This window comes from Quercus robur, chromosome 8 (assembly GCF_932294415.1).
Source record: "Quercus robur chromosome 8, dhQueRobu3.1, whole genome shotgun sequence".
NCBI lineage: Eukaryota > Viridiplantae > Streptophyta > Magnoliopsida > Fagales > Fagaceae > Quercus > Quercus robur.
In genome coordinates this window covers 35,362,659-35,434,747 of record NC_065541.1, presented here as the reverse complement: position 1 = coordinate 35,434,747, position 72,089 = coordinate 35,362,659, and the positions used below count along the sequence as shown (strand labels likewise).

The 72,089-nt window shown below is 40.2% G+C and overlaps 3 protein-coding genes across 3 annotated transcripts; 2 read left to right on the top strand and 1 right to left on the bottom strand.

Annotated features, from left to right (window-relative positions):
- Window positions 1–25,750: 25,750 nt before the first annotated feature.
- LOC126693969 (uncharacterized) lies at window positions 25,751–27,127 on the bottom strand. The gene is made up of 2 exons (XM_050390013.1): window positions 27,000–27,127; window positions 25,751–26,923 (listed from the first exon to the last, which is right to left on the bottom strand). Exon 2 carries the CDS (start codon window positions 26,435–26,437, stop codon window positions 25,871–25,873), a length of 567 nt encoding a protein of 188 aa, XP_050245970.1. The 5' UTR covers window positions 26,438–26,923; window positions 27,000–27,127; the 3' UTR covers window positions 25,751–25,870.
- Window positions 27,128–40,024: 12,897 nt separating this feature from the next.
- On the top strand, window positions 40,025–40,411 carry LOC126696208 (uncharacterized mitochondrial protein AtMg00310-like). The gene has a single exon (XM_050392982.1). It carries the CDS (start codon window positions 40,025–40,027, stop codon window positions 40,409–40,411), a length of 387 nt encoding a protein of 128 aa, XP_050248939.1.
- A 5,490-nt stretch (window positions 40,412–45,901) lies between these two features.
- Window positions 45,902–46,676, top strand: LOC126693968 (dirigent protein 22-like). Its single transcript, XM_050390012.1, has one exon. The coding sequence runs from the start codon at window positions 45,955–45,957 to the stop codon at window positions 46,489–46,491; it is 537 nt and encodes a 178-aa protein (XP_050245969.1). The 5' UTR covers window positions 45,902–45,954; the 3' UTR covers window positions 46,492–46,676.
- Window positions 46,677–72,089: the final 25,413 nt, after the last annotated feature.

Genomic DNA, 72,089 nt, shown 5'->3' with positions numbered 1-72,089 from the left:
GTGAGGCTGGATTGATCGGTGGACTGAGGGACCAGAGATAAAACGAGAGAGAGGTGAGAGTGAGAAGCTGAAAATGAGAGAGTGAGGTGAAGGAGAGAGAAAAAATGTAAAATATTAAATACAAGAGCTACGGTAATCGTGTATATATGTACAGTTACTGTAGCACTTGTGCATAAATGCACAATTTTATACCCACTAATGTAGTTGTTTTTGGTTCAAAATGTGTAAAATGAAGTGTTTTTTCTATTATGCAAGACTTTGCATCCACTGATGTGGATGCTCTAAAATTTTGAAAGATATATAACTTGTAACATTGATAATAAAACTATCGTGCAACGATTTTAAATAAGAAAACTTGTAGAAAAGAATTGTAAGATTTCATGCATTTGCATGTTTTTTTTTTTAATATTGTTGATGCCCATTTTTGCAAAAACTATATCCAAAAGCCCATGAGGAAGAAAGCCCATGAGGAAGAAAGCCCAATGAAAAAGCAAGGCCCAAAGGCCCACCAAGAAGACCGAAGAGCGAGAAAGGTCCAAAGAAATAAGTGCAAGTGAAAGCAATCTACAGCAAAACACAAATCTGCCGTAGAATACAAATCTGCCGCAGAATACAGATCTGCCGCATAATACAATTCCTTGGTAGAATGGCTTCGGCAGACAAAGACAAATTGGGCCCAAGACCGTTTTGATCCAGTCAACATTATTTGGCCCACAAAGGCCCAAATTCTTTTGTATAAAAGGATAGGCGTGAAAACTGATATGAAGAAGCACGATGAAAAGAAACAAGGAACAGCAGGAAGTGTCAGCAGCAGGAATCACGTGAAGGAAAGAAAAGCCAAACCAAAGGAAAATGAAAAACGTAGCAGGAAACGCGTGAAGAAATAAGACAAAACACGAAGCAGACCAAAACAAAGCTAATTTGCTATGGTAGAAACAGCGTGGGAGAGAAACACAGAAGACATTGGAGCAAGCACAAAAGGGCCGGGGCACCACCAACCTGTACCTAGCCAATACAAGGGAGGTGGGCCCACGGTCAAGGGGATTCAGAGGGCGTGGTTTGGTGGTGGGGGGAAAAGGGGGTCTATATTTGGTTTCCTGCCGTGACTTCTTTTGGGGAATATATCTTGCTGGGATGATATCTTACCCAAAAGAAGTAATAAATTGTTGGGACCATCTGATGTATGCCATAGAGCTAGGTAGTGAGGTAGAGGTATACAGCAGGAACAAACAAAAGGGAATTTTGTCGTGAAATGGGTAGTGGTGCAGTAGACATGAACTGAACGATGGCAGTGGTCTGGGCAACCAATGGGTGAGTGGGTAATTTTGAAAGGATGTCCACAACAAACTAAAAACAGTTGGTGAAGCCCTAGGGGTAAAAGGGAGAAATCTCATTGAATTAGTTTGCTATAAAAGGAAGGTAACCAGGCAGAAAAAAAAGGAAGGGAATGGAGGAGGAAAAACAGAGGAAGAAAAGGAAAAATAGGGGAAGAGAGAAAAACACCGAAAGAGAGAGACCCAATGGAGGGAAGCACTTAAGGGAGGAAAACCCATGGTAAGAGAGTAGTAAGCACCCAGAGAGAGAGACCCAGGAAAAGGAAAGACCACAAATGGGGAACAACGCACGGCAGGAGAGTAATAAAAAACTAAGAGTAAAGAAAGAACGGAGAGAAAGAAAGAAAGTGGTAAAACAAAGAGAGAAAATACGGCAGGAATAGAGGCATGCATCAATAGACCATCTTTTCCTTCCCTCTTAACAAACCCACTCTTTGAAGTCCCCAAAAGTAATAGCTAGTAGCCATTTAGGCTTATTCTCCAAAATGCACAACTTTGATGGCAAAAGCCTATAACAAGGTTGTTCAAGTTGTGGTTTGGGTTCTTTCTTGGTTTACTTATCCTATGGGAAGATTCAATACTTGATTTTGATTGCAAATATATTTGATTTCTCTCATTATAAATTATATCTGCTGTATTTAGTCATTCTGCCGTAACACGTTTTTATCACGTCTGCTGCATCAGTTGTCCTGCTGTGGTATCTTTACTTTTTGTACTAGTTATTCTGCTGTAGTACCTTTTCATTATATGTATTGTGTTAGCTATTATACTAGCTAAACCTTTTCTACGGAATCTTTCTTCTTTATTTGTTATTACGTGTTTCACTATTGACACAAACTAATCATTATCCCGCCATAAGTATATATATACATATATCTTGTTTCTCATGTTCTACAAAATATATTTTATATATGTATATGTGAATACGTATAAGTATATATACTCATATATGTATGTATATATTTGAGAATATGCTAACCCATTTAAACTAACATTTGTTTGATGGGTATTTTCTTTGGGTTTTAGATTTATTTATGTGCAGGAAGTAGAAAAATATTTCTGCAGTAAAAACGAAGAGTAGTCATTCACATTGCAAAAGGTTTTACTGCACGGCAGAAGGCTTTAAAGCACAGCAGACAGCTTTAAAGCACAGCAGACATCTTTAGTGCACAGCAGGAAGCTTTATTGCACAACAGAAAGTTTTGCTACATAGGAAAAAAGTCAGTCCTGCGGCAGAAATTGGAGAAAAGTTCCTTTTGCAGTAGAAACTGGAGAAAAGTTACTTTTGTGGCAGAAACAGAGGATAAGCACCACGTTCTGCCCGCTGTAAGCGTGCTCCTGGCAGACGAGACATAGTTTGCGCACAAGCCGAACCAAATTGAGTTGCAGTTGGACCGGTCTCAACTCCCTTACTCAGAATACTCGGGCCCAATACCGCAGGAGGCAGCCCAACCCACTTTAACAACAAAAAGGCCCACTACATTAAAATGACGACTTCACTGGGGAGTTGGGATCAAGATGGGGAGAATGAGATATTTCTCCCTCGCAAACATGTTTCCAAGTCCTTACCAAAGCAGGACATGCAGATATTCTTGAACCTTTCAAGCTATACTCTCAGGAAAGTATCCAAAATGTCATAGCAGTCCTATAGCAGAATTCTATGGCAGAATATTGCAGCAACGTTACAGCAGGACAGTGCTGTAGCAGAATTCTGTGGCAGAATACATCAACGTTACAGCAAGACAGTACCGTAGCATAATTCTATGGTAGAATGTAGCAGCGTTACAGTAGGATAGTACCGTAGTAGAAATCTGTAGCAGAACACAGCAACGTTAAAACAGAGCAGTATCATGAGCAAAATGCAATAGCAAAATATCACTGCAACACCATAGAGTTCTACAACAAAAATACCCTGAGAACTCTACAATAGATGGCCTTTACAATATTTGGTCCTACCCTTTAGATGCCACTTGTTCTCCTTATCATGCATGTGAGACATGTGGCAAGCCACTTATTCAAACATGCAGCTGTCCTAAAAAGCTTTCTAAGCCATTTATCACCTTTTTGCTCTCATTTCTTTTGAGGAAACACTAGAAGCTTTCTAAACTCTCTCCATCTTCACCTTTGGGTTCAGCATTTAGAGGAGAAAAATCCCTTCATTCCCTCACAAGGTTTCAATCATTTTTTCCATCCTAATGATTCTAGCTCTACTTCCTCTCAAGGGCCAAAAGCTAGAAACAAAAAAATGAAGCTATAGAAGCCAAAGGAAAAATTTCATCATTACTATACTGCTGCGAATAATTATTTCCTCCGTGAAGTATCTTCCAGTAGACTTTTCCAGAAGTGCAAAATGTCCCTTTGCAGAAATCTCATAGCAGAAAGTATAGATCCTTCGGCAGATTGTTCACAGCAGAATCTGCTAAATTTCAGAAGTGCAGAATATTTCCTCCGTGAAGTATCCTTCAGCAAACTTTTCCAGAAGTGTAAAATGTCCCTCCGCAGAAATTTCGTAGCAGAAAGTACAAATCTTTCGGCAGACTGTTCACAGCAATATCTCCTGAATTTCAGAAGTGCAGAATGTTTGTCCGCATAAGTTTCGTAGCAGAAAGTACAGATCCTTCGGCAGATTGTTCACAGCAGAATCTGCTGAATTTTAGAAGTGCAGAATGTTTGTCCGCAGAAATTTCGTAGCAAAAAGTACAGATCCTTCGGCAGACTATTCACAGCAAAATCCAGCCTAGCCATACAGAGCAATGGCCTAGAAGATGGAGGAAAAGTTTTCTAACCTTCAAAATAGAACATACTCCAAGGAACAAAAACCGGTTTGCAGATGTGTTGGCCGCATTAGGCTCACAAATAATTTTCGAAGGAGATAGCACCAGGATAGAAGTCAGCAAGAGAAAAGAATCCATTATTAAGGTGTTGAAGGAAAGGTCCCGGGAGGAACAGTGCGAAGGGGATTGGCAGATCCCCATAAGGGAAGTCTTGATGAGAGGAGAAGGCGCCGCAGAATTAAAGATACTAAAAGACTACGCCCTGGTGAGAGAGGAGTTGTACCGTAGGATGCCAGGTGGGGTCTTTTCTAGATGCGTAGGGCAGGAGGAGGCCAAGAGAAAATTGAAAGAAGTACACGACAAGACTTGCGGATCCTGCGGGGAGGTCAGCCTTTATCGCAGACTTCAAAGGGTAGGCTTCTATTGGCCAAATATGGGTAAAGATGCAAATCAAGTCCAAACCCAGTATGGGACCTGCTAGCTTGCGGCAGACAGAGAGGAAAGTTACGCTGTGTTCATCAGTGAAGACTAGAGAAGTCCATTCATGCAGTACTTGACAGAAGGTATTCTGCCGCAAAAGCACAGTGAAAGATACAAGCTTAGGAGGCTGGCAACATGTTACTTTTTGCATAACGGAGTCCTTTTCAAGCTGCTAGTGTCCAAATTAAATCCATACCTTGGAATGAAGCCAATCATTCAATTATTACGTACTCTCCATAAAGAAGCCCAAATCTACAAGCTGCTTGCAAATTGCTCTTTGTCCATTATCAGGTCTAGCAAACTGATTCAACAACCTTGAAGACTTAAGAAGTTTTCTTTGAAGCACCTTAGAGGATTTATGCTAGAGTGGCATTAATGATCATGATCTTTATGATATTTCTAAAAAAGAATGTATCGGATCAATTGTACTGTGCAACTCCACCATCACTTTTCAAGTTATGAAGCTCATTGATACCCATGTCTCATCCTAGAAGAACTTTGCAACAGTGGCAAACTCAAAGCTTCTTCTTTTAGCTTGTGTAGAAGAGGGAAATAGAAAAAACAATTGCTGACACACATTCTACTGAAGATAGAGTTGCTTATCTTCTTGCTACATAAAACTATTACATGGTTTTTATTGAAGGTGTTCTGCTGCAAGGGCATTCTGCCGCAAGAATAAAGAAGCATGATGTCCTAGAAAGATGTGGGTATGTCATGAGAAAATTCTATATTAGAAGCCGTTGACTTTTGGCTATTACTAGCCAACCATGAAGCAAGAAGCAAGCTCCATCTAAATATGCTCATACTCAAAGCAAGCGAAGAAGAAACCCAAGGAATATGGGTCTTAGTAGCAAAAGCCAGCAAAATGGGTCGTGGTCATGGAATCTTGGCTAGAAGTTGGCAAAGGGACCATGGTTGTGAGCTCTTGGCAAAAGCCCATAATGGGGGCTACACTCAATCAAACCCGCAAAGGAGCCATGATCGCAAGTCTTTGGAAAGAATCTGTAGAAAAGGTACTTAGGAAGCAATTGTGCCTGCGATGGAACAAAGCCAAAGAAAATGCATGAACTGCATGATGGAGCATCAACACCAAGAGAAAGCGACATCAAACCCATCCAATTGTCTCACATGTTGGGGGCCTAAGTCTCATTTTACGGCAAATTTGGGAAGGCTTCTGCAGAAAGCTAAGGACTTATTTTCATATGCTGGGGGATGTATTATTCTGCAGCAAATACAAAAAGCCTTCTGTAGAAAGCTAAGGACTCATTCTCACATACCGGGGGCTATCTTATTCCACAGAAAATACGAAAAACCTTCTTCAAAAAGCTAAGGACTCATCCAATTATCTCATATGCTAAGGGGCTAAGGCCCATTCTGCAGCAAATTTAGAAAGCCTGCCGCAAAGCGCTTAGAGTGTCAATATGCAGCAGCAACATTACCCACCATGAAATAAGTATTAATTGCGGCGCTTCAGCAAGTATACATCCAGCTGCCACTTGGTCTGTAGCAACTTCAAACTTCTTGATATGGCATAGTGCAACACCCGTGCAATTTGTTGCAGCCTGCCATGGTTAAGTAACATTCTAGTCAGTGATAAAGCAGCAACATCATCTATCTTCTGTAGAAGCATCAACTATCAATTGGAGAATAAGTTCTCACACAATACAAAGTCTACGCAATAGTGAATCCATGAAGAAATTCTACCACCCTTGTGCAAATGTCAAAGAAGTAAAGAAAGAAAGCAGGAAGAGGAGGCCTACAAGCACTTCAGCAGAAACATATGTATAGGTGAACCAACAAGCACTACAGCAGAAAATAGATGCTCTTCGTGAGACTTTAAGGCTTCAAGAGTGCTCCGCAAAAAAGCTGAGCGACAAAGGAATTCACAGCAGAAACAAAAGGTGGAAATCAATGATGAAATCCAAACATTTTTCTAGCAACACACTCAATGGCAGACCACCTTCCACAAGAATTGGAAAGACACTGCTAAGCTTAGCAACATGAGAAAGAAGAATTGGGAGAAATAAGATTTGCTGAAGGCTACAACAAAGTAAGAGATTTAGTTCACAACATCTATGCCTTTTCATCAAAGAGGCAGTGATATCCTTACCAACAGCGGCTGTGGCAGAATGACAAGAAGAATTGTTAAAGAAGAAAAAAAGCAAACACGAAGGAATCAATAGTTGCTGTGGCAGAATGACAAAGAAAGTGTTTAGAAAGTGAAGATTTCTCATGAAAGCATCCTCATTTCCCCTTGGAAAAATATCTATAGTGGCACCACTTGTAGGCACCATAAAATGAGTGGCAGACTCAGCCACTTCTGCGGAAAGATCAATTTTGCAGCATAACCAGAATTTATGGCAGAATCAGAAACAACCCGCATTGCAAATAGTAAAGGTACAAGAGTATTGATGATCTTGGGGGCTAAAAGGTCCTCTACTATTGCAACAATACATTTGCCCATGTTAGTAGTAGCTCTAAATAAGGAGGCCTTCCATAAATACATCATCACTGAAAGAAACTTGCCTTTCTACAAGACCCAACATCATTCTCCACAGAAACTTCATCCTGGCAAAGAATACGTGTGTTCTTCAACACGGTAGAAAGTATTATCAACAAATGAAAGAGTACTCTACTATGATGAGGGCTTGCAATGTTAGCTCTATGCTTTGTTTTGAGTAAAAGAAATGAACTTATGTGAATGCAAAGAGAAGAAGAAGGCACAAGAAAAAGGAGCGAAGCCACCCTTTGATCTACACACTTAGAGGAAGCTTTCCTCTTGTGAAAGAACCCTACGTGAAGAAAGTAATGTGGCAGAACTATTTTGATGAAACTCTTTTCAGTCGTCGGCTCAGATGCTAAGATAGTAGAAGACAATATTTTCTCTATTTTTAGAGAATGAATGAAGCCCGAAGTGAAGCAACCTTAGGTGGCTAAAAGAAAAGAAAAATGAAGACTGTAAGAAGGATCCTCGCTCCACAAAGTGCTATTCGTGAAGTTGGCAAGAGAAAGAAGAGTCAAAGAATCCAAAGAGCCAATTTTGAGCATTCTATAGAGATGTGGAACACCATAATGAAGAAGAACCCAACGAGGAAGGATTCCACGACATCTGTGTCTTCTAACTATTCTTAGAGAGTAACTACACTTATGGAAGAATGAAGAGATGATACTAAGGAATACGTGGGGAAAGAAAGTTAGCTGAAGTAGCCTAATTCTTTTACCGCAGAATTTGCCACAACCTTCACTTCCTACAGTATAGATGCTGCTATAGCAGAAGCAGAGTAAGAGGTGTATTAACGAGGAGAAATAAGGGCATGTATTGCAGCAGAAAGTGTCTACATATTTTGCGGAAGCAGAAAAATGAGTATTTGCCCCCCAAAAGCGAAGAAATGAGTACATGCTACTGTAGAAACGTGAAGAAATAAGTATACAAATTGCCGCAGACATAAAGAAATGAGTACCATTGCAGAAATCCAAGATCACAATAAATTTCCAAGAAGCAAACCAAGAAACAAGCAAAAGAATGATGAAGAAGAGAAGGATGCACACATCATCATCATTGACAATCCCTTTGAATGAGGGTAGTGTTGATGCCCACTTTGGCAAGGGGGCCCAATAGCAAGAAGAAGCCCAATAATATGGGAAGAAAAGAGTTAGTAAATTGAGAAAAAAACCATTAAGCCCGAATGGCAGGAATAATGGATCATAGGCCCATGAGATAAACAAATGGGTCTTGAAGAGGTAAATGGGCCTAAAGGAGCCCGGAAAGAGAGAAAAAGCAAACCATGGGCAATATATGATGTGAAAAAGTGAGAATGGGCCGCGACAGACCCAAAGTAATAAAAACAAAGAAAGTAAGGGGTTGATGGCAAGCCCATGAGCCCCAAGGATGAGAATAAGGTAATTGGGCTGGGGAAGCCCAATGAAGTTAGTAAAAGCCCATGGTAATGCGAAGTTAGTAAAAGGGTCGAGGAAGCCCAAGGAAAGTAAACGGGCCCAGGACGCCCAAGGGAAAACAAATGGGACAAAGGAGCCCGAATGGGACAAAGGAGCCCGAAAGCGATGAAACGGGTCGAGGATACCCAAAAGAATAAAATGGGACAAAGGAGCCTGAAAATGATGAAACGGGCCGAGGATGCCCAAAAGAATAAAATGGGACAAAGGAGCCCGAAAACAATGAAATGAGCTACGAAAGCTCGAAATAGCATAGTACAAGCCCAATGATAGTACTGGGCTAATGGAATTTAGCAAAAGGAAAGCATACAGCAGGCCCAAAGAGGCCTAGCAGGCACAAGTCAAATAATAACACGCAGGGAATCAGCAGAAACAATCAAGCTAAAGAGAGGCATTCGCATGTGAGTTGTGAAACAACCCGTAAAAGAAAACTACATGAGTTTTCGCATAGGAATTGCAGGAGCAATCCATATGCTTAGGGGGTTGAATGTTGATGCCCATTTTTGCAAAAACTATATCCAAAAGCCCATGAGGAAGAAAGCCCAATGAAAAAGCAAGGCCCAAAGGCCCACCAAGAAGACCGAAGAGCAAGAAAGGTCCAAAGAAATAAGTGCAAGTGAAAGCAATCTACAGCAAAACACAAATTTGCCGCAGAATATAGATCTGTCGCATAATACAGTTCCCTGGCAGAATGGCTTCGGCAGACAAAGACAAATTGGGCCCAAGACCCTTTTAATCCAGTCAACATTATCTGGCCCACAAAGGTCCAAATTCTTTTGTATAAAAGGATAGGCGTGAAAACTGATATGAAGAAGCACGATGAAAAGAAACAAGGAACGACAGGAAGTGTCAGCAGTAGAAATCACGTGAAGGAAAGAAAAGCCAAACCAAAGGAAAATGACAAACGTAGCAAGAAACGTGTGAAGAAATAAGACAAAACACGCAGCAGACCAAAACAAAGCTAATCTGCTACGGCAGAAACAACGTGGGAGACAAATATAGAAGATAGTGGAGCAAGCACAGAAGGGCCGGGGCACCACCAACCTGTACCCGGCCAATACAAGGGAGGTGGGCCTACGGTCAAGGGGATTCAGAGGGCGTGGTTTGGTAGTGGGGGGAAAAGGGGGTCTATATTTGGTTTCCTGCAGTGACTTCTTTTGGGGAATATATCTTACTGGGATGATATTTTACCTAAAAGAAGTAATAAATGGTTGGGACCATCTGATGCATGCCATAGAGCTAGGTAGTGAGGTAGAGGTATATAACAGGAACAAACAAAAGGGAATTTTATCGTGAAATGGGTAGTGGTGCAGCAGACATGAACTGAACAATGGCAGTGGTTTGGGCAACCAATGGGTGAGTGGGAAATCTTGAAAGGATGGCCACAACAAACCAAAAACAATTGGTGAAGCCCTAGGGGTAAAAGGGAGAAATCCCATTGAATTAGTTTGCTATAAAAGGAAGGTAACCAGGCAGAAAAAAAGGAAGGGAATGGAGGAGGAAAAACAGAGGAAGAAAATGAAAAACAGGGGAAGAGAGAAAAACACCGAAAGAGAGAGACCCAATGGAGGGAAGCACTTAAGGGAGGAAAACCCATGGTAAGAGAGTAGTAAGCACCCAGAGAGAGAGACCCAGGAAAAGGAAAGACCACAAATGGGGAACAACGCATGGCAGGAGAGTAATAAAAAACTAAGAGTAAAGAAAGAACGGAGAGAAAGAAAAAAAGTGGTAAAACAAAGAGAGAAAATACGGTAGGAATAGGGGCATGCATCAATAGACTATCTTTTGCCTCCCTCTTAGCAAACCCACTCTTTGATGTCCCCAAAAGTAATAGCTGGTAGCCATTTAGGCTTATTCTCCAAAATGCACAACTTTGATGGCAAAAGCCTATAACAAGGTTGTTCAAGTTGGGGTTTGGGTTCTTTCTTGGTTTACTTATCCTATGGGAAGATTCAATACTTGATTTTGATTGCAAATATATTTGATTTCTCTCATTATAAATTATATCTGCTGTATTTAGTCATTTTACCATAACACGTTTTTATCACGTCTGCTGCATCAGTTGTCCTGCTGTGGTATCTTTACTTTTTGTACTAGTTATTTCGCTGTAGCACATTTTCATTATATGTACCGTGTTAGCTATTATACTGGCTAAGCCTTTTCTACAGAAGCTTTCTTCTTTATTTGTTATTACTTGTTTCACTGTTGACACAAACTAATCATTATCCCGCCATAAGTATATATATACATATATCTTGTTTCTTATATTCTTCAAAATATATTTTATATATGTATATGTGAATACATATAAGTATATATACTCATATATGTATGTATATATTTGAGAATATGCTAACCCATTTAAACTAACATTTGTTTGATGGGTATTTTCTTTGGACTTTAGATTTGTTTATGTGTAGGAAGTAGAAAAGTATTTCTGTAGTAAAAACGAAGAGTAGTCATTCACATTGCAAAAGGTTTTACTGCACGGTAGAAGGCTTTAAAGCACAGCAGATAGCTTTAAAGCACAGTAGACAGCTTTAATGCACAGCAGGAAGCTTTATTGCATAGCAGGAAACTTTATTGCACAGCAGAAAGTTTTGCTACATAGCAAAAAAGTCAATCTTGTGGCAAAAACTGAAGAAAAGTTCCTTTTGCGGCAGAAACTGGAGAAAAGTTACTTCTGCGGTAGAAACAGAGTATAAGCATCACGTTCTGCCCGCCGTAAGCGTGCTCCTGGCAGACGAGACATAGTTTGCGCACAAGCCGGATCAAATTGAGTTGCAGTTGGACCAGTCTCAACTCCCTTATTCAGAATAGTCGGGCCCAATACCGCAGGAGGCAGCTCAGCCCACTTTAACAACAAAAAGGCCCACCACAAATATATAAAATTCTTTTTTTATTAAATTTTGTATAATTTAAATATCATAATGATCATCTTGAAAAAAAATTCTTAAAGCCCTGAATTGCGAGTAACAAAAATGTGACATAAATTATGTCATTTTTTGTGATTTTAGCATTACTTTAGGTGGGTAGGTTGTTTTCAAATACAGTAATCATATTGGTACGGGCTTGTTGCCATTCACTTCATTTAGCTTTATTTGAACCCATGAAAAACACGAGAGAGAGAGAGAGAGAGAGAGAGAGAGAGAGAATAGTACCATAGCCTTCATGATAACAAGGGAATCCAGTTATTGTACTGTCTCTTGACTATGACCCAATAATTGTACCTATTCCGGACTAAAGTAATTTGTCCCGTTTCTTGTCATAAAACTAGTCGCATTCCCATCACTTGACCTTATTAGCCAGCTCTTCCATCCAAATCAAGATTGAATCCGAATATTTGAGATTACCACCTACCCACTAATCACTATCTCTCCAAATTAGTTTAGTAAAAAATTCTTCAAATTTATCTACTAGCTTTTTAATAGATGTGAATCTTAAAAATTTAGGGGTTGTTTGGTATATATGTTTAAATGCATGTTTTCATTTTTTAAATAACATTACACGTATTTTTACACATTTTTTCACCCACATATATTTCTAAAAAAATTGAAAATTATTGTTTAAATACACGTATCAAAATCTTTGGATTGTATGGTCTTATTATATCATTCATACTTGTAAAATTAAAAAAAAAAAATTAAAGATTAATAGATATATCATCAATTAAATGCTTAAATTTCAAGTTTTTATGCTCTAAAATTATGCATAAAAATAAGTTTATTGATCAAATAGTAAATAACATTTGATTTAAATGAAATTTGACATGTGTTTTAATAACATAAAGAATAAGCAATCTAAAAGTAAAAATTTCAAAATTCATATCCAATCAAAAAAAATATAAGATGAATTTAAAGGGTTTTTCTCTAAATTAATTTAGAGAGAAACTTTGCCCGTTAATTATTGATATAACCCAAAAGGAATAAAGAGACCTTACTTTAAATATAGACCTTATATTTGAGATCAACATATATAATTCATCTTTTATGTAAAAAGGTGCAATGTACTCGGAATAATTTCATTTACTATGGGCCCTATTACTTTAACATTTGTTTGCTAAGAAATTTTTTTTATTCAATTTAGTCTCTTATTAATGTTATGCAACTAACTCCAAGTATAACTGTAGGTGGAGATCTAATTCGAAGTGAGATCTGACTTCATGGATAGTGTGGGGGTCAAAAACACCAAAAAAGGGAATTGGATGGAAAGTTCTTGACCAACCCAACTAATTTATGAGATATGGGAAACGGAAATCCACAATGTGAAGATTAGTAAGTTGTTGAAGGTAAAAAGCAACTAAATCAAGTCTTTATATGTGAAAAAAATGTGTTCCTGAGATACAAAGAGGGGTACTAAAGGTTGAATATAAGTGAAGACTTCATAACTTTCTCTATGTTGTTTTTCTTTAGGTCTTTTTTTTTTTGGATCCCTCTTCCTACTACTTTCCCCCCTTTTTTATAGCCATCCTCCTACTCTTCCAACTATCCTGCTCTTAGCTGGATTTAGGAAGATACTTGTCCTATCAACATCTTCTTTTGTCATTTCTTGATCATGAAGATAGACTATAGGGGTGTTTCCACTGCTTAGGCTAGTCATTCAATATTTAATGTGGCTGACATCTAGGTAAGGAAAGCCTTTATTGTGGAGATGACTGTTACACTGGACTCTGTGTTTCCTTTGACGTGTTCTTCGGGAAAATAGGTGAATAAAGGGAGTCCTCGACTTAAGGGAAAGTTGCTTCCCAATTGGTTTGTCTTTCCTCGAGAAAGATGGGTTTCACAAATTACCTCGATAGTGGGCTTAGATGGTCTCTTCCCTACGAAAGACCCTTTCATCTTTTATCAAACCCTAGGCCAGGCCCACTTTGCGGATTTCCTCTTTAGGCTAAAGTCTTCGGGGCGGAGTTAGGTCCATTCCCACAATAGCCCCCCACGATCTCATCTTCATTATGGTGGAGTGGAGATCGTGGCTCGAGACACGGGAAAATCATTAACTGACATTGATGAGACGTGGCGCATTCAGGTATTAATTGCTCCAGACATGACTGGTTTTTCTATTGCTTTGATGCATGACACGTGTACCTTTAGATGGCTGTAGTGGGCCTTTTTATGGTTAAAGTGGGCTAGGCTGCCTCCTGCGGTATTGAGCCTGAGTATTCTGAGTAAGGGAGTTGAGACCGGTCCAACTGTAACTTAATTTAGTCTATCTTGTGCGCAAACTATGTCTCGTCTGCTAGGAGCACACTTACGGCGGGCAAAACGTGGTGCTTATCCTTTGTTTTTGTCGCAGAAGTAACTTTTCTCCAGTTTCTGCCGCAAAAGGAACTTTTTTCCAGTTTCTGCTGTAGGACTGACTTTTTTGCTATGTAGCAAAACTTTCTGCAGTGCAATAAAGCTTCCTGCTGTGCAATAAAGCTTCCTGCTGTGCAGTAAAGCTTTCTATTGTGCATTAAAGTTGTCTACTGTGCATTAAAGCTTTCTGCTGTAAAGCCTTTTGCCGTATGATAAAACCTTTTGCAATGTGAATGACTACTCTTCGTTTTTACTGCAGAAATACTTTTCTACTTCCTGCACATAAACAAATCTAAAACCCAAAGAAAATACCTATGAAACAAATGTTAGTTTAAATGGGTTAGCATATTCTCAAATATATACATACATATATGAGTATATATACTTATACGTATTCACATATATATATATATATATATAATATATTTTGCAGAACATGAGAAACAAGATATATGTATATATATACTTATGGCAGGATAATGATTAGTTTGTGTCAATAGTGAAACACGTAATAACAAATAAAGAAGAAAGCTTCCGCAGAAAAGGTTTAGCTAGTATAATAGCTAACAAAATACATATAATGAAAAGGTACTACGGCAGAATAACTAGTACAAAAAGTAAAGATACCACAGTAGGACAACTGATGCAGCAGACGTGATAAAAACGTGCTACGGCAGAACGACTAAATACAACAGATATAATTTATAACGAGAGAAATCAAATATATTTGCAATCAAAATCAAGTATTGAATCTTCCCATAGGATAAGTAAACCAAGAAAGAACCCAAATCCCAACTTGAACAACCTTGTCATAGGCTTTTGCCATCAAAGTTGTGCATTTTGGAGAATAGGCCTAAATGGCTACTAGCTATTACTTTTGGGGACATCAAAGAGTGGGTTTGCTAAGAGGGAGGGAAAAGATGGTCTATTGATGCATGCCCCTATTCTTGCCGTATTTTCTCTCTTTATTTAACTACTTTCTTTCTTTCTCTCCGTTCTTTCTTTACTCTTAGTTTCTTATTACTCTCCTGCCGTGGGTTGTTCCTCCTTTTTGGTCTTTCCTTTTCCTGGGTACCTCTCTCTAGGTGCTTACTACTCTCTTACCATGGATTTTCTCCCTTAAGTGCTTCCCTCCATTGGGTCTCCCTCTTTCAGTGTTTTTCTCTCTTCCCCTGTTTTTTCCTCCTCCATTTGGTCCCTCTTTTTCTGCAATGGTTACCTTCCTTTTATAGCAAACTGATTTAATGGGATTTCTCCCTTTTACCCTTAGGGCTTCACCAATTGTTTTTGGTTTGTTGTGGGCATCCTTTCAAGATTACCCACTCACCCATTGGTTGCCCCTGCCATTGCTTAGTACATGTCTGCTGCAACGCTACTCATTTCATGACAAAATTCCCTTTTGTTTCTTCCTGCTATATACCTCTACCTCTAGATGACTAAATAAGGATTGGGCTACCTCACTACCTAGTTTTATGGCATGCATCAGACGGTCCCAACCATTTATTACTTCTTTTGGGTAAGATACCATCCCAGCAAGATATATTCCCAAAAGAAGTCACGGCAGGCAACCAAATATAGACCCCCTTTTCCCCCCACCACCAAACCACACCCTCTGAATCCCCTTAACCGTGGGCCCACCTCCCTTGTATTGGCTGGGTACAGATTGGTGGTGTCCCGGCCCTTTTGTGCTTGCTCTACTATCTTCTGTGTTTGCCTTCCACGCCATTTCTGCTGTAGCAGATTAGCTTTGTTTTGGTTTGCTGCGTATTTTGTCTTATTTCTTCACGCGTTTCCTGCTACGTTTGTCATTTTCCTTTGGTTTGGCTTTTCTTTCCTTCACGTGATTCCTGCTGCTGACACTTCCTGCCGTTCCTTGTTTTTTTTCATCGTGCTTCTTCATATTAGTTTACACGCCTATCCTTTTATACAAAATAATTTGGGCCTTTGTGGGCCAGATAATGTTGACTGGATCAAAAGGGTATTGGGCCCAATTTGTCTTTGTCTGCCGAAGCCATTCTGGCAAAGAACTGTATTCTGTGACAGATTTGTATTCTACGACAGATTTGTATTTTGCTGCAGATCCCTTTCCCTTGCACTTCTTTCTTTGGACCTTTCTTGCTCTTCGGTCTTCTTGGTGGGTCTTTCGGCCTTGCTTTTCATTGGGTTTTCCTCCGTATGGGCCTTTGGGCATGGATTCCAAAAATGGACATCAACAATGGCCAGATGGCGTTTTGGGGAATTAAGGGGGTGTGGGAACCCAAGGGTTCTTTTTTGTCGTTTCTTGCTCCTTTCCCCCTTTATATAAAGGGGAACCCAGACCTGTTTTTGGGTTCCCATTTTCTTCCTTCATTTTCTGAAGAGCTAGAGCATTCTAGGTAGATTTGAGTCTCCTATGGTGATCCATCCAATTCCCCTTTTTGATATTTTTAACCCCATAGATAAGGTTTGGGGCTCAAAAAATGTCTCACTTAATTAGAGGACCCTTTTTTGTAATGCAAGTAACAATAAAGGATGGAAACTACAAATAACTACAATTCCTAAGAATTTAAGTAATGAGATCTATGTCTAAGTTATTTTCATTGCCATTAATTTGAAGTAAACTGGTTCTAAGTAAACTATTTCTAAGCAGACTAATTTGAAGAGATCCAATTTGAAGTAAATCATAGCATATCATGTCTTAAGTTATCATTCTAACACTAAACTTCTTGAAAGCGAGCATAATCCAAATAAAATAGTACTAACAAATCAATACTAGAATCAAACATGATTACAAAGTACGAGTAAAACACTTACAAGCATAAACTCTTCACCACACCTAAGAACTAGAAAATCTCCTAAGGCATTAATTACAAATGATTTTAAAAATGATCAAAAGAAAGTTCTCTGGTGTATTTGCGATGTCTTCTTCTACAAAATGAGTCCATACATAAAGGCCAAAATACTATTTTCATCCTTATATTTTTGGGTCACTATCAATTTGATCACTACATTTTAGTAGCAATCAGTTAGGTCATTGTTATTTTCAAATTATAATCAATTTATGTTAATGATTAATTGATGGTAGAAACCAAATTATTGCAAGTTGAAAATAATAACGATTAAATTGACTGTTATTAAAATGTAGGGATTAAATTGATAATAACCTTAAAATATAGGGACTAAAATAGTGTTTTCACAAAAAAAAAAAAAAAAAAATGAAAGGATCAAATTATTTCATTTTTGAAATTTCAAAAATCAAATCCCAAAATTTTAAAATCTGAGGTATTAAAATCAAAATTATATAAAAAATTATGGACAAAAGGTATAAAAGAAGTGAAAGTGTTAATGTTGAAGATGTTATTAAAGCTATTGTGGTCGCCAAAGCAAAGTTTATATTGGAATTTCTTATTAAAAAAAGAAGAAGAAGAAGTTAATATAAAAGATTATATAAGTACTTCGTTCCAACATTTCCTGGAAAGTGCGTAGGTGTATGAATGTTACTTTGGATTCACACAAAGAGTGATCTCAAGTACGCAAGTTGTCGTCAGAAAACTCGAGTGGCAGAAATCAGTGTGTCACCCAATAACTTTCCCGCCAGATGAGCTTATCTCTCCCCCTCTCTCCCTTCACACACACCCACATAATTTTTTTTTTTTCCTGAATCTCAGAGTGCCATTGCCAATGCTCATTTTTTTTTCATCTGGGGGGAGGGGGAAGTTCACATTTTTATTTGCCCAAAACCTTAAATAGTTTTAAATATACACATGCTATTATAAAAATTCAAAATTTTGGGCGCTCATAACGTTGAATTTCACACCTAATTTCATGAATTCTTATTTTATGTAACTGTTAAACGTAGCTATTATACTCCTGAACGTCACAAGTTGTTAAAATGGTTGATTGTGAGTAATGAAAAAAGTAGTAAGTCTATATAAAAGTGATTGTCTTGTCTACAACTTACAGTTAACCAATATAACAAATTGTGAAATTTGATATGAAATTATGTCCCTAGAATTCTTATAAGTGATAAGATGCTGGGTTCCTAGATAGTCTTTAGAAGAAAGTTTTATATTTTTGAATTTCATTTTTGTTTTGGGATGAATTTTGAACTCAGCATGTTGTTAGATATTTTTTGTATATCCAAGTAGGCTGTAGTACAAGTTTGATTTTATTTTGATAATAGAAAAGTAATGTTTAATCCCAATTTTTATGTGAAAAGCATCACTACCTCTTTAGTTGAGATACAATGAAAGAAACAATACAGAAAAAGTGAAAAAAAAAAAAAAAAAAATTCTGGGAAATTCAGTCAAGCAAAATTTGCAAAGTGTCGGCCGAAAGTTTGGAGGTCTTACAAATTTCGCTAGACACTTTGTCAACAAAATGTCAAGCAAAATTATGCAGAATTATGGTTTTTGCAGTTTTTAAAGCCAAAAATTGTGCCACTTGATATATAGATGTTTGTAAACAATGGAAAATTGTTTTTAATTTTTTTTAACGGTTATAACACTTTATTTTTGAATATATATATATATATATAATCTCATTTTACATCAACTTCATATTTGTCCAATGGATAGATGGGCATGTAAAATTAATAATTCTTACTTACTAAGAAAATAATGTTTAATAATAATAAAGTAACAAAAATAATGGATTGTAATTTACCATTGTTACAATATCTCCACAATAACAAAGTGAGGAAGGTATTAAGGTCAATTTAGTGTGTGTTTGGACACACTTTTAAGAGTTATCATAATTTTTAAGTGGAGTTTATCTTGTACTTTTGTGTTAGAATCTCATTCTCTCTTTCTTGTGTACGTATGTGAAGATGGTAAGATTTAGGGCCTGACGGGCCTACCTGACGGGCCTGACGGGCCCACCTGACGGGCTTGACGGGCCCACCTGACGGGCCTGACGGGCCTACCTGACGGGCTTGACGGATGACTGAAGGGACTGACGGGCCTACCTGAAGCGACGGATTGGGACTGTTGGGCCTGTGCAAGGATTATCCCACGCGCTTTGAAGGCCCATCGCTAACAGGCACAGTAAGGGCCCATGATCCAAAATCTCTATCGCCTAGAAAAGCCCTATGATCCGAAAACGGAAATCCTGGCTCACTACGCTCAAGGGAATTTGTATGAGAGTCCCACATGGAAAAGATTTGGAAACCAAGGAGAAAAGTCAACCCTTTATCACTATAAAAGACCTAATACCCTAGGGGGATCGAGGTATGCTTTAATTGACCCTCTCTAATGCTCTAAGTAAAACAGAAGAATTCTAACTTGACCGTCGGAGAGTGTTAGGCCGGCACCACATCGGTGCTCTCTGAAGGACTTCTTTCAATTGCTTCTGTTGTGCAGGATCACTTCGAGTCGCGAGTATGGTGTGACCCATTGGTGACGATTTTCGACGTCATCAGTTGGCGCCGTCTGTGGGAAAGAAACGTAGCGCACTATCGCTTCCTAGACAAAAGAGTTACATGGTACTCACACGCTCGATGGCAACCACTAACGACGTTCAAGAAGAGGAAGCCCCTACGACTGCCCTTGAGAGACAGGTCAGGACGCTTGCCGCAGCCGTGGAGCGCCTCACAAAACAAAACCACGACCTAGAAGAGCAGCTGAACCAAAAGAGTGCGGCGGTCAATAACCAAGGAGCGGATCAAGAAGGAACCAGCGCGGAGAGGAATCATGACGGACCATAGGAGAGTAACGCCTCGAGCAAACAAGTGCGACGGGACGCTAGCATCCCTTCAGTGACGGATACAGCTCCACAACCCATCATCGCGGAGATGCAGGCGATGAAGGAACAGATGGAAGTACTGATGAACGCTCTCAAGGGGCGAGTGTCCAGTGATCTTGACGACCTTGTCAACCGGACTGACTCGCCATTTACGGCAACCGTCAATTCCTTCCCCCTGCCAAGTAAATTCCGCATGCCAAGTATGGACAGTTATGACGGAATCAAGGACCCTCTCGATCACCTAGAGACCTTCAAGACCCTGATGCACCTTCAGGGGGTGGCAGACGCAATTATGTGCAGAGCATTCCCTACAACCCTAAAGGGCGCAGCAAGGATCTGGTTTAGCCGGCTAGCACCAAACTCCATCGGCACCTTCAAAGAGCTGAGCGCTCAATTCACTACGCACTTCATCGGAGGACATCGATATAAGAAATCCACGGCTTGTTTAATGAATATCAAGCAGAGAGAGGAGGAGACGTTACGAGCCTACATATCACGCTTCAATAAAGAAGCACTCTCGATCGACGAAGCCGACGACAAGATACTAGTGGCAGCGTTCACGAACGGGCTGAAGGGGGGTAAGTTTTTGTTCTCCCTATACAAAAACGACCCAAAGACCATGTCGGAGGTGCTTTACAGGGCCACCAAGTATATGAACGCTGAAGACGCACTATTAGCCCGAGAAGATAGACCCAAGAAAAGAGACAGACAAGAGGATCCCCGACAGGACCAGGGGCGGAAGAAAGGAAGGATGGGAGATTGAAGGGAGGAGAGACGTCCAAAACCCATGGGCGCAAGGTTCACAAGTTTCACCCCGTTGACCGCTCCGATAGACCAAGTCCTAATGCAGATTAAGGACGAAGGATCCCTGACGTTTCCGGGAAAGCTGAAGAGTGATCCCAACAAAAGGTGCAGAGACAAATATTGCCGCTTCCATCGTGACCATGGTCACGACACGGCCGATTGCTACGACTTGAAGCAACAAATCGAAGCCCTTATCCGACAAGGGAAGCTGAAGAAGTTCGTCAGCAAGGAGAGAACGGATCAACCCCCACAAGAACAACACCCCCGTCGAGAAAACGAGCGACCAAGGCCCCCATTAGGGGACATAAGGATGATAATTGGAGGAACAGCCGCGGCCGGATCGTCGAAAAAGGCTCGCAAAACATACCTTCGGATGGTACAGAATGTCCAGTTGGCGGGTACAGTGCCAAAGATGGCAAGAAGGGAAGGCCCCATTATCGGGTTCTCGGAAGAGGATGCAAGGCGCCTACACCATCCACACGACGATGCCCTCGTCGTCAGCTTGTGGGCAGGCGACTACAATCTGCACCGAGTGTTGGTCGACAATGGTAGTTCGGCCGATATCTTGTACTATCCGGCGTTCCAGCAAATGAGGATTGACAGGGAACAGCTAATACCGACAAACGCCCCGCTCGTTGGTTTCGGAGGGAGTAGGATATTTCCTTTGGGCGCGGTCACGTTATCGGTGACAGTAGGAGATTACCCCCAACAAATCACCAAGGACGTAACATTCTTGGTGGTCGATTGCTCGTCCGCCTACAATGCTATTATTGGACGACCCATGCTCAACTCGTGGAAGGCGGTAACATCAACTTACCACCTAATGATCAAGTTCCCAACGGAGTATGGGGTAGGAGAGCTACGCGGAAGTCAAATTGCCACACGAGAATGCTACGTAGCTATGATGGAGGTGGAAGACCAAATCCAGGCCTTGAACATAGAAGAACACTGAACGACGGCAGAACCTACAGAGAAGCTAGAGGAGATAACTCTCGACAGTTCCAATCCAGACCGAACCACCAAGATCGGAACGCTTGCCAAACCCGCAATCCGTTAAGAGCTCGTAGCTTTCTTGAGGAGCAATAAGGATGTGTTCGCCTGGAGCCATGACGACATGCCAGGAATCGATCCCTCGGTCATGGTACATAGGTTGAATGTGTTGCCCTCGTTCCCACCTGTCCGACAAAAGAAGAGAGTATTCGCCCCGGAACGAGACCAAGCAATAGCGGAAGAGGTCCGCAAACTCCAAGAGGCAAGCTTCATCAGGGAAGTCTACTACCCCGATTGGCTGGCGAATGTGGTAATGGTGAAGAAAACGAGCGGCAAATGGCGGATGTGCGTGGACTTCACCGATCTTAACAAAGCATGTCCCAAAGATAGCTACCCCCTTCCAAGAGTTGACGTCCTAGTAGACTCGACGGCTCAACACCAATTGCTAAGCTTCATGGACGCTTTCTCGGGTTATAACCAGATCTGCATGCACGAGGCCGATCAGGAGAAGACCTCGTTTGTAACCAGTCAAGGGCTCTTCTGTTACAAAGTAATGCCATTCGGCCTGAAGAATGCAGGGGCAACATACCAAAGACTAATGAACAAGATGTTCGCACAGCAAATCGGGAGGAATGTCGAAGTCTATGTCGACGACATGCTGGTAAAAAGCCGGAAGGAGGAAGACCACTTGGAAGATCTCAAGGAAACATTCGGCACGCTTCGATCCTACAACATGAAACTCAATCTGGGAAAGTGCGCATTCGGCGTAACGGCAGGCAAATTCCTAGGATTCATGGTATCTCAGAGGGGGATTGAAGCTAACCCGGACAAAATCCGAGCCATAATGGAGATGGCCCCCTCGAGAAACGTGAAGGAAGTACAAAGTCTTAACGGCAAGGTAGCGGCACTGAATAGATTCGTGTCAAGAGCGACGGACAAGTGTTTACCCTTCTTTCGAACATTGAAAAAGTCATTCGAGTGGACGGACGAGTGTCAGCGAGCCTTCGAGGAGTTAAAAGCCTATCTATCTTCACCACCTCTACTGAGCCCCTCGCAACCAGGTGAAGAACTCTTCCTCTATTTGGCTGTCTCCCCTGTGGCCGTCAGCGCGGCCCTAATCAGAGAAGAGGACAGGGCACAGAAGCCCGTGTACTACGCCAGCCGGGCGCTCCGCGGTGCCGAAGAAAGATACCAACTTATGGAGAAACTCGCTTTTGCATTGGTCACGGCGGCTCGCAAGCTCAAGCCCTACTTTCAAGCCCATACCGTGAACGTAATGACCAATAAGCCCCTGCGAAGGGCACTGAGTAATCTTGAGGCCGTAGGTCGGCTGACGCTGTGGGCAATAGAATTGAGTGAGTTTGATATCAAATACCGTCCACGTGTGGCCATTAAAGGACAAGCTATAGCTGACTTCATAGCGGAGTTTACGCGTGACGAGGACAAGGGGGCAGAAGAATTCCCTAAGTGGAGCATATATACCGACGGATCATCAAATCGGCGAGCCGGAGGGGCCGGCATAGTATTGCTGTCACCTGAAGGAGACAAGATTGAATGTATGGTCCGTCTCGACTTCCCCACCACCAACAATGAAGCGGAATACGAAGCCGTGGCGGCAGGACTTGACCTAGCCAAAGCCGCCGAAGCTGAAAATGTGGTCGTTTACTGCGACTCTCAAGTCGTGACCAATCAAGTAAACGAAGATTATGAATGCAAGGGGGAAAGGTTGAAGAGATATCTTGATCAAGTAAGGGCGAGAGTCGACGGACTAAAAGCAATGGTCGTCCAAATCCCCAGGGGAGAGAATGAGCTCGCCGATCGGCTAGCCAAAGCCGCTTCAGCAGAACATATGGTGACACCTGGTAATGTACTCTCTTTTGTTCAACTTTTTCCACTAATAGACCTAGACAACATGCAGGAGATACGCTCCGAAAGAAACTGGACTACATAGATAACTTCATACTTAAAGGACGGGTTACTGCCAGAAGAAAAGGAGGCAGCAAGAAAGCTAAAAGTCCAAGCGGCGAGGTTCGTCTTAATAAAAGACGTTCTTTACAAGAGAGGTTTCTCCCGTCCTTATCTAAGATGCCTGGGGGCTGAAGAGGCAGACTACGTAATGAGGGAAGTACACGAAGGGATATGCGGGAACCATTCTGGATCGCGGTCGTTAGTGCACAAACTGTTACGAGCTGGGTATTACTGGCCGACCATGCAAAAGGATGCTGAGTCCTACGTTAAAAGATGCGACAAATGCCAGAGGTTCAGCAATTTTATCGGACAGCCAGCTGAAGAGCTAACCCCTATAACGGCTCCATGGCCGTTCGCTCAGTGGGGACTAGACATCATGGGACCTTTCCCAACGGCGATAAGGCAGCTAAAGTTCTTGGTAGTGGGTATTGACTACTTCACAAAATGGGTAGAGGCGGAAGCCTTGGCCACCATTACAGAAAAGAACATTAGAAGTTTTGTCTGGCGGAGCATCGTATGTAGGTTTGGTATTCCTAGAGTCCTTGTCTTAGATAACGGGAGGCAGTTCGACAACGGCCACTTCCGGGATTTCTGCACACAGCTAGGAATAAAAAACCACTACTCATCACCCGCCCATCCTCAGGCTAACGGCCAGGTTGAAGTCATGAGCCGATCCCTGTTAAAGATTATCAAGACTCGGCTCGAGGGGGCAAAGGGCATATGGCCCGAAGAATTGCCGAGCATACTGTGGGCATACAGGACAACGGCGAGGACTCCGACAGGAGAGACACCATTTCGACTGACATACGGGAGCGAGGCAGTCATCCCGGCAGAAGTGGGGCTCACAAGTTACAGGGTTCACAACCATGACGAGAGCAGGAATGACGAATCCATGAGGCTACAGCTGGACCTGATAGATGAGGTTAGGTCGGCGGCGGAGCAAAGGATCGCTAGATACCAGGATCGGATGTCCAGACATTACAACTCCCGGGTCCGACACAGAAACTTCCAAGTAGGAGACCTCGTACTCCGGAAGGTCATGGGTGCAACTAGAGACTCTACACAGGGAAAACTCGGCCCCAACTGGGAAGGACCTTATAGAGTTACGTCATGGAAAAGGAAAGGAACATACCACCTGGAGACGACAGACGGAGAGAAGCTACCGCATCCATGGAATGCTGAGCATTTGAGGAAATACTACCAGTAATAGAAACACGGCGAACAACAACCAATTTTCTTTCGGTTTAAGCTTTTTATAAGTTTTTCTTTTAACTGTTTTTCTTTTGCTACAATCTTGTCGTGCCTTTTTTAAGCCCAAGGGGGCAGGCACTTTTCCTTTACGCATTTCTATAATCAGATGCAATTTTGATCTTCTACTTGAATGTATGTCATTGCAATTGTCCACAAAGTTAACGGAAACAAAATAAAGTCCACAAGATAGACGGATACAATATGAAGTCCACAAGATGGACGGATTATCCTACAGGGACGATCACTTTAAGTCCATAAGATGGACGGATCATCCTACAGGGATGATAACCTTAAGTCCACAAGATGGACGGACACAAAATAAAGTCCACAAGATGGACGGACACAATATAAGTCCACAAGATGGACGGACACAATATAAGTCCACAAGATGGACGGATCATCCTGCAAGGACGATCACTTTAAGTCCACAAGATGGACGGATCATCCTACAGGGACGATAACCCTAAGTCCGCAAGATGGACGGACACAATATAAGTCCACAAGATGGACGGATCATCCTGCAAGGACGATCACTTTAAGTCCACAAGATGGACGGATCATCCTGCAAGGACGATCACTTCAAGTCCACAAGGTTTACTGATACAAAATGAAGTCCACAAGATGGACGGATCATCCTACAAGGACGATCACCACAAGGTGGACGGACTATCCTAAAGGGAGATAACTTAGTCCATAAAATGGACTGATACAAAATGAAGTCCATAAGATGGACGGATCATCCTACAAGGATGATCACCACAAGGTGGACGGACTATCCTAAAGGGAGATAACTTAGTCCATAAAATGGACTGATACAAAATGAAGTCCACAAGATGGACGGATCATCCTACAAGGACGATCACCACAAGGTGGACGGACTATCCTAAAGGGAGATAACTTAGTCCATAAAATGGACGGATACAAAATGAAGTCCACAATATGGACGGATCACCTCAGAAGATGACCACTTAAAGTCACAGGTTGGACGGATCATCCACTACGTGGACGGAAATAAGATAAAGCAAACAAGACGGACTGATCATTTTAGACAATAAAGTAGTATCCACAAGGTGGACGGAACATTCCACAGGTTTTGCAAAGAATAAATTTTTAAGATAAAAAACATACCTATACATGAACGGATATAAACAGGTCAAACAATGGCAAAATTCAAAACATATAAAATGAAGTGCACGGATTCATTTAACAAAATAGGCCATTAAAAGGCAATGTTTACATATCATCAACAACGGATGAGAATTGTTCCAAAAAGTATTAAAAAAAAAAAAAAAAAATCCTTCTACTGAGCCTTGTCTGCATTATTGACGGGCTGAGGAACCGTCTCCGTGTCAGGCTCAGCTTGATCAACTTTTGCTGGTGCAGACGCCCCGTCACCAACGGCATCGTCGACATCAAAGAGGTCGTCTGTATCCTCGGAGGCAACAGGCACGACGGATGACTGAACCGGGTCTTCAACTTTGAACTTGGAAGCGTCCACGTCTGGATAAGCTTGCTTGACTTGATGGAGGGAATCCATGAAGCCTTGATGGAAAGAATCGCCCAGCTCAGTGATTAGGGCGTCGGAGTCACGGTATTCACGAACCGCCACGTCCTTAGCCTGACGGACTTCATTTTTCAGCTCGGCTATCTCTTTGTCCTTGCTTTCTAGAGCCTTCTTTGCCTCCTCCGTCATCTGTTCAAGGCTCTTCCTTGCCTTCTCCGAAAGCTCAAGCTTCTTCTCTATCTTGGGTCTCCAGTTTCGCAATTGGAGGAGTTCTTCCTCCGTCTTCTCCGCCTTGGCCCGTACACGATCCAAGGCCGTCTCTTGGCTGAGGCACCGTCCTATCAGCCCCTTCATCATGACCATTGCCTAAAAAATAACAACATAGTTATAAAACAAACTTTCGGCAGATGATTTAAGTTGTATTTGAGTAGTAGACGGACTATCTTACCTGTGTAATTGCAAACAGGCCCGTCTCACCCATGGCCTCCGTCGAGTGGTTGCCTAAATCTTCATAATCCTCCGCCGAGATGATGGAGGAAATCTGTTCTAAGGCATGCTTAGAATCCTCTCGAAGAAGGACGGGCGGCTTCTCGTCATCCTTCGACGGGCCTTTCATCAAGCCCTTGCCAACCCCGTGCTTGGTTGGAGTGACCGTCTTCGGAGGCTCCGCCATGAGTCCCACGACGGAATCTAAAGACACTTTGGCCTTCTTGGCCTGGCGATCCGCTTTGGGCTGAGTTTTCCGCTTCGCAGACGGATTGCTTGGGCCCGTCGCAGGGGGAGCGTCGTCAGCAGTCTTCTTTGCAGCCTTTGACCGGATCATGGCTCTTCTCTTAGCATCGTCCATCTCTGAAACATGGACGGGGTAGTTAATTAACAAAAAATAAGATGCATAATTTTTTCAAGTAAAGGGTGACGAACTTACGCCTCCTTATCTGTGTTTCGTACTTGACGGCAGCCGCTGTAGGTTCCGGTCCGTCGCAATACCAGTGAATGGTATTTAGTGTTACCAGCTTCGCCTAAGTCCTTTCCTCCGGCTTGGTCTTTGAGAGAATTTTCTCAAGGAAAGCAAACTCCTTAAGGTCAATTTGGGCGTCTAACTACAAAAGAAGAAAGAGGACGGTTAGATTATATTCAAAAAACTTAATAATGTTAAAGTTTGAAGGATAGTCCATACTAGACGGATCCAATATGCCCCCAGTAGTGTCGACGGGCATGAAATTCGTTTCCCCAGGACGACCCATCCAACCGTCGCCTTCTAGGAAGAAGAACCGACTCTTCCAATCCCTATTTGAGTCCGGCGTGTCATAGATGACTTTCAGCAACGGACTCTTGGGGACGAAGCTATAAATTCCCCTGGATTTGTCAATTTCGTCCGGACGGTAGTAGTGGAAAAACTCCCTAACCGTCAGCCTCTTTTCTCCGTTGGACATGGCACCGTACAAGACCTCCATCGCTATAAAAACCCTCCAAGCATTAGGGGAAATCTGGTTCACGGATAACCCCAGCTGACGGAGGAGCAAACGGTGAAGCGAACTCAATGGAAATCTAAGTCCGGCCTTCAACATTTGCTCATACACCCCGACTCCCTCTACCCCGTCATAGTAACACCTCTCTGATTTGTAGGGTAGACGGATCGTAACATTTTCTGGAATTTGATAATTATCCCTAAATGTCTTAAAGTGCTTTTCCTTGATAACAGACGTGAAGAAATTCACCGTCCACTCCGGTAGCATGACGAACTTCCTGAGCCCATCAGCACCAATGACGGATCTGACAACTTGATCCTCACCAACACCAAGTCCCTCGTCTGGATCAACCACCTCCAGATCCTCATATGTTGAGGACGAGGAGGAGGTGGACGGACTACTATCATCTGGACTACCTTGTTCTCGATGACCGGACGGATATACTTCCTCGTAATCCACCCCGTCACGAATAACTGATTGATTACTCGACGCACTAGACATTTCCTACATGAAACGACAAGAGCCTAAGACTCTGACGGTCTATGTGTCTATAACGGGTGTGGATTGTAAGGAAAATTAAAACAAGTATAAGCTTTAAGAAGAGCACTTACCAGTTTTGCCAACGAAGTGATGAAGGATGGCGTTGACGACTAAGGTAAATGAACGGATCAGCAGATTATGACGGGTGCGCTCTGACAAGGGTGACGGGTACGCTCTGACAGCCTGATTTCTACTGAAACTGAAGAAATGAGAGGAATCACTCCCTTATTTATAAGAGAGATGCACGGAAGTCGAAGCGTCGCTTCGATCCGAGACAAGGTCCAATCAGCTTGTAACACGTGTCATCAGCATTAATTACCTTCGTACAGCCTGTCTGTAGTTGGTGTGATCGACGGACTCCTCATTTGAACCGTCATCCTATCTTGCGTTAATCCGTCAACCCGTTATGACAACTTAAAACTCTCCTTGTCTTATGAGCCTTCTTCCGTCATAAAAATACCCGTCATACCCTCACGTTTGGATCGTCACCCCATTGATCCTTTATCCTAAAAGCTGACGGACCATTGGGGTGAAGGGGGCAATTGAAGATGGTAAGATTTAGGGCCTGACGGGCCTACCTGACGGGCCTGACGGGCCCACCTGACGGGCTTGACGGGCCCACCTGACGGGCCTGACGGCCCTACCTGACGGGCTTGACGGATGACTGAAGGGATTGACGGGCCTACCTAAAGCGACGGATTGGGACTGTTGGGCCTGTGCAAGGATTATCCCACGCGCTTTGAAGGCCCATCGCTGACAGGCACAGTAAGGGCCCATGATCCAAAATCTCTATCGCCTAGAAAAGCCCTATGATCCGAAAACGGAAATCCTGGCTCACTACGCTCAAGGGAATTTGTATGAGAGTCCCACATGGAAAAGATTTGGAAACCAAGGAGAAAAGTCAACCCTTTATCACTATAAAAGACCTAATACCCTAAGGGGATCGAGGTACGCTTTAATTGACCCTCTCTAATGCTCTAAGTAAAACAGAAGAATTCTAACTTGACCGTCGGAGAGTGTTAGGCCGGCACCACACCGGTGCTCTTTGAAGGACTTCTTTCAATTGCTTCTGTTGTGCAGGATCACTTCGAGTCGCGAGTACGGTGTGACCCATTGGTGACGATTTTCGACGTCATCAGTATGTTTATTTCTAGAAAATAAAAAATGATGGACCTTGCAATTGCCTTATGTTGAGAAAAGTGAAAATTTTCAATAAAATAAAATATCTGATAAGACATGAGCTATGACTTTTCTTGGATTTATTATTTTGTGTAACAGTTGCATACAACTCTCACATAGTTGTGGATATTTCTGACTCACATGGGTGTGGATCCATCCCTATGTTAGGGGTGTTTTACATATTGATTTTTTTAAGAATGAGTGCATGAGTTGGAAAACAAAAAGGAAAGATGTCGCATTCCTACCTAATGCCTCTTGACCTTATTAGCAAAGTAGTGAATGGCATACTAGTGACCTTTTTTGGTGCCAGTTAGTATTAGTGTTCTGTTTTGGGATTAACCGATTAACCCATACCCACATTCCAAAAAAACATGTCCACACCACCCTAATCAATTTGACTAAATTTATACTTTGACCCAATTAATGTAACTAATATAAAATGTAAATAGAGTTTGAAAACTTCACACCAAAAAGGCATACGTGAACTGGAGGACACAATGAAGAAAAGTGACATAAAGTTAAAAGGAATAAGGAATTATATTTTTAGTGAAAACATTTTTTGGAAAAGAAAATATTTTCAAGTGTTTGATTGTATTTTGAAAAATACTTTAGAAAATATTATTAGGTGTTTGGTTGTATTCTTAAAAATGTTCTAGAAAACACATTTTCTACTAGTTTTTCCCATTTCTCTAGCATCCAAACAAATATTATAATAGAAAAATTCCAATATAAAAATCCTTAGAAACAAAAATCAAACAAAAAATAGATCGAGAATCAAACACTAAAGAGATCATGAGAGAGAGAGAGAGAGAGAGAGAGAGATCAGTTCATGGGTTGGTTGGTTGATGGTAGTGTCTTGGTGGGTTAATCAGGTGCATATATAAAACAACAAACAGCAATTACAAACTTGCCACAGAGGCCAAAGTATTGGCAACACGCCTATAATAACACAACCCATTCATATTAGCATCAAGCAAAACATTTAAATCATTAGAGGGAGAGTTATCAAACACAACAAAATTTTCCATCATGGAACAACCCCTCTTAGCCAAAAAGTTAGCGCATTTATTTGCCTCTCTAAACATATGCCCCACCCGGACCTACCTGAACCTGGCCATGAGAGACCTGCAATCACTCAGTAAAGTAGCATAACTTCTATTAGGACAGTTTGCACTATTGAGCATCTCCACAATCATCTTGGCATCAAGTTCCACTTTTAACTGGTTTATTCCCAAATGAATGGCCAAAATCAGACCATCATGCAATGCCCACCACTCAACCATGACACTAGTAGTGTGTCCAATTGATCTCGAAAATCCCTTAAACTAACCTCCATGGCAGTCCCTGATAACTCCTCCACCACCAGCCTTACCTGGATTTCCACATGATGCTCCATCTGTGAGTTTATGCCAACCACCTAACAGCTTAGACCATCTAACAGGGATAGCAAATCTAGAAGAGACTTGGTGGCTTTTACTCACATAGAAAAAATATTCCCTTGCTTGAACAATATAGTCTTTGTCCAACCTGGGATTCGGAGTGGTGTTTTCAAACACCACTTTATTTCTATTCTTCCACAAACACCAAACTGCAAATAAAAACAAAGTGCTCCAAGGGATAGGTGTGTTGTGCCTAACTTTGCTTAGACAATTTATTTTAAGCCAAATCTCCAAATTTTCATTGAAGGAATTTATATTTAAGGCAGGTACCCCCAACCTATACCACAGGTCACGAGCAACTTTACAATCTCGAAGGAGATGAACAATGGTTTCCTCATGCCGATTACACAGTGGACAAGTCTTTCCACAATTAATGCCCCTAGTTGCTAGCACGCTTTTAACAGGATTACTACCATGAACACATAGCCAAAGGAAGCTTACAATCTTTGGCAAAACATCAAGTTTCCAGAGCCATTGCCCTTGAAACTGATTTTCAGTTGTGTTATCTTCATTAGCTAGCTGGTAGGCCGAATTTGTGGAGAAATCTCCATCTTTGGCGTACTTCCACATGATAGAATCTTTCCTATTTCCAAACAACTGAATTGGAACAGCTTTAACCTTGTTTTTTATTCGAATTTGGCAACTCAAAGGGAAGGAGTTCCCATCTCCATTCGTGATCATGGCATAAGTCAGCCACTGTCAGCCCTTGATCACCTTGCCTTAAGGGTCCTTCAATCATGCCTCTAAGGGAATCGCCATTAATCCAATTATCCATCCAAGCACTAACCCTATGGCCATTACCAACTCCCCAACAAATCCCTTTCATGAATATAGGAAACCCCAAGTTGATAGCTTTCCAATTAGGTGAGGAAGGCAGTTTATCTGGGTTCCTCGACCTCATTCTCGAAGAGGAGCAATACTTTTTAAGTAACACCTTGGCACAAGGAGCATTTTTTTCATGGTACATCCTCCAATTCAATTTTGAGAGCAACACTATGTTTTTCGCCCTAGCCGCTTGTATCCCTAAACCCCCTTCTTCTTTGGACCTCACAATTTTACTCCAACCCACCATGTGTGTCCTCTTTTTTTCACTCGTGGAGCCCCACAGAAAGTCCCGATTAACTTTATCTAATTTTTCACATATATGGACTGGTAAAGCCACCCCTTGCATCACATAATTTGGGATGGTTGACATCACAAACTTAATTAACATCGTCCGACCAACAAAGGATAGGTATTTAGCCTTCCACCTTGCTAATTTGCTCATGACCTTTTCCACTATAAATTTGTAAGGATTCCTTGCAGCACCTCTATGTCTTAGCGGGAAACCAAGGTACTTCCTAATTTCATGAGTCTCCCAGATGCCCAATTTATCACAAACTTCCTCCTTCAAACTTTCATTAACATTTGGAGAAAAGTATATACGGGACTTTTCCGAGCTAATTTTTTGCCTGGATTTTGTACAAAATTTCTCAAGCACTTCCAATATTGCTTCATAGGCATCGGAGTCAACCTTGCAAAATAAAATGATATCATCCGCGAAAAGAAGGTGTGAGAAACCCAAGTTTTCCTTAGAGGCCTTCAAAGGGGTCCATGATGCATCCACACATTTTTGCTCAATAAGGTGGCCTAAATTCTCCATGCACAAGATAAAAATGTACAGGGATAAAGGATCTCCCTGTCTAATGCCCCTCATTGGCTCAAAAGGCTCTAAGGCACCCCCATTAACCAAGATGGCTGTGTTAGGAGATAATGCAGCTCATTATGATCTTAAGGATTTTTGGGGGAAACTGAAAAGCTTGCAAAATTCTATGGATAAAGCTCCATTCCAATCTATCATAGGCTTTTTCTAAATCCAGCTTTATAGCCATAAAGCCTGCTTTTCCCTTTTTATTATCCAAAGCATGGAAGAGTTCTTGAGCAATAAGAACATTGTCGGTGCCTCACCGTATCTTTTTCACTCCTTTTTCTTTTTCTTTTTCTATTCAGTCGTTACCATTTTTATCACTCCCATTGTAACTCCGTCTTTCTCCCTTTCTTCTCATTTTTTTTTTGAGGGTTGACTTTGTGTTTCATGGGTGGCTCAACTCATGGGTCTTGCAATGGGTTTTGGTGAGTTTTTAATTAGAGTTGCTGTGGTTTCCAGCGGGTGTGGATGATTTCCGACAAGTGTGGCTGGGTTTTTCACCAGATTTTGGTGGGTTGTTTTTCTTTTTCTTTTTCTTTTTTCGATTGTTGGTGGTGATGAGGTTGTGGGTTTGGGTTTGTGATTTGGTTTTGATTTTGGTGGGTTGTTTTTCTTTTTTAGCTTGTTGGTGGTGATGAGGTTGTGGGTTTGGGTTTGTGATTTTGGTGGTTGGGGATTGTGGTTATGGGAGGTGGTGGCAATGGTAGTTGTTGTAATTGTGGTGGCTGCTGGATGGTGGGTATTTTTTTTGGTGGTGGTGGCTGGCAGTGGCTAGCCGTAGGTGTGGTTGTGTCTGTGGGTTTGCTTGGATAGAGAAGAAAGTGGTGGGTTTTTTTCAGGGAAAGGGGGAAACACATAAGAAGAGAGAGAAAGAAACATAATGAGAGAATAAAAATAATAATATTTAAATGAAGTTGTAAAAAAAAAAAAATAGAGTCTCTGTTTGAAATATTGTAAGGTAAGGTGTTAAAATAGATAAAGTAGTGTTTGGAAATGTTAAATGTTAAAAGTTTTGGATTGCTTGATGTGAATGCTCTTAGACTTTGTGCACACCGGATTCTAAACTTTTTATTGTGAGTGTGGGGGGGGGGGGGGGGGGAAAGAGCTGGTTCTATCACACATGAATAAAATGGGAAGAATGACATGAAGTAAGCAATAATTGTATGTTTTTAGACCCCTTTAAAACACAAGTTGTTTAACCTAATATTAAGCCAAGTTGATTAACAAGTTCATTAATAAGATCTAGGTTAAACACATTCAAATCATATCATGTGAACAATACGGAAAAGTAAATAACACAACAATAGGATAACCCAGGAAAACCAAACTGGTAAAAAACCTGAGGAGGATTTAACCTAGCTTTCCTCAAGGTAAAATAGATCCACTATGAAAGAATTGAAGTTTTACAATAAGACTTAGACCACTAACATCCTATTGTTACCTCATGTAGAAAAATTACTACCACGACCACTTGACAGCTCCGAGTCCACGGGCTACTTCTTTCCTTGATCCACATCAACCACAAGTACTCCCACTTGTATTTTCTTTAAGCTCTTGAAACAGCAACCGAAGAGATCACCAAGTTCTTGACATCAATCTTGATCTTGATAACCCTAAGTGTGTATGAAGGTAAACACCTCTAGATCTCACAGAAGATTCACACACACAGCATATCAACATCTAAAATGTGGCTAGGGTTTTTCCTTTTATACTTGAAACAAAACATAAAACCCTACACGTCATATGGGCTTGGGCTGAGTTGGAAATTCAGCAGAAAAAATAATCTACATGAGTTTCGATCGATCGAGTCTAATTTTCGATTGATTGAGCCTTGCAAAAATTGAATAGTAATTTCCTGCAATTACTCGATTCCAACTTTACACATAAACATACTTTGAGTGGCCTAAATCTAGATTTAATGTTTTGATCATGGTTGCCAACACATTACAAGTTGAAATTCTAATACATTTAGATCCTAAAGTCTTAGAATCTAACAATAACGATCAATCAAATCTGAAGAAAAAAAGACCCAAATCATCATGGTAGTGGCTTGTGTCCAGTGGCAGTTGTCACTGGACACATTGGATTGCGGATACATGTTCACTCTTGAACATGTGTCTGAAATCCATCATGTCCAATGACACTGGCCATTGGGAAGAAGTCGGATCCAATCATCACAACCAAATATCAATTGGAGATATGCTAATACAGTACCTATTTGACAACTTGTCTTATTATAAAGACCTATTGACTTAATAGTACAATCAGACACAAGTTCACATTGAGCAAATCTACCAGCTTTAATTTGACTAAGTGTCCGTTTAGATAGTTTGTTTTTTATCCACTTATTTTACTATTTAGTTTATTTTTGCTACTATTTATGATTCCACTGCATTTTTTTGGTACTATTTATGTGTAACTTTTACCTTTATTTACAATATTTTCAACAAAAAGTTTTCAATTTCAGTAAAATAAGCCGATCCTAAACAGACTTGAATATGATCAAACCTACCCATTTGAAACATAATTTATGCTCAAAATTAATCATGAAGTGAAAGTATTAATGTATCATTGGAGAATTTGTCATTGTTGCTGTCCTTATTGTTTTGGTCACCAAAGTAAAGTTAATACTGCAAAGGATTGATTGCAAAGGACCATCTCTTAGACCAAAGGCAAAGTTAATATTGGGAATTTTTGATGGTGTTTTCATGACCAGGACTTGTTTGGGAAGCAGACCATCATTAATTTAGTTCTCTTGTTGCTGGCAGGCTGGTGGTGTGTTTGTACTCTGTATAGTCTGTTTGTAGTGTAGTCCTTGTTTCTGACTTGGTTGGTGCTGCTTGCACCTTTTTTTGTTTGTTCTGTTTGGTGTGGATGGGAGTTGCGTGACTTGCCACTCTTTTAGCTTATTTGATTTTGTAAATTCCTTTTTGGCAAATGGGGCACTGCATAAGTGCTTGATGAAGTTGTACAAAAATAGGTCCTATTTGATAACAAAATAAAATAAATAAATAAAAAAGACATAAAACTGGTCTTTTTGGTTATTTTAATATTTTTTATTTTTACAAAGTTGACTCCACACTGAAAAATATAATATAAAATTGCAGAAAAAGACAAAATTATACAAAAAAAGTCAAAAGTTGTTGTTAACGGGCACTGTAAGGTGTCCGTTAACACAATCTTTTTCATTTCTTTTTGGTATTATTCAACTTTCAGCTTATTTGATTTTGTAGTTTATTTTTGGCATTATTTATAGGTTTTATTGCACTTTTTTGTACTATTTATAAGTTACATTATACGATTCAGTTAATTTTTATCCTTTTTTTTTTTTTTTTTTTTTTTTTTTTTTTACACTTTTAACATTTTTTTTTAATTTAAGCTAAATAAACAGTTTTCAAATTGACCAGAGGTAGCTTCTAACATTTGTAGCTACTTGAAATCTTAAGAAGATGATATAAAGTCTTATTAAACTACTTTGGATATTTACTACCAAGTTGATAAGGGCTTGAGATTACTGACTCTCCCTAGTAGGAGTTTTTGTCTCTCTCTCTCTCTCGTGTAAGGGAGTTTGTTGTCTCTCTCAAGTAGGAGTGTCTGCCTCCCATAGTTTCCGTGCGACTGTGGGTTTGAGTTGAGGGTCTTGGGAGCTTTCTTTGTGCATGTGGTCAGGTTACAATCCTTAGTTATGGATCAAGTCATCTTGGATGGGTTGCAGAATTCGCAGCTCACCAAAGAAGAGGAAGAAGGCATTCAAATATCAGCTTCTAGTAGAGCAGAGAGGCTGGAAGAGTGTCATCTCAGCTTGTTCGGAAAACTCTTATCTGATCGTCAACAAAATCTACGTGTGCTTAAGAGCACTCTATGATCGGTGTGGAAAATGGGATCAGATTTAAGGATCGTGGAAGTGGGGAATGATATCCTTCAATTCAAGTTCAATTCTAACTACCAAATGGAATAGGTTGAGAAGAATGGACCCTGGAATTTTGATAACAATCTGCTATTGCTATGCCGGTGGAGGAAGGGATTAACAGTCACGAATATTGTTTTCTCTCATTCGCCATTTTGGGTCCAAGTTTGGGGGATTCCATTTGAGCTCATGGTGGAAGAAACGGGTAGGGATATTGGGAACAGGATGGGCAAGTTTATTGAACTTGATAAAAGAGCTTGGCAGTATGAGTAGGCGAAGTACATAAGGATTAGAGTGGAGCTGCCATTGCATAAGCCTTTATAGAGGGGAGGTTATTTGGTGAATGGAGAAGGGGAGAAGGTGTGGGTCATGTTCAAATACGAAAGGCTCCCAACAGTGTGTTACAGGTGTGGAAGATTAGGCCATGATGACAAGCACTGTGAGGTTACGGAACCGGGGCAAGTGATGGAATATCAGTATGGCGAATGGATAAGAGCCAATGGAAGCTCTAAAGGAGGGCCGGAAAAGATGAAGCTGAGAAAGGAAGTGAACTGTCTATCAAGCAATGATGGGCGACGGTCTGTGGCACAATCAAAAGGGGCGGAGGAAGCCATGGTTGGAAGTGGAGAAGGAGGTAGAAGCGGTGTTGTGGGTCAGTTTACTGAAAAGCCAGATGAGAGGGGTGACGTGGGCAATGATGGACGGATAGCAAGTCAGGCAACTTGTCACTCTGGTGGATGGGACAACTCAGCGGTAAGTCCACCAAACGCTGAGATGTCTGAACTCACACGTGCTACCAGATAATTTTTGAATTTTGAAAATAATGGAGGTGAAGGTGACGCGCCAGGAACGGACCAATCAGTAATGGGTTGTCAAAGTGGGCGTATATTAGAGGAAATGGAAGTTACAAGCCCAGTCAAGCCCATCATGGACTTTTCAGAATATAAGGTAGATGGGTTTTTAGATTTGGGCCACAAGACTAAAGATTTGGGGCCTAAGACTATAGGGAGCTGGAAAAGGCTTGCAAGGGAGAATGGCCTAACTAAAGAAGAAGATGTAATGGGCTAGGAGAAAAGAAGTGGAATTAAAAGAATGAGAAAGTTAGAAGAATTAGAAGTAGAGGAGAATAGAAGGCTGAAGAGGAAGCAAGGGAAAAACACCAAGGAAACGGTGGTGATTGCCGTGCAGCACCGCTGAGAGCCATGATGGCCTTAAGCTGGAACTGCCGGGGGCTTGGGAACCCCTGGTCAGTTGGAATGCTGCACAGTCTTGTGCGGCGGTGGGATCCCGAAGTGGTTTTCTTATCAGAAACAAAAATGACGATTGCTGGAATGAAAAAGCTGAAGATGAAACTGGATTTTGTTAATGGTCTTTATGTTCAAAGGAAAGGGAGAGGAGGAGGCTTGGCAATGTACTGGAGGAAGGAAGTAAATTTGGAGATCAAGAGTTATTCAAGACTCCACATTGATGCAGTGGTAGTAGAAGAAGGGTCTGAGTTCAAATGGAGGCTGACTGGCTTTTATGGGCATCCAGAGACACATCGGAGGAAAGAATCTTAGAGGTATCTCGATACTCTTAATCTTCAATTTAATTTGCCTTGGTTATGTTTTGGCGATTTTAATGAGATTATATCAGTAGAAAAAAAAATTAAGGGGAGCTTCGAGACCCCAAAATCAGATGGAAGCATTCCGAAATATTATTCATAAGTGTGGTTTTAAAGATTTGGGTTTCTCGGGTTTTGAGTTTACATGGTGCAATCAACAGGAAGGAAGTGATAGAGTCTATTTGAGATTGGACAGGGCTCTTGCAACTCCAGAATGGATAGAGCACTTCACAAATGTAAGGGTCCAGCATTTAGAGGATACCACGTCTGACCATTGCCCCCTGTTACTTGCTGATTCTCATGCTCTTCATAAGCGTGGTAAGCGCAGATTTTTATTTGAGGCTATTTGGACAAGACGGGCTGATTGTAAGGAACTGGTTGAGGAGATTTGGAATGCTAACAATAATCTCCATGACCCGAGTGGTTTTAGTGCAGGGCTTAAAATGTGTGCGGACAACCTAGCCAAGTGGGGCAAAGCTGTGATTGGGCAGATTCCAAAAAAGATTCAGGAGAAGAAGGAAAAGCTAGGTGAGCTATTAAAAAATGATACTGCACTTCAACATGGAGTTGAAATTTATAAAGTGAGAAAAGAGATTAATCTCTTGTTGGATGATGAGGAGGTGTGGTGGCAGCAGAGGTCAAGAGTACAATGGCTAGGGGAAGGGGATCGCAACACTAAATATTTTCACCACTGTGCCTCAGAGCGGAGAAGGAAGAATACAATTGTGGGACTGTGGAATGATGAAGGTATTTGGTGTGATAGTAAGGAGGGGATAGTTAGAATAGTCACCAGTTATTTTGAAAATATTTATACCTCCATGAACCCGTCCTGGATGGAAGAGGTGACAAACCTAATTCAGGCAAAGGTGACCGAGGAGATGAATGAGGAACTTACTAAGGAGTTCACTATGGAGGAGGTCAAAGCAGCTCTTAAGCAAATGCATCCAACCAAAGTACCTGGGCCAGATGGTATGCCTGCTATCTTTTATCAGAAATATTGGGATATTGTTGGTTTTGATGTAACTAATATGGTATTAAATGTGCTTAATTCAAATGCCTCTTTATCTGATATTAATAATACCTATATTACATTAGTGCTGAAAGTTAAATTGCCCAATAAGATGAAGGATTTTCGACCAATCAGTCTCAGTAATGTAGCGTACAAATTGATCTCCAAAGTGTTTGTAAACCGTTTTAAGAAAGTGTTGCCTCAAATAATATCTAAGAATCAAAGCGCCTTCTTGTCAGAGAGATTAATTACAGATAATGTGCTTATTGCTTTTGAGTTAATGCACTATTTGGATCATAAGAAGAGTGGTAAGGATGGTTTTATAGCAGTCAAGCTTGACATGAGCAAGGCCTACGACAGGGTTGAATGGGATTTCATTGAGAGAGTAATGAGGAGGATGGGTTTTCATGAGAAATGGGTTGGGTGGGTGCTGAATTGTATTACAACAGTAACATATTCTGTATTGATTAATGGGGAAGCTCATGGTAGAATATCTCCGACTAGGGGACTTCGACAAGGTGACCCATTATCATCCTATCTATTTCTTCTATGTATGGAAGCTTTCTCTGCCCTTATCTCTGATGCAAGCAATAGAAATCTTCTCAGTGGAGTGTCCATTTGTAGGGGCTGCCCTAGAGTCATTCACCTATTCTTCGTAGATGACAGTCTGTTTTTTTGTAAGGCTAATAGAGAGGAGGTCAGCAAGTTTGTTGAAATTCTGGGGCGTTTTGAAGCTGCTTCGGGACAAAAAATCAACATGGATAAGTCTTCAGTGACCTTTAGCCATAATACTCTAGTTGAAACAAGAGAGGAGGTCCTGGAAGTTCTAGGGCCAATGCAATAGTTAAGGCAAGGGAAATATCTTGGTCTTCCATCAGTGATAGGCAAGTCAAAGAATCAAGTCTTTGCAGAAATAAAGGAGAAGGTTGGGAAAAAACTCTCCGATTGGAAAGAAAGAATGCTATCTGTGGGGGGAAAAGAAATTTTAATTAAAGCAGTCACACAGGCTATCCCTACATATACTATGAGTTGCTTCCAACTCCCTAAGGGTCTATGTGAGGACTTAGAAAGAATGGAGAGAAATTTCTGGTGGGGTCAGAGAGATCAAGAGGCTAAAATGGCTTGGGTCAGTTGGAGGAAAATGTGCAAGTCAAAGTCAGAAGGCGGAATGGGCTTTCGCAACCTGCAAGCCTTCAATCTAGCAATGCTAGCGAAGCAGGCATGGTGCATCCTAATCAACCCAAACTCATTGATTGCTAGGATTTACAAGGCCAAGTACTTACCCTATAGTGACATGTTGGGTGCAAAGCTTGGATGCAACCCCTCTTATGCTTGGAGAAGCATCTATAACAGCTTGGAGGTTATTAATAGGGGTATAAGATGGCGGGTTGGAAATGGTAAGATGATTCATATCTGGGAAGACAAGTGGCTACCTACTCCCATAACCTACAAGTTTTGCTCCCCCAACAAGATATTGGTGATTTCCCAATGGTGTCATCGCTAATTGATGAAGAAATGAGGCACTAGAAAGTGGACATGGTTAGGAGGTTTTTCCTTCCCTTTGAGGTTGACACCATCTTAAACGTCCCTCTCAGCTATAATTTGTCGGAAGATAGTATAATCTGGATGGGGAACAAACGAGGCATCTTTTCTGTCAAAAGTGCATATTATGTTGCTCTTCCAGTGGTGGAGAAGGCTGAGGAGGGTGAGAGCTCAAGTGGAGATAGTAGGACTCGCCTATGGAAGAAAGTGTGGCAACTCCGGCATCCGGCCAAGATTAGAATTTTTGCTTGGAAGGCTTGCTTGGATGGGCTGCCTACGAGGCTTAATCTTGCAAAGCGAGGTGTAAAGGTAGAGGCCAAATGTCCACTATGTGAGAAAGCAATGGAAAGTACCAATCATGCATTAATTTATTGTGCTAAGATATGGGAAGAGTGGTGGAATTGGCAAGATTGTCCAATAAATTTGTTGGCTGGGAACATGTGCCATGTGGATTTAGCCTTAAAAATCTTGGATGCTGGATCTCCCCTGGATCTTGAAACCTTCTTTGCCACTGTGTGGGCCATTTGATTTAATAGGAATCAAGCGGTTCATGAGACTAAATGCAGTCCCCATTCTCAGATATGGAATCTTGCAGTGCGTACTCAAGAGGACTACAAGAATGCCATACTGTATAATCACGTTAAGCAGCAGGCCCCAAATGTTGGTTGGGCGGCACCTCCTCCGGGAATTTATAAGATAAATGTAGATGGTGCCATGGCGGGTTTTGGGGGTTGGTCCACTGTGGGTGTGGTTATTCGAGATAGTAGAGGGATAGTTGTAGTTGCGGCCTGCAAAGTTTTGAATGGAAATTATGGTGCAGCTGTTACGGAAGCCTTTGCAGTGAATGAAGGAGTTCGGTTGGCCATGGAGTTAGAGCTTCAGCAAATCATTGTGGAATCTGATTCAGCTGGGGTGGTTGAGGCCTTTAATGAGAGCAACTGCAATGATTAGTTTGGGATGGTCATACAAGGATCTCTGGAGCTGTTTCGATCCTTTAGGAGTTGGAATGTGAGATATCTGAAAAGGGACTACAACAGAGCGGTGCATGAGCTTGCTCAGTTTGCTAAGGCTGCAGGTTCTTATCAGCAGTGGAAGGGAGTGGAGCCGCCTATGCTTCGGCATGTGTTGCTGTTAGATAGGGCCAAAAGTTGATTCTGTATTTGTTTGCTCCTTTCTTTCCTGTTGCTGTGTTCTGTTGTACTCCAATTTCAGGTTTATGAAATGCAAGTTCAGTTTCAAAAAAAAAAAAAAGTTGATAAGGGCTTGAGCTAACATATCTCATAAGTGACTCTCTATACTGTGGTACTAGCTCTTAACCCAAGTGCGGTTAGAATAATATTATAGTCACGCGCAAATAGAAACTCATAGTTAGCAGCCGTCCTCTCTTTATCATTTTCTTTACCATAAAAATTGCTTTGGGTACTTGAGGTATTTCGTCATTCGTTCTATCGTTTCGTGGAAAGTGGACATATGCCTGCTACTTATTTTGGATTGGTACAAAAGTGAATCAAGTGATTATGAAGCACACACGTTTTATGCAAGAAAACTCAAGTGCAGGCATCACTACTGACAGTACTGTAGTGTGTCTTGTTTGTTGGGCAACTTTTCTCCGTTACTCTCACACCACACACTTAAATCAACTGATATACATCTATCAAAAAAAAAGAAAAAGAAAAAAACTCTAGTGATAATGATACGCATGTAATTTGCAAATAATGCTGAGGTGAATAATTTAATCCTAGACATGTGAATTATAATAAGTTATAGGATGTTGGGTCCTAGGTATTCTTTGGAGTAATTTTTTTATTTTTGGTTCGGGATGAATTTTGGATTAAGCATGTTATATACAACTTCAACTAAGGACGTGCCACATAACGAATCGGGTTTCCCTGATTTGTCCCTACTTTTTTTTCCTTGATTTTATTCTATATTAATGTATATATTATAAAACAAAGTTTCTTTTCAAACTAGTTTAAAGATAAACTCTTCAAATTTCTCATATATCTTTATATTAAGGGTCTGTTTGGGATCCGCTTATTTTGCTGAAACTGAAATTTTTTTGCTAAAAGTATTGTAGATAAATGTAAAACTTAGCTCAAATAGTATAGTGAGACCCATGAATAGTATCAAAAAGTGCAGTGGACCCATAAATAATAGAAAAAATAAGCTAAATAGTAAAATAAGTTGAGTTTTTAAGCTGGAGCCAAAAACACACTAAGGGTCCGTTTGGATACAGTTGAAAATTGAAAATTGAAAACTGAAAATACTATAGCAAAATAATTTTTAAATGTGTGAATAATATTGTGGGACCCATTTTTAATGAAAAAGTTGCTGAAAAGTGAAGTTTGTGGGTCTCGTGAATAGTGCACGGGACCTACTAGTGTGCACTGTTCACACAGAAAAGTCAACCATTACGGATCAAAAAAAAAGAAAAGGGGGAAATGCAAACGCAAACGCAAAACGCGCTGCGTTTCAGCTATCCAAACCACACCTAAGTGTGTGTTTGGCAAAAATTAAAAAGCCAGCTTATTTTACTATTCAGCTTATTTTTGCTACTATTCATGGGCCATATTGCACTTTTTGGTACTATTCATGAGTTTCACTATACTATTTTAGTTAACTTTTACCTTTATCTACAGTATTTTCAGCAAAATAAGTGGATCCCAAATAGACCCTAAGTGTGAATTTAAAAAATCTAACTGTTAGATTACATGTTCTTATAATATCATTCATGCTTGCAAAATTTCAAGAAAATCAAAGATCAATTTCTATGTCACTAAACAAATGTTAAAATTTCAAGTTTTGTAATTTAAAATTGTGTGTAAAAATAAGTTTATTGATCAAATAGTAAATAATATCCGGTTTGAATGAAATTTGATATATATGTTAATAACATAAGAAACATGAAATTCAATTGTTGGATTTTCAAAATTCACACCTAAAAAAGAAGTATATAAGAAGTGTGAAGAGTTTCTCTCCAATAAACATTTTTCTTTATCATATCTTTAGCTTTGATTCATTGCATGACACATGGTTCTACAATAATTTTATCCTACAATAATTAACGTGTAACATTTTTTTTAAAATTATAATTCAATAGTTATTCTTTAAAAAGAAAAAAGAAAATTCAATAATTATAATAGAAGATGGAATATTTGAACTAGGGTTGTCCACAGATTGGGTTTGGGCTCAACTTGTATCTGACTAGACCAAATTAGGTGGACGGACTCTCAACCCACTGCTGACTGAGAGGATGATTGGTTCGGATGGGTTGGAACTTCAATGGGTGGCAAGCGGGTCGGTCGAGGTCGAGACTTGGAAAATAGAGAGAATTTGGCGAGAAAATGATGAAAAATCGGCCAAAATCCTTTGACATCAGGTCATTTTCGCCTAGATTTGGTGAAATCTCGTCGAATCTTTTCAAAAACATCCCAAAACTAGCAAAATTTACCAAATATCTCTGGAATATTTGTGGGTCGATCAGTTTGGGTTTCTTGGATTTTGGAGAAGGAGACCAACGTTTGACCAGTCAAAGTCAGGTTTTGGTGGAAGAAACCCGTCGCCAATTGCTGGAGAAGTTGGTTTGGTAGGCAATAGGTCGAGTTTGGTCGATGTAGGCGAGTGGGTTGGGTCCGGCGGGTGGTTGGACAACCCTAATTTAAACCAATACCGCAAAGCTTTTGTGCGTGCACACACATGTATATAAGCTATGGGCACAATATTTTCATAACAAAATATAAGTGACATGTTTTTAATGATAGGTAAAAAAAATGATATTAGTAATGAACTTAAATGAGAACCAGTAATAACTTTTTATTTAGGCTTCTCATATAGGGATACTAAAACAAATAACCAAAATACATTTCAAACATTCATTTATTAGGCAGTTGATATTAATACTAGGGATATTATAACTTTTGTTACACTAAGTTAACAAATTGATATGTTACAAATTATCAAAATACATTTCAAATATTCATTTATTAGACAGCTGATATTAATGCTAGGAATATTATAACTTTTGTTACACTGAACTAACAAACGATATGTTACCAATTATCAAAATTGTACATTTTTAGACCCCTTAAAACACAACCAGATTAACCTAGTTAATTAGCGAAGTGATTACTTAGTCAAATTATCAAATCTAAGTTAACACAAATATATTATATTATGGTAAAGTGTAGAAAATAAAGAACATAATAATATGATAACCTAGGAAAACCAAACCAGTAAAAAACCTAGGAAGGATTTAACCTAACTATCCTCAAGGTAAAACGAATCTACTATGAAAGAATTGAAGCTTACACAATAGTGACTTAGACCACTAACATTCTATTGCTACTTCGAGTAGGAAACTTACTATCACGACCACATGACAGCTCCGAGTCCAAGGACTACTTCTTTTTTGGATTCCCAACAAGTACAAGCACTCCTGCTTGTGTATCTTTAAGCTCTCGAATCTGCAACTGAATTGATCACCAAGCTCTCAACATCAATCTTCAGATTGAAAACCCTAAGTGCATGTGAAGGCAAATACCTCTAGATCTCACAAAAGATTCATACACACACACACACACACAGCATAAAGAGCAACCTCTAAACGTGGCTAGGGTTTTGCCTTTTATACTTAAGACAAAATATAAAACCCTACTCGTCAAAAGGGGTTGGGTTGAGTTGAAAAAATTCTGCATAAAAACAATCTGTAGGAGCTTCGATCGATTGAGTCTAATCTTTGATCGACGAGCCAAGCAGATTTACACAGTAAATCCTGCAGTACACTCGATTCCAACTTTACACTTAAATACACTTTGAGCAAGTCTAAAATAAGGCTAAACGTTTTGATCATGGTTTGCCAATATTACAAATTGAAGTTTTAATATATTTAAACCTAAAGTCTTAGAACTCAACAAAAATACATTTCAAATATTCATTTATTAGGTAGCTGAAGTCCATCAATTTCATATATTGCCAGCTTGTAAGCTTTAGTAAATTTTGCATACCTCTAAGATTTTCATATATATATATATATATATATATATATATAACTTGCTCTGACCTAATATGGCATGCAACACGTATGACAAATTCTAACTGAAATTTTTACCAAAAAAAAAAAAAAAAAAAAATTCTAACTGAAAATAATGATATTTGCCCAATGGACGATGGACATTTAAAGTTATTTATTTCAATCTACTAAAAATATAATGTTTAAGGCTATCTATTTTTTTGCTAGCAATGTTTATTGCTAACAATATAACAATAATAATATTGTTCGCAATAAATATTATTGCTAACGTTCAAAAAAAAAAAAAAGCAATGTTTATTGCTAACATGGTATGGGATACCAAATTCAATACAATTCAGTCAACCAGTTGTGGACTCTCTCTCTCTCTCTCTCTCGTTATAAATAGAACCCACTCCTTGCACCCATCAATCAGCACATCACACAAGCTAGTTCATTCACTCCTAAAAGCTTGCTTGCCAGCTTTAATTAGCTCAACAATGGAAACAAAAATTGTCAAATTGTCCTTAATGTTCCTCGTAGCTCTAGCCACATCCACAGAGGCCTCAAAGTACCAGTTCCAAAAGCCCAAAGAAACCGACATGGTGTTCTACATGCAAGACTGGGAGACAACCACCAACCCTACAGTCTTCCCAATTGCTGGCATCCCTAACAAGCGGTGGCAGGTCACTAGCTTCGGTACAGTCATGGCCATCGATGACAAGTTGACAGTGGCTATTGAAAGGAACTCTTCCCAGTTCGGGAGGGCTCATGGCATTTATGTGAACTCGGCATTGGACGGCGCTGACTTGCACCTGTTGATGTCATTTGTGTTCACCAACAAGCGGTACAATGGTAGCACCCTTGAAATACAAGGGTCTGACAGGTTTTACCAAAAGTATAGAGAGGTATCTGTGGTTTCAGGAACTGGAATATTCAGGTTGGCTCGTGGTTTTGCTACTCTAGAGACTGTTTATCTAGACATACCCAAATCCAACGCAATCATCAGGTGGAATGTCACCGTTTTTCACTACTAAGTTGTTCTAGTTGTCATAACAACTGGTTAGATCAAGTTTGCATTTATACCAAGTACCGAAAAAAGGCTTTTGATATGTGGTGTATTATAAGTGAGATTTGACAACATATATTTGTCATGTTTATGGTTATCTGTAACCATATTATAAAATGATTGTAATATTTTGCTTTGACGAGTGCGATGATGTTTTAGGAACTTTTGATTATTGTTAATTGTCACTCAAGTACTCTCCTTTACTGGTTTTGGAATGAGCTACCTACTTTCTCAATAGGCCTGTAGTAGAGAAGTTCTACGGCCTCGGAATAATAAAGGCGAAAATCACATTTTGGTCCCTATATTTTTAGATGATTTTCATTTTGGTCCCTAGATTTTATTTTTACTGCTTTTAGTCCCTATTTAGAAAAACGGCATCCATTTTAGTCTTTTCCGTCAGTGCCCTAACGGCAAAATCCTAGGTGCCAAATGGACGTATTAAAATAATAATAAAAATTTTTATTTTGGCATTAAAAAATGCCACGTCAGCATCTAAATAAAAAAAATTAAAAACAGAATTAAAAACATAAACAAGAACACAAACAACAAAATTAAAACACAAAATTTAAATTTAAGAACACAAAATTAAAAACCAAAATCACAAACCAAAAAAATAAGAACACAAAATTAAACTTGAGATCCACATCAGATTAAACATGAAAACAAAATTTAAAACCCAAACATCTGTGGTGATCTTCATCACCTCCTCCGACGCCGCACCGTCGAGAACCTAAACAAGGCAAGGGCAGAAGCCTCGGTTGATTTCGGAATCGCTGTCAGCGAAAAACCTCATCTTTTCGTCACTGCCCAGTTCGGCCTGGAGCCAAACCTAGGCTGTGCAGCCCATGACTCGATTCGAGTCGACCTTGGTAGATGGGTCCAGCTCCGGCAATAGAGTCGCGTAGTTAAGCAAGCGCTTGACACGGTCGATTGGTTCTGGGAGAGACTGGAACTCGGAGATGAGGCGGTTGAGCTTGGAGGACACGTGGGTTTCCGTCAGTGATTGTGACGGAGGGAACGTCACCGCCGAGCACGTAAATGGCTTTTTCTCAGGACCGGGTGGCGGAGATTGTGGTGTATGTAGATTTCTGGGTTTGTGGTGTATCTGGGTTTCTGGGTTTCTGGGTTTGTGGTCTATGTTGATATAGGTTTGTGGGTTTGTCGTGTCTGTTGTATTCTGATGTTGTATTCCGATCTAGGTTTGTGGGGTTTTGGGTTTATGGCGTATCTGGGGGTTGAAATTCAATCCGGGTTAGCCTATGAGATGACCCATTGATGGCTTCGTCTTCTTGATGGCTTGGAGAAGAAATGGAATTAAACCTTCCATGATTTCTTCTTCTTGATGGCTGGGTTTCAATTTCTTGTTCAACATTTTTGGGTTTTAAATTTTGTTTTCATGTTTAATCTGATGTGGATTTGAAGTTTAATTTTGTGTTCTTATTTTCTGGGTTTGTGATTTTGGTTTTTAATTTTGTGTTCTTAAATTTAAATTTTGTGTTTTAATTTTGTTGTTTGTGTTCTTGTTTATGTTTTTAATTCTGTTTTTAATTTTTTTTATTTAGATGCTGATGTGGCATTTTTTAATGTCAAAATAAATTTTTTTATTATTATTTTAATACTTCCATTTGCCACCTAGGATTTTTCCGTTAGGGCACTGACGGAAAGGACTAAAATGGATGTCGTTTTTCTAAATAAGGATTAAAAGCGGTAAAAATAAAATCTAGGAACCAAAATGAGAATCACCTGAAAATGTAGAGACCAAAATGTGATTTTCGCCAATAATAAATTAATAACACCACATATCCCACAAAACCTCTCTCTCTCTCTCTCTCTCTCTCTCTCTCTCTCTCTCTCTCTCTCTCTCTCTCTCTCTCTCTCTCTCTCTCTCTCTCTCTCAATGCTTTTGCTCTTTCCGTATAAACCTTTTTTTCCCCTGAGACTATAATCTGACCCTCTGGAAGGAATATCTTGGCTTAATTATATTTTAATTTTTTTAAATTTGTAATTTCTTTTTTGTGCTGCTATAACTGGGAGTGTGAAGACGGAAAGTCATCAAGGAATTTTATTATTATTTTTTTATATTAACTTTTTAAAAAGTGTAAATAGAAGTCATGACTACTAGAGGAGATATTTTCTATAACCAGTTTTAGGCTTTTAAAGGCATGATTAGCATAAACTTAAGGAACTTAAAGAATTGCTGATTGATGAGAGAAATGCTGTGTTACACCTTGTAACTGTTGGACTACTTGGGGAGGCATAGTTTGGTTAGTACCACAACTCTGTAGACAGGGGTGTTGCAAAAAAATTTTGGATGGAGCCGAGCTAATATTATCATTTTGATTTGCAATTCAAGAAAAATACTAAATATGACATATATACATATATATACATGTCTTCTTGCATTAGTTTTAGAAAAAAACATTAAATCTAACCAAAATTAGACTACATTTACAAAAAATAATATTCAGAAATTAAATATAACAAAGTCAATATAAGCAACCATAAAATAAATAGCAATAAAATTTAACCAAATTAGACTACTATTGTAAAAAATAAATTTAAAATCAATTTCATCCACCTCAACTAAATTCAAAATCAATTTTATTCCTAGTAATAGTCTAATACTGTACCCTCACAACCTCTCTACTCTCAAATGATAATTTCCACACCAGTCAAATGGTAATTTTCACACTAGTACAACATAGGTCCTCGAATAGTTATGGGATATATCCTCACTCAAGGAAAAAAAAAAAAAAAAGGTGAGATATGGCTGACATGTCTTAGAGAAGATATAGAAAAGTCCAAATGATGAAAAGTAAGAATATGGGGTGGGGAATTTTTATGGCTACGTATGGGAGGAGGGGTCAAGTTTTTCTCATAGGAGGCCAGCTCTTAAATGAGACCTATTTCTACCTACTATTACAGAGGTTTTAAAAATTTTTGGGGCCATGTGCCTCCGCCCCTGCTCCCATCCAAACAAAGGATAAAGTTGTTGGAAATGAGACAAACAACTTCCTATAAAACGTGGGAGAGAGGTCTTAATTTCCCATAAACCTAAAAGTTCAGTCAATAATTTTGGTTAAGTGTCAACTTCTCTTAATTTTGGTTTTTCCTCAAACACATACACATATAAGACAAAGCGCTTTTTTTTTTTTTTTTTCTTCAGAAACAAGACAAAGCTCTTTGATGAGCTTGTTAGGTAGCAGCCAGCACATCACCAATTTATCATAATTCCTATTCCACTAGGTCTCATATCGTGCTCGTGTCTTCAGCCCCAAAAAAAAAAAAAAATCGTGCTTGTGTCAGTTGTGTGGGAGATTGCAACACGATAAAAAAAGAAATTAATTAAATGATACACATATTAAAGCAGCGTTTGGATACTACGTTTCACGCATTTCTAACGTTTTTTTTTGTTGGAAAAGTGTTTCAGCATTTTTAGGCATCTCGTACAATGTTTATGGGACTCACAAACCTCTTTTTTCACACAAACTTTTATTAAAAATGAATCCCACAGACTATTCACATATTTAAAAATTATTTTATTACAGTATTTTCAATTTTCAACAAAATAAGCAGTATTCAAATGGACCCAAGTATGCGTTTGGATTTTGATTATAAATGAAAATTATTTCACAATTTAGCTTATTTTTGTTATTATTCATGAGCCCTACTGCACTTTTTGGCACTATTTATGGGTTTCACTCCACTTTATGACACTATTCATGGGTCCTACTCCACTTTATGACACTATTCATGGGTCCTACTGTACTATTTCAATTAATTTTTACCTTTATTTATAGTACTTCCAACAATAATTTTTCAGTTTCAGCAAAATAAGCTGTATCCAAACATACCCTAAATGTGAATTTGATGTTGCTGAAAACTGAAAGTTTAGTGCGTTTGGCGTTTTCTGTGAGTCCCATCACTATTCATGGGACCCACAAGTACGGAATTCAGCAAATTTTAAGTTAAAACTGAGTCCTACGATAGTATTCACACATTTAAAAATTATTTTGTTACAGTGTTTTTAGTTTTTAATTGTTAGCAATAAACGATATCTAAACAGACCATAATAAACACATTGTCAGAAAAACTTTTTAATAGGTGTCATGTGTCACTTATGCCATACTCAATGAAGCCAATGACCTATTTTTTTGTGGGTACTCGTCTATAATTCAGGGAGAAATCCTTTAAATTTCTTATATATCTTTTATCGGATGTGAATTTTGAAAATCTAATCGTTAAATTGCATGTTCTTTATGTCTTTAACACATACGCTAAATTTTATTCAAATTAGATTTTTTTATTTTATTTGATCAATAAATGTAACGATTTTTTATTTTCTTGAAATTTTACAAGTATGGAATATATAATAAAACATGTAATCTAATAGTTAGATTTTCAAAATTCACATCTGTTGAGGTATAAATTTTCAGGCTCTAATCCCATTAGCCCACACACTAAACAAATACCCATACAAGCCTGTAAGCTATTTTGGGCCCACATAAATATTTCCTACATACTTCCCACATAATTACTCAATTATTCTCCATATTATCCAACTTGGGCTTCCACAAATATTTCCCATATAAGTCCCATAAATTATCTTGGGTCCTTTTACAAATATTACCCATTATATCCAACATATTATTCAACTTGGGTTTTCACAAAAAATACTTATCACATTACTACCAAAATTGGGCCACAAAATTATACTATCTCCTCAAAAAGGCCCAAACCCATTTACCTTATGGGCAAAACCCAAAAAAGCCCAACAAAACCCCCTTACAAAGCTCGTTGCTACACAGTATCTCTAAAAACCCGTTACTACATGGCACCTCTAAAGCTCGTTGCTACACAACACCTCTTAAAGCTTGTTACTACACGGCATCTCTAAAACCCGTTGCTACACGACACCTCTTAAAGCCTGTTGCTACACGGCACCTTTAAAAGCCCGTTGCTACACGACACTCTTACTAAGTCCAATGCTACACGGCAATATTTTTACAAAATTGCACAAAGCCCAAATACTATTTTGGCACATATTTACAAAGCCCAAATATTATTTTGGCAACTACTTAAAAAGCCCAAATACTATTTTGGCACATATTTACAAAGCCCAAAACTATTTCTTGGCAAAAACATATTTTCATATACTAAAGTCCCTAACTCATAGGAAATATAAAATTACTCATCTCTCAAAAATACTTCTTTTATAGAATTTATGGGAACTATGCTTATTTTTTTTCTTCCATAATCAACCAACTATAAAAGGCCATGTATATCACCCATGGAAAAACTATTCATTTTATAAGGATGGACAAGCTCAAAGAAGCTCAACTACAAGGCCTAGCTGAGCCAACCTAGCTCACATGCAAATCTCAGCAACTGAAGCTCATGTGGGCTATCAAGTCAAATTTCAGCACAACTTGACAGCTAGGGCCCATTACTATCAGTTCTAGCTTGTTAAAATTAGATCAGAAGAGGACACGTGTCCGGCAGGGGTTAAACCCTTCCTTGCCAAGCTGATTTTCATCATTTCTCATGTGACACAAAGCTGAGGTGACATGACATAAAGCTAGGAAGTTTCAGCCAGCTATCTTCCCTTTTCTTCTCCAACCCATTTGGTTAAGGACTAAGGGCAGCCATAACCAGACCATGAAAACTTTTGGAAAAACTTGAAAACAGCTCATTATCATGTCAAAAATGTGTACTTTTTGGTTCATGGACAAAGCACATGAACCCAAATGGGGAAACTTAGGGAAATGTGGTTTGGAGGGCACTAAAGGAATCTTCAGCAGAGTTCCTAGCAAAGGGCTCCAAGATTGACACTTGGCTTGGGGTGATGCAATCTGCCCTAGGGAGCTCTGATTCTAGTAGCAGCAAAACCAAGATCATTAGCCTAATACATGCTCTAATCCCATTAGTTGAGGACAATTAGCATTTAATACTAAGTCAGAACTCCAGTTGCCATTACCCAAAATAACAAAGAGCATTCTAAAGTTGAACTTACCACTCTTGGCCAAGTCCCAGGAATGATTCCCCAAGGATTTTATGAAGATTGAGGATGATTTAGCAGAGATTATTTACTAATTACCACCTCAAACTTAACTATAAATGGAACTCTCTACTAATACTTCAACACAAACCAATAGACACACTAATAGAGAAGAACTCTCTCATAAACTTCTCTATTTTCCTCTCTCTAATTTTCTTTAAGCTCTTAGTGAGGTTCTGAGCCTCTGAGTTCTTAGTTTCAAGCTTAGAAACTAAGTTCTTTAGCCCCTAGCTCACAAATACCCCTCACACCTCTACTTATAAGCTCTTATCCATCCCTAACAGAAAGCCCCGACAACTTTACTAAATACTCTTTCACTCACTACTTATACTACCCAAAATGACCCTCACTACTCAATACATATACTATATCCATGAGCATACCTTGACATCGTAATGATCTTGCTGCGCTAGCTTGAATCTCTCTCTCTCCCTTCATCTCACACTAACTTTCCTCATTATTTGTTATAATGGAGCCCATGGTGTTTGTTTATTCATTTACTATTGAAGGTTATGATGTAATTGTTACTATAGAATTTTTCCCTCATATTATTGTATTAAAGGATTCTTCTCCAGAACCAGTGGATGATGATTCTGAAGACGCAGATACTTTCCTTAATCTGTAAAATAATTAACGGTTGGAAGTTCATTCTGCTCTGTTTCATTTTACCGTTGGAATCTTTTACCGTTGGAATATTTTACCACTGAAATATTTACTGTTGAATTATTTTACTATTGGGCTATTTCTTTATTGCAGTATGCTTTTTATTGTGTTGACGTGTCTACTATAGGAAGTATTTTTGGGCCATCCCATAAAACTTGTCAATCCCATCCTAGGCCTAAGGCATAAAATAAGGCGAATTCTTTAAATCTTCACCGATAGCCTTTGGGCCGGGCTTTAAGCCCATCGTCGAGTTTCGGTCTAGGCCCCTAACCCAACACAAATGTCATTTGTCGAAAGGAAAAATAATGTCAGGGGTGGAAAGGTTTTCCTTCCGACAAATGAGATTTGTGTGACATTAGTTTTCCTTCTGACAAATGAGATTTGTGTTGGGTTAGGGGACTAGATCAAAACTCGACGATGGGCTTGAAGCACGGCCCAAAGGCTATCATTGAAGATTTGAAAAATTCGCTTTATTTTATGCCTTGGGCCTGGGATGGGACTGACAAGGGTTATGGGATTGCCCAAAAAAACTTCCTACAATAGACATGTAAGCACAATAAAAAGCATATTGCAATAAAGAAATAGCCCAGCAGTAAATATTCCAATGGTAAAAGATTCCAGCGGTAAAAGATTCTAGAAGTAAAATGAAACAGAGCAGAATGAACTTCCAGCCGTTAATTATTTTACTGATTAAGGAAAGTATCCGCGTCTTTAGAATTATCATCCATTGGTTCTGGAGAAGAATCCTCTAATACAATAACACGAGGGAAAAATTCTATAGTAACAATTACATCATGACCTTCAATAGTAAATGAATAAACAAACACCATGGGCTCCATTATAACAAATAACTAGTCGCTAACCCGTGCAATGCACGGGAAAGCTACCAATTTTTTCCAAATGATGTGACATTAGCTATTGGAATTCAGCATCGATTCTCTGGTAGCACATTCTTATTTTTCAATTTCATTTATTTGATATCTTCCACTAAATATTCAATGCATTCAACAACAACAAAAGATGCAACCAAAGCTCTCTTTAGGTTTTTCTCCTTCTCATGTCCATTGATTTGCTCTTAATTTGAGGGCAATTGGAACAGCAGGGGGGCTATTTGAAATTTTGAGTAACATTAAGAGTTTGCTTGCTTAGTAGATTCATCGCAACTTGTGTAACAGTCTAGGATAGGTACCTGCATATACCTAATATTAAATTCAAGTCTATTAAAGGTGAGATAACAGTGGATCTTTTCTTTATAAGTAAATATTAGACTTTATAAAGAGAAAGAGGAATTATGTAATCTGATCTTTTGTTCAATTTGGTGCCGCCCCATCCAAAACCACCCCATTGACATCCCTAAAGCAGTAGAAAAGTCAAACAGATTGAAGCCATACTTTCTGCATATCTAATTATGTAACAGTACACTCCTACTGTTTTGAATGTGGCATAAACATTATTGACTGGCAATTGCAAACATATATATCAGGAGACTTAATAATAGAGTCAGTCAAAGGGACATAAAAAGTCATCTCCTGAATGGTTTTTTTTTATAGTTTTTTTAGTTCTTTTTATTCTTTCTTATAAATAAATTTTAATAGTTATAGCAAACTTATTGAACATTCATCTCAATGTTTGCAATTACAATATGTTCTGTGCAGCTAATTAATTTAACAAAGGAGAACACAATTCTAGTTGAGAAGTTACTGTGTAAGTACTATATATTTATCTTACGTATTGCTAAGATTATGTACAACAACATAGATGGTGACAACAAAGAGATTCTATTTTCCAAGAATGATGCTATCAGTGCTACCTGTGCAAAAACATATGAGGAAGCAGTCACAGGGTCATTGGATAAAAGTCTCCAGGCAGGTATTCCTTGGATATTTTTTAATTTGTATGATAAGTGTCTTTGTATGTCTTTAGATTGAAGGGAAAGTAGGGATTGCAATGTTCTTAGCAATACTGGCCACGGGCCAGGATAGACAGCCATGGGATTAGGCCAGAGACAGAAAATAGGCATTTATTTAGGTGCGCACAGGACTAAATAGCACTTACATCACATGATATGTGTAAGCTTATAATTTTTATGATGTATTTATCTGTATAATTAATTAAAATGATTATCTAAGTGTGCGCAAAAATTACAATTCAATCAACTCTAGAACACAAAAAAAAATAGCTCAGTTTCCATACAAAAACATAAACATATAACTAAAATTCAAAAAAAAGTTAAGAAATCCACACTAAAATAGTAGCTCAGTTTTCACAAAAAAGTTAAGAAATCCACACTAAAATTGACCAATAGCTCAGTTTCCATACAAAAACATAAACATATAACTAAAATTCAAAAAAAAAAAAAAAAGAAATCCACACTAAAATAGTAGCTCAGTTTCCACAAAAAAGTTAAGAAATCCACACTAAAATTGACCAATAGCTCAGTTTCCATACAAAAACATAAACATATAACTAAAATTCAAAAAAAAAAAAAAAAAAAGAAATCCACACTAAAATAGTAGCTCAGTTTCCACAAAAAAGTTAAGAAATCCACACTAAAATTGACCAATAGCTCAGTTTCCATACAAAAACATAAACATATAACTAAAATTCAAAAAAAAAAAATTAAGAAAAGCATACCTTTAACTCTGATTCTAATGGAGGAAAAGAATGAAGAGAAAGGCAATAGCAATAAACCTAGAAATTGGATAGCCGTGAAAAAAAAAAAAAGCATTGTGAAAGGTTTATATATATAGTTATAGAGTCCTAATCTATATAGAGTTCGGATTCAGGAAAAAAATATAGGTTTATAAGATAATAATACCTGTGGGTCGGTCTCGACGGGCTGGGTCGGTTGCATTGCCGACTGCCTAGCCCAGTTTCCACGGGCTGGTGAAGAGCGAAATGGATATGGGTATGGTGGGATCTGTGGCCATGGGCTTGCCGTGGAAAGGAAGAAGCAGAGGATCGGTCTGTTGGGTCGAATCGGTATCGGGCTGTTGGGTCTTGCCGTGGAAAGGGAGAGGCAGCAAATCGGTGGATCGGTGCTTTGAAGAAGGTGTCGTTGGGTCTTGCCGTCGAAAGGAAGAGGCAGAGGATCGGTCTGTTGGGTCGGATCGGGGAAGAGGCAGAGGATCGGTCTGTTGGGTCTGGCCGTGGAAAGGAAATGGTAGAGAATCGGTGTTTTATTTTCGTGTGGGAGGAAGATATTGGCAGAGCGTCAAAAGAGAGCATCAAAAGAGAAGCTTTCATGTGGGAGGAAGGTAATGGCAGAGCGTCAAAAGAGAAGGCAGTCGGGTAGTGTTTTTTTTTTTTTTTTTATTATTTTTTATTTATTTATTTTTTTAATGTTGTGCTGACGTGGAAAAATGTGGAAGCTTCAAAAGCTTCGGTTTTATATATATATATATATATATATAGATGAGGAAACTTAGTGTGAGATGAAGGGAGAGAGAGAGATTCCAGCTAGTGTAGCAAGACCATACAACTCTTTGTCTGGGAAGTGTTAATATGGCTACTATTGCTTTCTTGTTCTTTCCCACAGATGATGCCAATTGATGATGCCAAAAATCGTAAATGAGCCGTACAATCCTCACGTGCTCTTGACAGAACTTGTAAAATAGAAACAAAAAAGACCTTGCAAAGAGTACTAGTGTGGTATTGGCCAAATACCTTTCAAATGTTAAGTTAGAGATAATTTCTACAACTCTAGAGTGTTAGAGCTAAGAGAATTAAGTGTACCTTGATTTGTGAGGGTTTTGAGGTTTTTATAATAGTGTAGAGCCGACCTTAACTTCTTGGTGGAGAGGGTATTTTCTTGTAGGGAAGATCTTCATCAATATTTGCAATTTACGGGATTATTTCCTTACAAGGATGCCTATAATCATGGTAGGGTGTGGAGCACAAGATATTTCCATACCAGAATCCTTGGAGACTACCCATGTCACATGGGTGCCATGTAGATGCCATAAGGGTGACACGTGGCTTCAATAGACCGTCTCCTTTTTATCCGTTCACTTAACAGTGCCTATCCATCTCCTTATCTTTCCATTTGTGTCTCGGATTTGTCTACCAAATTTGTTATACCAACTGTATTGTTTCCTCTGGTTATCTTGTCTCTAAAGTCTGACCCCGTTAATTCAATCCATCTACCCTGAGATTTACCCCTATCAGTTGCCCCCCACTCCATGGGTCCATCGCTTGATACACTAGATGGACACGTGGAGTGACGACCTTAGCTAGTTCTTGGGAATCATGCTTTGATTGACAGGGTGGTTTGAGAGTCATAAATGCCGTGGGACACATGGCAAAGTTTTAGTGGCTAGTTACTGGGATTAAAGCATCGCTTCGTCTTCTGTATTGTTTCCTCTATATATATGTCGCTTTCCTTCTTCATTTCTACTCTTTGCAACCATTTCCTAGTGTCAGAGCGCCACCGTCATTGTAAGAATTTAGTGCTACGTCACCTTAGTGCGTCCATTCACCACATTGCTTCCGTCTCTTTTCCGCGTCATACACCTGTAAGTGCTCTCTGTACTATACCCACATGTTTCATTTTCATTCTTTTTTAAGTATTATATGTCCGTCTTGTATATAGACCTGTAGAGTCTTAGGAGTTTACTCGTCACTTGTAGGTATAATAATGTCTAGTGAAGCATCGAGTGAACAATCGTGTGTCCGTGAAGGAGTGGGTTACAATGAGGTGTACTTGTCAGGTCAAGACGACCTTGGCACTTCTTATCCGGAAAGGGTCCTGTTTGCCAACTCATCTTCCGAGGAGGAAGAAGAGGATTCGGACATGGACGGGTCAGAGGGTAGTACAAGTGAAGACTCAGACAAGGAGAACATTGAATCTCCTATTAGATCCATCGTTGGCCCTGACGGCCTTAGGAAGTTTGTTTTTCCCCTCATGTGGACGGTCAATGACTTTAACTCAACCATTAAAAGAAAATATTTTGACACCTTATCGGAGAGATACCAAATCCCCGTTGGCATCTCCATCTGTCTACCCTTCAAGTTTAAAAAGTGCTATTATTGGGATGCTGAAGATGCCGGGGTGTACGAGCAGATGTTCAAGGCAAGACTTAGGCTACCCTTGAGTGCTCTTCACCATCACCTTCTTCAATACTTAGGATTAGCCATCACCCAGTTACTTCGAATGCTTGAAGAATCTTCCTTGGTGTGGAAGTATTGTATGGGGTTCTAACTAATGAGGGATGTCAACTAACCATGGAGGAATTCTTCCATTGATACCGTCCTTTTGAAATTGTCAAATCTAAGGGTATATACAGCTTCACCGAGGAAGCCGTCGCTTAGGTTAGTTTATGAGACTCCTGATTCTAACAGGAATTGGAAGAACCTGTACTTCTTTATTCAGGGGGACGATTGGATGTTCCATCTTGATGAACGGGAGAATATGCCTCTTGTTGATAAAACTTGGGGTATAATGCCTCCATTTGGTAGGCGTCTGCTTTGTTTAATTTTGCCCGTTTACTTATCTTGCCAATTTACTTGTTAGTTTAACCATCTCTTATTACAGCTCAAAACCGTCTAGAGGTTAATCTTAAGTAGTGGAGCTTTTTGGATAGAATCTTTAAAATCTCGTTGAAAGAGAGGATGTGGCAGAAGCGCGTCACTTTGGACATGCTATATTGGTACTATGAGGATTCCGAGCCGACAGCCACTGCTCGTCACTACGATAAACAAGCGCGCTAACATGAGTCCATCGCCTATTCTTTTAAACTTTATTTTTAGTAATTTCTGCCTAACTTTTTCTCTCTGTTTCCTTTGGTGCAAAAATGGAAGACGGTAAGAGGAGGGCTTTCATCTGTCAGCAAGTCGCTGCGCAGGCAAAGAAGTAGCAGGAAGGGGGTGTGCCCCCTACGGGAATGGGTCCATTGAACTCGCTTCTAAAAAGAAAAACAACGAACAAGGTTAATTGTCCCCCCAAGAAACCAAAGATGGTGACTGGTTCAACTGTCGGGGAGACACCTTTGACCACCCAACTGCCTTTTCCGCCTTGTCTTGGAAAAGGAAAGGGTTTGATGACGGACCATGGTCTCATCTCCGAGAAGCGCATCATCCTCCTCTATGAGGATTTGAAATACGCCATTGGGCAGCTCTCGTCCATCATCAAGGCTGATGATTACGAGGACTTGGGCAACCATGCAACTGAGGCCATAAGGGAGATGGGCCTTTTCAGCTTGGCACAAGTATGCATCCATCTTTCTTTCTTTCTCATCGCTTTGTAATCTTTGTTTCTAATGATGTTTTGATCTTTACAAGGGGTGCTTATGATGAAGGGCCCAATGGACCGTTACATGGCCCAAGAGCAACTGGTGGATCATCTTAAAGAGAGGGCTAAGTCCGCGGAGACGGGGCTGAGTCCGCTTGAGGCTTGGAAGGATGTTCAGATCAGGAAACTTGACCTAACGAAGAAAGCTTTAAAGGAGTTAAAGGAGAAAACTAAGGTGCTAACAAACATGCTTAAGGACAAGGAGGGGGAGCACTTCTCGCTAAGGAAGCAAGTTTGTCATGCCAAGGAGGGCGTGGAAAAGGAATTTCGTGACTTCGACGCCTTTCTATACGAGTTAGGCGGTTGTTTTGCCAACGGCTTTAACGACTGCCTCCATCAGGTCAAGGTCTCCTTCCCAGATCTGGACTTGTCCTAGATTTCAATTGATGCCATGGCCCAGACACTAGCCCAACCTATCGACCTTGAAGGCACCGATGAGTTGTTTATGGATGACCTTACTCTCGACGCTCAAGGTGACGAAGAGGCCATTCTTCATGATGATCAGGTGAAATTCGTCGAGGATGAGACCTGACCTTTTGAAGAGGCTAAGACGGTTGATAAAGGAAAGGATGAGGAGATCCTGGTCGATCAGCCATAGGTTTTTTGAATTGTCGTGTTGTCTTTTTAATCTTTTTCTTGTTTTTGTAAAAATTCCTGGGAGAACAATATTCACGTTATTATTACTGTTGCCCATTGTTTTTGAGTTTTTGATGTAAACATTTGCCCTCCATAGGCCTTTATCTACTATGTTTTTATATTCGTCGCTTGCTTTTTATTCTGTATGTATGGGTTTTTTTGTCTACGTGGGATCAAACACACCCATTCGTTCATAAACTTAGCAATCTTTGAACTTAATAAATACCCATCTATAATACGGGTTTAGAAGGCATCCATCGAGATGCATCTGTCCACATAGGGACAGTGCAACTTAAAGGCGTCCTCGAGATGTACCCGTCCCTGTAAGGACATGGTAATTTTTAAAGCATCCTGTGAGATGCACCATCAACGTATTTACGTAGTAAATTTTAAGGAATCCCCTGGGATGTATTTGTCCTCTTAAGGATTTGGTAAATTTCAAAGCATCCTTTGAGATGCACCGTCCACGTATGGATGTAGTAAATTTTAAGGCATCCCTTGAGATGTATCCGTCCTATTAAGGACTTGGTAAATTTCAAAGCATCCTTTAAGATGCACTGTCCATGTATGGACGTAGTAAATTTTAAGGCATACCTTGGGATGTATCCATCCTCTTAAGGACTTGGTAAATTTCAAAGCATCCTTTGACATGCACCGTCCACGTATGGACGTAGTAAATTTTAAGGCATCCCTTGGGATGTATCCATCCTATTAAGGACTTGGTAAATTTCAAAGCATCCTTTGAGATTCACCGTCCACGTATGGATGTAGTAAATTTTAAGGCATCCCTTGGGATATATCCGCCCTCTTAAGGACTTGGTAAATTTCAAAGCATCCTTTGAGATGCACCCTCCACGTATGGACGTAGTAAATTTTAAGGCATCCCTTGGGATGTATCCGTCCTCTTAAGAACTTGATAAATTTTGAAGACATCCCTTGAAATGTATCCATCCACTTAGGGACTTAGTATTATATTTCAAGGCATCCCTTGGGATGCATTTGACCACTTAAGGACTTTAATAATAGATGCATTTTTGTAAAGGTGTATATACATATGACATATCTGAATAACTCCTTTTATTATGGTAAACACGTGCATAAGCCAAAAATTGTTCTTTGAAAAAGTAAAAAGTTACCCTTTGGACTTAAATAGTACTGTAGATAATAAAAATTAACTGAAAAGAAATAAAATGGAAATGAGGAGTGGTGCTCTGCATGCCGTTGTCTACTGGTAGTATTTCTTAGGTGCTCGGTATTCCATGAATGGTGCAACTTTTGTCCGTCGAGTGTTTCCAGGTGATAGGTGCCTTTCCTCTCCCACGAAGTGATTATGTAGGGTCCTTCCCAATTGGTTCCTAGCTTCCCTTGGGAGGGATCTCTTGTAGTGCCCGTCACTTTTCTCAAGATGAGATCTCCAACTTGAAAATCCCTGTGTTTGACTTTGGAATTATAGTGCTTGGCCATGAGGTCCTGGTATCGTGCTAACCTTTGTTCGGCTGTTGTTCTGACCTTGTCCATTAGGTCCAGCTATAGGTGCATGGCTTCGTTGTTCCTGCTCTCATCATGGTTCTCCACCCTATAGCTTGTGAGTCTGACCTCAGCGGGGATAATGTCGTCGCTCCCATATATTAGTTGAAAGGGTGTTTCTCCTGTAGGTGTTCTGGCCGTCGTCTTGTACACCCACAGTACACTTGGTAGCTCATTTGTCCATATGCCCTTTGCCCCCTTAAGCCGATTCTTAATGATCTTGAGCAAGGATCAGTTCGTGACCTCAATTTCAACTTCTACCTATTTGGTGAAGTAATCTATGTTGACCACTAAGAACTTTAGTTGCCCTATTACTGTTGGGACTGGGCCTATGATGTCCAACCCCCATTGGGCAAAAGACCATGGGGCCGTCATTGAAGTGAGCTCTTTTATTGGCTGTCTGATAATGTTGCTGAACCTCTAACACTTGTCACAAGCTTTGACATAGGCTTGGGCATCCTTCTGCGTAAGCCAATAGTATCTTACCTAACTCAGTTTGTGCACTAGTGACTGTGACCCCGAATGGTTCTCCCAGATCCCTTCATGAACTTCCCTCATGACATAATCGGCTTCCTCAGGGCTTAGCATCTTAAGTACGGACGGGAGAAACCTCTTTTGTACAAGATACCCTTTATCAAGATGAATTGTGCCGCCTGAACCTTCAGCTTCCTTGCGGCCTTCTTACCGTTAGATAATGTGCCATCTTTTAAGTAAGAGACTATTGGTGTGGTCCAGTTGCTTTCGGAACCTAACTTTTGCACACCGTTGCAATCTATTAAAGGTGAAAGCTAAACAAAAGAAAGTACCTTACTGGGGATGAGTATGTGTTCTGCTAATGTGGCCTTGGCAAGATGGTTAGCTTGCTCGTTCTCTCCTTTTGCTATTTGAACAAACTTGGCTTAGAGGTCGTCCACTTGTTTCCTTACTTGCTCCAGGCACTTTTTCATCCTTTCACCTTTGCATTCGTAATCACAGTTCACCAAACTTGTGACCACCTGAGAGTCAAAATAAACAACCATACTTGTGGCCCCTGCTGCTTTCGCTAGATCTAGTCCTGTTACTAGAGCTTCGTACTCCGCCTCATTGTTGGTCGTAGGGAAGTGGAGATGAACCATGCACTCGATCTCATCCCCTTCTAGGGAGTGGAGTACTATACCTGCTTTGCCAGCCTGCATGTTAGATGATCCATCCGTGTGGATACTCTATTGAGGGTGCTTTCCTGCCTCCTAGCCTTCCATGTTGGTGAACTCTATGATGAAGTCAGCGACCACCTGTCCTTTCATGGCAGTGCGCGGGTGGTACTGCACATCGAATTCACTCAACTCAATTGCCCATAGTGCCATTCATCCAATAGCTTCAAGACCACTCATTGCTTTCCATAGGGGCTTGTCTGTCAGAACAATCATCGTGTGTGCCTGGAAATACGGTTTGAGCTTGTGAGCTATGGTCACTAAGGCAAAGGCTAGCTTCTCCATCGGGGGGTACCTTTCCTATGCGCCTTGGAGCGCTCTGCTAGTGTAGTATACGTGCTTTTGCACCTTGTCCTCTTCTCCGACGAAGGCTGCGCTGATGGCGGTTGGGGAGATGGCCAAGTAAAGAAATAACTCTTCTTCGTCTTTGGAAGGACTTAGCAATGGCGGGAAGGAGAGATATGCCTTTAGGTCCTCGAATACTTGTTGACACTCAGCTGTCCACTCAAAGGACTTCTTCAATATGCAAAAGAAAGGCAGGCATTTGTTCGTTGCCCTTAACATTAACCTATTCAGCGCTGCTACCTTGTTGTTAAGGCTTTGCGCTTCTTTTATGTTCCTAGGTGGTGCCATCTCCATTATGTTCTAGATCTTGTCTGGATTGATTTCAATGCCCCTTCGAGACACCATGAACCCTAGGAATTTTCCTGCTGTTAATTTGAATGCGCATTTACTTAGATTGAGCTTCATGTTATAAGAGCAGAGGGTATCGAAAGTCTCCTTAAGGTCGTCCCTATCGACTTTTCACCAGCATGTCGTTTACGTAGACTTGGACGTTCCTTCCAATTTGATGTGCAAACATTTTGTTCATTAGCCTCAGATACGTTGTGTTCGCGTTCTTGAGACCGAATGACATCACTTTGTAGCAGAAGAGACCTTGGTTGGTGACGAACGAAATCTTCTCCTAGCTTGATCTGGTTGTAACTAGAAAACGCATTCATGAATCTCAACGACTAGTGTCTTACTGTCGAGTCTACCAGGATGTTGATCCGTAGGAGCAGGTAGCTATCTTTGGGGCATGCTTTATTTAAGTCCTTGAAGTCTACACACATCCTCCACTTTCCATTGGCTTTCTTGACCATCACCACGTTGGCCAGCCAGTTAGGGTAGTATACTTCTCGTATGAACTCTGCTTCCTGCAATTTGCGAACTTCTTCCACTATAGCCCTGTCTTGCTCCTGGGTGAACACTCGTTTCTTCTGTCGGATAAGGGGAAAAGAGGGTGATACATTCAACCTTTGAACCATGATCGAAGGGTCAAACTCGGGTATGTCTTTATGGCTTCAAGCAAAGACATCCTAGTTCTCTCTCAGGAATATTGTGAGTGCTTGATGGACTGGGGGGTTGGCAAGGGTGCTGATCCTGGTCATTCGCTAGGGTTTGGAGTCATCGAGGAGTATCTCTTCCAACCCTTCAACGGGCTCTACAACCGTCTGTTGTTCTTCTATGCTCATAGTCTGTAAGTGGTCATTCATCTCCAACATTGCTATGTAGCACTTGCGCGCTGCCACTTTATTACCACGTACCTCTCCTACTCCGTATTTGGTGGGGAACTTGATCATCGGGTGATAGGTTGAAGTTACGGCCTTCCACGAATTGAGGGTAGGATGGGCTAGTATGGCATTGTAAGTGGACGAACTATCGACGACAAGGAATGTAACATCCTTAGTAATTTTTTAGGGTAATCACCAATCGTTATGGGCAATATGACCGCACTGAGGGGGTATACTCTTGTTCCTCCAAACCCAACGAGCGGTGCATTGGTTGGTACGAGTTGTTCTCTCTCTCGATCCTCATCTATTGGAATGCCGGGTAATAGAGGATATCAGCAGAGCTTTCATTATCAACTAGGACTCGATGTGTGTTGTAATCCCTTACCCGTATGCTAACAACGAGTGCATCGTCGTGTGGGTGATGGAGACGTCGAGCATTTTCCTCCGAAACCCCAATCATGGGGTTGTCAACCTGTGCCATCTTTGGGACGAAACCCGAAAGCTGGACGGTCTGAACCATCCTTAGGTAAGTCTTACATACCTTTCTGGATGAACCGGAAGTTGCGGTGCCACCTACAATCATCCTTATGTCTCATAGGGGTGGCCTGGGGCGCTCGTTATCCTTTCTTGCAGCCTGCTCCTGTGGTGGATCTGCCATTTCTTTGCTAACAAATCTTTGTAATTTTCCTTGTCTGATAAGGGCTTTAGTCTGCTACTTTAAGTCATAGCATTCAGATGTGTCGTGACCGTAATTCCGATGAAAATGGCAATACTTGTCTTTGTACCACTTGCTGGGATCTCCCTTCAACTTGCCAGGCCACGTCAAGGTTGTATCATCCTTGATTTGCATTAATACCTGATCAATTGGGGTAGTCAGCAGGGTGAAGTTGGTGAACCTTCTAGTGGGGGGCTTGGAGCACCTATCCTCCCGTTGATCTTCGTTCCTAGTTATCTTCCATCCCCTGTCTTGCCGTGCATCTTCCTGCCTTTCCCTCTTCTTGGGTTTCTCCTCTCTAGCCAGTAGCGCGTCCTCCACATTCATGTACTTAGTAGCTCGATAAAGTACATCTGACATGGTCTTTAGGTCGTTCTTGTATAAGGAGAACAAAAACTTCCCCTTCTGCAGACCATTCGTGAATGTTGCAACAAGTATCTTGTCATTAGCTTCGCCTATCGAGGGAGGTTCCTTGTTGAAGTGGGTTATGTAAGACCTCGGCGTCTTGTTTTTCTATTGCTTGATGCTCATTATGCACGCAGTGGACTTTTTATACCTATGCCCCCTGATAAAGTGCAAGGCAAACTAAGCGCTCATCTCTTTGAAGGTACCGATGGAGTTAGGTGTCAATTTGCTGCACCACACCCTTTCGGGGCCCTTCAATGTAGTTGGGAAGGCTTGGCACATGATCTCATCCGCCACACCTTGTAAGTGCATGAGGGTTTTGAGTGACTCCAGGTGGTCCAAGGGATCCTTTGACTCGTCATAGGCTTCTATCTGTGGTATACGGAACTTTGCGGGAAGGGGGAACGAAGTGATGGGTGTTGTGAATGGCTAGTTCGTCCGGTGGACCAGCTCGTCAAGGTTATTTGACACCCACTTCTTGAGGGCGTTCATCATGAAGTCCATCATCTCCTTCATCATCTACATCTCCGTGACCATATGCGGTGGTGTCGTATCTGTGATGGATGGATGGCTAGTATCTTGTTGCTCTTATCTGCTCGGGGCATTGCTGCCTTCCGGTCCTTCTCGATCCCTTCTTTCGGCGTTGGTGTCCTCTTGCTCCTCTCCATGACTGTTAGGCCCAGCATCCCTTTGGCGTAACGGTTCCTCTAGGTTGTGGTTTTGCTTAGTAAGGCATTCCAAAGCTACGACTAGGGTCTGTACTTGTCTTTCAAGGGCAGTAGTGCATGGTTCATCTCCGTTATTGTTGTTGGTTTCCATCTAGCGAGTGAGTACCATACAACTTTTTGTCTAGGAGGTGTTAATATGGCTACTATTGCTTTCTCGTTCTTTCCACAAATGACGCCAACTAATGATGCCAAAAATCATCAGTGAGCCGCATAGTCCTCACGTGTTCTTAACAGAACCTGTGAAACAAAAACAAAGAAGACCTTGCAGAGAGTAGGTTGTGGTACTGGCCAAATACCCTCCAAAGGTTAAGTTAGAGAGAATTTCTACAACTCTAAAGTGCTAGAGCTGGGAGAATTACGTGTACCTTGATTTGTGAGGGTTTTGAGGTTTTTATAGTAGTGTAGAGTCGACCTTAATTTCTTGGTGGAGAGGGTATTTTCTTGTAGGGAAGATCTTCATCAATATTCGCAATTTACGGGATTATTTCCTTACAGGGATGCCTATAATCATGGTGGGGCATGGAGCACAAGATATTTCCATACCAGAATCCTTAGAGACTACCCATGCCACATAGGTGCCATGTAGATGCCATAAAGGTGACACGTGGCTTCAATAGACCGTCTCCTTTTTATTCGTTCACTTAAAAGTGCCAATCCATCTCCTTATCTTTCGGTCCGTGTCTCGGATCCGCCTACCTACTTTGTTATACCAATTGTACCATCTCCTTTGGTTATCTTGTCTCTAAAGTCTGACCCCGTTAATTCAATCTGTCTACCTTGGGATTTACCCCTATCATCTACAAAGATGTATGTAGCTTCGAGCCTCACAAGCAGCAACTGTTATGGTTGGTTGCCTCTTGGAAGTCATGTGAATGCGAACAGTATCGATCTCTCATATAGAATTCAAATCTAGCTAGTAATACTCTTTTCATCATCCATATCTTAAAACCAAATTCAACTACATTCACTATAGCCAACAAGTTTAAACTCTTTATAAAGTGAATAAAGCAATTCAAAAACAATTTTAACTTTCACCTTAAACCTTAGTAAAGTATTCACTTGGTCATCTTATAATGAGTCATGCATGCATACATTAAAAGTGATAAGGGCATTTTTGTCTAGAGAAGCTTTCCTCATCAGTCTAAACGAACGAACTTCACTCGTGATTCTTCAAGATAAAATCCTCTAGTGACCTGTCTGCTTTTTGGAAGACTCGTTAGGGACCCTTTTAGGTTAGCTCGATGGGTGTCTCGTGCAAGCTAGATTGAGGGCAGACGAACTTGATGGAAGAAGAGAAAGACCGATAGGCAGATGCTCCTGAACCCAACAGTTGGGTCGTGGGTCCCACAATACTTTTCGTACACACCACTCATCAACCCCTATAGGGAAATAACTTGCACACCACGTCCAAAGATCCCTCCACACACTCGTATCCTTCCAATATGGGAATTAAGGCCCTAAATCTCGGAACATTAACTCCATATCCTCTATACGAGGAAAAACCCTATTCTCGTGGGATCTCGGTTAGCCCTACACCACTATATAAGCACCAAGCCTCCTCCTACCACAAGTACATAAAAAAAAATCTCTTAGTTTTGGTATCCTTGAGTTCTTGGAGATTTTTCAGCCATGAACTTAACCATCGGAGGGTTTTTGGCCGGCACCCCATCGGTGCTCTCTGTTGGTTCTTTGTTCTCTTGTTCTACAAGTATCTAATAAGTGCGTGTGAGGACATCAGCTTACCGACCATTTCTGTGCATCATCAGTTAGTACCATCTGTGGGGGCAAATGGGCTACCAGACTTGAGTTGAAGGGTCACCGCCTTCTTTACCTCTAAGACCCTTTTTTTCCCCAAGTTTATCTTTGAAATAGCAAAACCAACCAACAGGTCAACATCAATGAATCAATAGGTAAAGGATAGACCAAGATAGGTAAGGGACGGGCAAAAGAAAACTTAGGCAAGTGGGCTTTGGCATCTAATCTCTTTGCTTCATCTGTTGGGGTAGGTCCACCACAAAATGCGTGCAAGCTGTTAAGTTTGACCAATTTCTTCCAACTCCTCTCCCCAAGTGGGATAGCAAGGATGCTTTGTAAGAAATCTTCTTCCTCCTCGCTAATCATCGGGCCCACCTGGGTTGAAAAAGAAAACAGGATGGGTTAATATAAAGAAGTAAGTACAGATGGATCGAGCTATGACCGATGACTCACCAAACTCGTCTAAAATGCCCCACGTATTGTCATATTCTTCCCTTATGCTGTCCCACTCGTTAGGCCTACACACCCAATTTGAGCATTGAACAAAGAAATACCTACTCTTCCAATCATGATTGGAATCAGGAATGTCGATCAATAGTTTTAGCGATGGCTTACAAATGACGAAATTGTAAAAACCCTTCGAGGCTGCAAGCTGCTGAGCTTTGTAACAGAAGAAGAGTTTGTCAAGGGAAAGGCAATGGCAACCTTCATTTATTTGCCCCCACAACACCTCAACCTCGAGAAAAATCCTCCAGGCATTAAGGTAGATTTGGCTTACGAACACGCCTAAGTGGTCTGCCAATCAACAATGTAATTCTATGAGGGGCAACCTTAACCCTGCAAGGAAGATGGCTTTATAAAAGTCGACGTCTGCAGTCCATCTAGAATAAAACTTTTCCCTTTTCCCTGCCATCCTTAGAGGTATATTGTCTGGAATCTGAAAATGGGGACGTAGCCTACTAAACACTTCGTTTGTGATTTTAGAGAGGAGGTCATTCACTGACCAAATACTAGGAAGGATGAATGGCCTATAGCCACCGTCAGACGAACTAGGGGCCTTAACCTCCTCTCCTCTTCTTGCCTCTTCACCTTCTTCTTTTTCCTCTTCTTCTTCTTCTTCTTCTTCTTCTCCTTCTTCCTCCTCTTCTTTTTCTTCTTCTTCCTTTTCCTCCTCCTCCAAGAAATGGGCTGACGGCTCCCTCTCCTGAGAGCCCGTCGAGTATTCCGTCATAGGGTCATAACCTGATGGACAAACCTTATCGTTGCCCGCATCTAGATGGACTGACAATGAATGAACACTCGTCGCTTCCTTATCACCTAACATTCTTTCACCTGCAAACAACAAATGGAAACTAAGCATCTACTCACACAAAAACTAGATACTAGACCGACGGTCGGATAAGTATAAAAAAGAAGAGTGGAGAAAATAGGAAGCAAAGGAGTTTGAAGGAAACTTACTCAAAAACCAACGTGCACTGGTTGTATCAATGAAGGACACTGTGTAGTGGTGGATCCTAGTTGTAGATGATTGAGTATGAGCTTTGGTGAGTGAGAAAGGGTAAAACAAGTAAATAAAAAGGATAGGAAGGGCATTGATCTATTTATAGGACAAAGGGACACGTGAAATGAAGCTACGCGATGTTTCCTATCCATCATTTAGAAGCTGCCACTTGTCATCAACCATCATCAAAAGACAGTTTTGCCCCTCCAAATTGCACGAACACCAAGGGAAAGCAATGAATGATGTCTCGATAAACTCCATCACCCGTCAACCATCTCAACGAATAATGGAGTAGGGGGCAGCTGATAAGGGCACTTTTGTCTAGAGAAGCTTTCCTTATTCGTCTGCATGAATGAACTTCACTTGTGATTCTTCAAGATAAAATCCTTTAGTGACCCGTCTGCTTTTTGGAAAATCCGTTAGGGACCCCTTTGGGTTAGCCTGATGAGTGACTCGCACAAGCTAGAGTGAGGGTAGACGAACCTGACGGATGAAAAGGAAGCCCGGCGGGCAGATTCTCCTAAACCCTACGGTTGGGCTGTGGGTCCTACAATACTTTTTGTACACACCACTCATTAACCCCTACAAGGAAATAACTTGCACACACCACGTCCAAAGATCCCTCCGCATGCTCGTATCCTCCCAATATGGGAAGTAAGGCCCACATTAACTTCATATCCTTCATACAAGGAAAAACTCTATGCTCGTGGGATCTCAGTCAGTCTTACTCCACTAGATAAGCACCAAGCCTCCTCCTACCACATGTATGTAAAAAATTCTCCTAGCTCTGGTATCCTTGAGTTCTTGGAGATTTTTTAGCCATTAACTTAACCATTAGAGGGTTTTTGGCCGGCATCCCATCGATACTCTCTGTTGGTTCTTTGTTCTCTTTGTTTGCAGGTATCCAATTGGTGCGTGTGAGGACCATTAGCTCATTGACGATTTTTCTGCATCATCAAAAAGCAATGAACTTTGATTGAACCGGTTTGTGCAAGGAAGATTTTCACAAGTTAAAAGAAGCTAAAACTATAGTGGCTGCTCAAATTATTTATGTTTCAATGAAAATTAACATCTATGTAACATAAGGGAAGATGAAAATAAAAATTGAAAAAGAAAGGAGGAATTGAGAGAGATGGTGAGAATTTCGAGAGGGAACAATGGGAAACGATGAATAATGGAGGAAAATGGGAAAGGGGGGCTTGAAATTTTTGTGCCTTTTATTTTTATTTTAAAAATTTTTTACTCACAGAATTTCTTGCAGCGATCTAACGGCTTCAAAATCCATCAAAAGAAACAATTTTATGAAGTAAAAATGCTGCAATAGCTTTGTTGTAGCGTTCTTTACAAAAGTGATAGGATGTACGCACGCGCTATTTACGGAGAAAAAAGAAAAATAATAATGCTAATATACAAGTCTTATAACTTTTGTCATAATTTGCACACGTGATAAGTTATGAGTAGTGGAATTGTGAACACACATGGACGCACAATTTTTCTCCATCACTCACAACTTACTACATAAGCAAGTCGTGGCAAAATTTTTATAATTTATTGTGATGTTACCATTATTAAAAATAAATAAAAATGTACGCAATCAATCGTTACATTAGAAAACTCAAGTAGCATCTTCTCATAAAGAAAAAAAAAATAAAAATAAAGGAAAAGAAAACTCAGGTAGCAGGGCATCACTCATCAGTGTGTCGGCCAATAACTTTCACTAGTCGTTGGTTGCCTACATGTAATTTGCAAATGCGGAAAAATCTGTTATACACATGTGGATTCTCACACTGCTCAAAATGTATTGAATTTGTGATTTTAAGTTATAATATGTACTAAATTTGTGACTTTAAGTCGTAATTTTATATTTGAAATCGTAACTTAAAATCATGAGTATAGTGCATTTTAGATGCGTGTGGATTTGTGTAAGATGCTAGGTCCCTAGATATTCTTTGCCCTTTAGAGTAAGATTTTATTTATTATCTTTGGTATGGGACAAAACTTGAATTAAGCATGTATAAACAACTTTCAAGTAAGATAGTGCCACATAAATGATTCGGGTTTCATAATTTGTCAGTATATTTTTCCTCTCACGACCTTACTTGAACAAGTTCTGTTCTATGGGCTCGCATCTCTGTATTTTTGCTCACTAAGCATGTCATATATACTTTCCCTCGATTGGACTAATATGTGCTTTAGATTAGATTTGCGTTTCGTAATAAACTAAAATTGCACTAATATGAACTTTAAATTAGAGTTGCGTATCGTAATAAACTATAATTGCACCAATATGAGCTTTATATTAAGATCAAGTGAAATTGCACTAATATGAGCTAAAGATATTGTGATGAGTCTTTCTCTAGGATTTAATATTAAGTTTACTATATTAAGCAAATATTGGAATTATTATGTATTGTCTCTTTCTTTCTTGTCAAATAACATTTAATGTTTTTTGAAATATTTTCAAAGTTACAATCAAATAAAGAAAAGCAAGTCATTTGTTTCTTACACGGTGATTCAAAATTATCATCTAAAAGGGTGATGAAATG

Excerpts from the sequence above, each read along its gene's own strand:
- LOC126693969 (XM_050390013.1), bottom strand. The coding sequence starts at position 26,437 with ATGGTCATGATGAAGGGGCTGATAGGACGGTGCCTCAGCCAAGAGACG.
- LOC126693968 (XM_050390012.1), top strand. The coding sequence starts at position 45,955 with ATGGAAACAAAAATTGTCAAATTGTCCTTAATGTTCCTCGTAGCTCTA.
- LOC126696208 (XM_050392982.1), top strand. The coding sequence starts at position 40,025 with ATGGCTTGGGTCAGTTGGAGGAAAATGTGCAAGTCAAAGTCAGAAGGC.